This window comes from Chlorocebus sabaeus, chromosome 17 (genome assembly GCF_047675955.1).
Source record: "Chlorocebus sabaeus isolate Y175 chromosome 17, mChlSab1.0.hap1, whole genome shotgun sequence".
Classification (NCBI taxonomy): Eukaryota; Metazoa; Chordata; class Mammalia; order Primates; family Cercopithecidae; genus Chlorocebus; species Chlorocebus sabaeus.
This window is the reverse complement of record NC_132920.1, coordinates 63,361,560-63,433,648: the sequence shown is the minus strand read 5'-3', so window position 1 is coordinate 63,433,648 and position 72,089 is coordinate 63,361,560. Positions and strand designations below refer to the sequence as shown.

Below are 72,089 nucleotides of genomic sequence, written 5' to 3'. Positions count from 1 at the left end.
CTTGTACACTCCTGGAAATACAAATGACTCCCAATACTTTGGACAATGAGACAGAGACTGCTTATTCTTTATCGAATTCATTTTCTTCTTTTTCCAGGGCATGCAGACTATCTTTCCTAGGTTCCCTTGCAGTTGGGTGTGGTTACCTAACAGAATGTTACCAGTGGAATGGCATTAAAATGATGTGTTTCTCCATGTACATTGCCCCTTCCGGCTGATGGGAATGGCCATGCCAAGGGAAACTTGAAAGTCACATGTTAAAAATGGCAGCATCCCTAACAGCCTGGTTACCTGAATAGCTGTGTAGAGCAGAGTCCCCCTCCCCTCAACCCATTCTACACGTTATCTGGTGTTATTCAAGTCACTATGTCTCAGCACACGCTGCTCTAGGTTTTTAGGTGAATGAGAAATAGACTTGTATTTGCTGCATTATTTTGTGGTGGGGGAGAGTCTGTTTGATGTTGTATCTGAGCTCACCACACAGATGCATTTGGCAATATACAAGATCTATACCTGTAGCCAGCAATTCTGTTTTTATCTGCATTCCCTAGAGAATCTAATAGTTATATGAAGAGGGAGACATGTATAAGAATGCTCATTGGCTGGGCGCGGTGGCTCACGCCTGCAATCCCAGTACTTTGGGAGGCTGAGGCAGGCGGATCACAAGGTCAGGAGTTTGAGACTAGCCTGGCCAATATGGTGAAACTCTGTCTCTACTAAAAATACAAAAATTAGCCGGGTGTAGTGGCAGGCTCCTGTAGTCCCAGCTACTCTGGTGACTGAGGCAGGAGAATCGCTTGAACCCGAGAGGCGAAGGTTGCAATGAGCTGAGATCGTGCCATTGCACTCCAGCCTGGGCGACAGAGTGAGACCCTGTCTCAAAAAAAAAAAAAAAAAAAAAAAAAAAAAAGAATGTTCATTGCAGTACTAATGGTAATAGAGGAAAATGGGGGGAAATTAACTACCTTCATAGAGGAAAGGATAAATTGCGATTTGTTTATAAAATTGAATACTACAGACCAGTACTTACTAACAATTTAGACACACACTTATTAACATGGATAACATCAAAAAGCAAATTGCGGCCAGGCATGGTGGCTCACGCCTGTAATGCCAGCACTTTGGGAGGCCGAGATGGGTGGATCACTTGAGGCCAGAAGTTCAAAACCAGCCTGAGCAACATGGCGAAACTCTGACTCGACGAAAAATACAAAAATTAGCCCAGTCTTATGGTGCACGCCCATAATCCCAGCTACTCGGGAGGCTGAGTCAGGAGAATAGCTTGAACCCGGGAGGCACAGGTTGCAGTGAGCCGAGACGGCACCACTGCACTCCAGCCTGAGCAACAGAGCGAGACTCTGTCTTAAAAAAAAAAAAAAGCAAATTGCAAAGTAACTATAATATGCTATCTATGTAAATATTTAAAGATCGGCATATGGGGAATACTTATAATCAGTACAAAAATGAGAATTATAATGAAAATCACTAATTAAATATAGGAATTCTGGGTTGGTCATGTATAATTGTGTTGTGTGCACCACTCATGTAAACTACAGTGTTTATGCAGTATTCAGTCTTCTATGATAGACATAGGAAAGAAAGAAAGATGGGCATGATTTATTAATCATTTATTTATTTATTTATTTATTTATTTTTGAGACAGAGTCTCACTCTGTTGTCCAGGCTGGAGTGCAGTGGCACGATCTTGGCTCACTGCAACCTCCACCTCCTGAGTTCAAGCGATCTTCCTGCCTCAGCCTCCCAAGTAGCTGGGATTACAGGCACCTGTGACCATTACAGGCACATGCCACCATGCCCAGCTAATTTTTGTATTTTTAGTAGAGATGGGGTTTCACCACTGTCAGGTTGGTCTCAAACTCCTGACCTTGAGATCCGCCTGCCTCACCCTCCCAAAGTGCTGGGATTACAAGCATGAGCCACTGTGCCACGCCATTTTAATCATATTTTAACTTTAATTGTATCTGTAATTTATTTTAAAAGACAAAGATAAAGCAAAGGAGAAGAATCTGATATCGTCAAATGTTGACTTTTGTTTAATCTTGTAGTTCATTAGTAGATGTCTTTATTTATTTATTTATTTATTTATTTATTGAGACAGTCTTGCTCTGTCACCCAGGCTGGAGGCAGTGGTGCGATCTCAGCTCACTACAACCTCTGCCTCCCAAGTTCAAGCCATTCTCCTGCCTCAGCCTCCTGAGTAGCTGGGACTACAGGCACATGCCACCACACCCAGCTAATTTTTGTGTTTTTAGTAGAGACGGGGTTCCACCATGTTGGCCAGGCTGGTCTTGAACTCCTGTCCTCATGATCCACCCGCCTCAGCCTCCAAATTGCTAGGATTACAGGTGTGAGCCACCGCACCCAGCCCTTTTTATTTTCATACCTTTTGCTACGTGTATAGTGTCTCATAATGTAAAAAGATAAAAAGAAGAGTAAAGAAGGTCCCAAGGGCAGTTCTTTTTATTATTTCACTATTTTATTATTGCTTTTATTATTTCACTTTATTTTTTTCATGATTGAAAAGTAATGGTCAGGCGCAGTGGCTCAGGCCTGTAATCCCAGCAGTTTGGGAGGCTGAGGTAGGTGGATCACCTAAGGTCAAGAGTTTGAGACCAGAATGGCCAACATGGTGAAACCCCGTCTCTACTAAAAATATAAAAATTAACTGGGCATGGTTGCACACACCTGTAATCCCAGCTACTTGGGAGGCTGAAGCATGAGAATCACTTGAACTTGAGAGGTGGAGGTTGCAGTGAATCGAGATCGTGCCACTGCACCCCAGCCTGGGTGACAGAGTAAGACTCCATCTCAGAAAACAACAACAACAAAAGAAAAGTAATAAATGCTTTATTATAGTAAAATTTGAAGAGCACAAAACACAAAAAAAGACTAAAGGAAACAAGTCACTCATATTCCCATTCTAGAAGTTCTTATATTTCTGAAAGTGTAGGAAGATTCTAAAGCCACTGGAAAAAGTGAAAATTATAATAAAATCTAGTATATGCATCAATATTTCTATTGATATATTGCGGTTTGCCTATAGTACATGGGCCATAAAATTGGTATATTAGATAAATAGGCAATAAAGCGACTGCTATGGTTTGCAGGGACCTCTATCAAAATAAAACTCATTACTTCCAGTTATTTTCAAATAGGAATAGAGAGGGGATTGGTGGGAGTTTATAGACATGGGCATGGCTATTGTTGGTTGGATGTGGAGCCTTAGCCAAAACACACTGTGTCTTTCATTTGTCTTATTACTTACCAGTGGATATTTATAACAATGAAGATGAAATTCGGTTTAAACAGTGCTAAGGACAATTCAGAAGCACTAAAAACAAAATACATGTTAAAGGGTAGGTGCAGTGTGGCAGATTATATTTTCCAAAGGTGACCACAATAGTATCTTTTATCTCACCTCTCTTCCTACCATATATTTTCTCTCTTCCCATTGAGAGATGGGTTGTAGGTTATGACTTCTCTTCTCCAACCTGGGCAAGTTTTTGTGACTGCCTTGACCAAAAGCATATGGCAGAGAGATGCCATGTGACATCTAAGGGTGGGTAATAAATACGCTACACGTTCACCTTGATCTCTAATGATCACACTGAGGGATGCCACCCACATATAAGCAGCCTAAATATTCTGAGGCCGCCATGCTTTGAGGAAGCCTAAAAAGTAGCCCACATAAAGAGACCCTGAGACCACTTGGAGAGAGATGCTTGACCTGCCCCCAGTTGCTTCAGCCCTTCATTGGTACAGTCAGTGTCTCACTACAATTACATTAGAAACCCAAGGCAGAACCATCTAACCAAGACTTTCCTGAATTCCTGACCCACAGAAACCATGAGAGATAAGGAAATGATTGTTGTTTTAAGCCATTAAGTTTTACAGTGCTTTCTTAATACCACAATAAATAAATGAAACATGTAGAAAAGAGGATAGAAGAGTGAGTATAGTTAATAATAATTTATTGTGCATTTCAAAATAGCTACATGAGAAGATTTGAAATGTTCTCAACATAAAGAAATGATAAATGTTTGAGGTGATAGATATCCTGATTACCCTGATTTGATCATTATGCATTATATGCATGTATCAAAGTATCACATGGACCCTATATATATGTACAATTATTATGTATCAATTTTTTAAAAAAACTATAAAACAGGTTATGCGAGGTGACTCACACCTGTAATCCCAGCATTCTGGGAGGCTGAGGCGGGAGGAACACTTGAGCCCAGGAGTTTGAGACCAGCCTGGGCAACATAGTGAGACCCCATCTCTACAAAAAATAAGAAATTGGCCGGATGTGGTGGCGTGTGCCGGTAGTCCCAGCTACCCAGGAGGCTGAGCCAGGATTGTTTGACCCCAGGAGATGGAGACTGCAGTGAGCTATAATCTCACCACTGCACTCCAGTCTGGGTGACAGAGGTAGATCTTGTCTCAAAAAAAAAAAAAAAAAAAAAAAGTGCTTCTCCTTCTCTGACTTCTCCTCTTTCACTCTCACTCTCCAGTGAAAAACAAACAAAAAAGAGTTTAGGGTCAGTTGCTAGTCTCCAGATTCTGAAATTTTATTAGTACCAATTGGAAGGTTCCATTTTCTTCTTTGCACATACACAGTCCCTTGGGTCTGGTGTCTGGTAGTGTTTTGTACCTCAAGAGGGAACAACTAACCTTAGTTAAACAGATGACTATTCTGCAGCAACTGAGCATACTTAACCTGGGTTTTCGCCTAGCCAACATGGTGAAATTCTGCCTCTACTAAAATTACAAAAAAAAAAATTAGCCAGGTATGGTAGTGGGTGCCTGTAATCCCAGCTACTCAGGAGGCTGAGGCAGGAAAATCAATTCAACCTGGGAGGTGGAGGTTTTGGTAAGCCGAGGTCACGCCACTGCGCTCCAGCCTGGGAGACAGAGTGAGGCTCCGTGTTAAAAAAAAAAATAATAAAAATAAAAAGTCCAGGTGTGGTGGCTCATGCCTGTAATCCCAGCACTTTGGGTGGCCGAGGCAGGCAGCTCACAAGGTCAAAAGATGGAGATCATCCTGGGCAACGTGGTGAAACCCCGTCCCTACTAAAAATACAAAAATTAGTGGGGCGTGGTGGTAGGTGCCTGTAGTCCCAGCTACTCTGGAGGCTGAGGCAAGAGAATCTCTTGAACCTGGGAGGCGGAGGTTGCAGTGAGCCGAGATGGTACCACTGCACTCCAGCCTGGGCGACAGAGCGAGACTCCGTCTCAAAATAATAATAATAATAATAATAATAATAATAATAACACAATTTTTTAAAATGTTGGGTTTTCATAAAGTGAACCAACATTGCACACCCTTGTATTCTCTTCATTGTTCTTCTCACAAACAGGAAATATACTTACTTTGTAAGGCAGTACAGAATAATCTTCCCCTTAGAGCTTTGCCTAAAAGCTTTACTAGCTTCACTTTTTGAGTCATGATGTTTTCTTCTTGGTATAAATGATAATATGCTGTCTTCAAAACACCAGGCTAGGTTTCTGAATTTTTTATCCCCTGTATAGTTGAAGAACAAGTGTGTTTAGTTTTGAAGTATTGCATATCATAAAGTCCTAGGAATAACTTCTATATAGTAGTATTATCATTCTTCAAATCTGGGAATTACTACCTTTAAAGGAAGAGTAGAAAGCAGGATTTCCAAGGAGGAAGGATTAAAAATTAACTGGAAAATAACCAAATCAAACGTTAAAAAAATTTAAAACATTCATTTAACTATAATTAGTGCAATAAATAACTGGGTAAATTTCCAGGAGTATTTGTCTAATAAAATCTATTATTACTCTTGTTTGTAAATCAAAAAACCCCAGTTTAGGGAACTAGTTTGGGCAAAAAATGGGGATTTGTTGGCTCATTTAAACAAACCCTGGCAGAGCACTGTGGCTTATGCCTGTAATCCCAGCACTTTGGGAGGCCGAGGGCGGATCACCAGAGGTCGGGAGTTCAAGACTAGCCTGATCAACATAGTGAAACCCTGTCTCTACTAAAAATACAAAAATTAGCTGAGCATTGTGGCAGGCACCTGTAATCCCAGCTACTCAGGAGGCTGAGGCAGGATAATTGCTTGAGCCCAGCAGGCAGAGGTGGCAGTGAGCTGAGATCTCACCATTGCACTGCAGCCTGGGCAAGAGTGAGACGGTCTCAAAAAACAACAAAAACAAAACAAAACAAAAAAACCCTATTAAGAGCAGCAGTACAGTTAGCATCAAAGGTGTCTGGAACCAGGAACTCAAATATATTACAGTCTTTCTCCCTTGTACCGTCTCTCCCTGCTTTTTTCTCTCTCTCCCCATTTTTTGGTTTGCTTCTCTCTACTTTTTAATCTCAACACACTTAAAAGTAGAAGTTTCTTGTTTTTAATTGTTCCCCTGGTCTGTTTTTCCTGTCTATCAACTGTTTTAATTCCCATCCATCTTTATTTTTAACATCAATCTGCTTCTTCAAATTTTAATTTTTTAAATTCTTCTTAGCCTTTGAATTTTTGTCATTAACCTTTACTCTTTGTTGATAGTGTGTGCTTATTAACAATTTATCTCTATAAGAGAGAAGTTCCAGAACTTAAAAAGAAGCATGAGCCTACAAATGTAAGGAAATTGATTTGCATTTATAAATAATGGGGACGGCAAGGTTCTGAGAAGTAGTCAGCTGGTATTATCCTAAACTTGACTTTATTAATGATTTTTAACCACCAAATTTAGACTTTCCATAAGGATTATAACTTCCTTGTTTATCCCTTTTATTGGCTAAGGATGGGAACTACATTTCCCAGAATCCTCTTTCCTAAATGGTTCTAGACTAGAACTGAACAAAAGAGGAATATGTATGAGATTTGGAAAGTGAATGAAACTGAAGCGACTGTGCTCAAAAGGTCATTGCTATGAAAACGGGCGACAGGTAGAGACAGATGCTGCGAGTCCCAGCTTGTCCTTCCGTTCTCCATTCTGTGTCTTACCTCTCTTGCCACCTGCTGGTTCGGCTGATCAATAGCAGCCCCTGACCCAGCGTTTAGGCGATAGCTACACAAAGACAAACCTTTCCCCAGAGAAGGCAATTTCAAGACACCCTCCATGAATACGCTGTTTGCAGTCCCACTTTGGCAACTGGTCACGCTTGATTTCCTGGATTTCTCGACCAGCAGAAGTTTGTTACTCAACATCAGTGCTTCAGTGGACTCTTCAGCCTATTTCTCTGATTCTCTGACTCTCCCTTCCAGACCTTCACTTTTGCAACTCTTTTCATATTCGTGTAAGTCCTAATTCCTACAGTAAATCAGTTATTCTCATTATAATTACAGTGGCTCTTGGAACCCTTCGATCTTCGTGCTCGGCTGTCTTTATTGCTTCAGCTGTCTTCCCTGATAGTTGCAAAATGGCCACCACACCGAGCGTTCCCTACTCACCTGATGTTGCTCCAAGCAGCAAGCAAGCGCACGGGTACTTACAAGTCTTTCCCTTACAATCTTCTCTTGTTTCAGGATGGAATATTTTTTTACCAGAAGCCTCTAACAGAATTCCCCTCTAAGTCTCCTAGGTCAGATCAGGCACCTTCCCCTGGTCACTGATAAAGGAGCTAAATTGCCATTATTGGCTCAGGCTCGTGGTCCTGCTCCTTGGCTGCACATAAGGGAAAATTTTAAAACATATTTTCACCTGCACCCAACTTGCAACGATTCTGATCGAATTGTTTTCGGGTGGTGCTGTAGCTCAATATTTGTAAAATGCTTTCACAGAGATTATAATATGCAGCCAGGGTTAAGAACCACTGCTTGAATCAAACATGATTAATTCTCTTAATATTTCACAATGCCTGAGCAAATCACGGTTCTGTATAAGGAAGAAGGTAGAAATGCCTGAGGGATTGGCCGTCAAGATTTATTCATCCAAATTATCTCATTCAAGGATGACCTATGGAATAGATGGAAATAATGACTAAATCTCCCACTTGATTTTCATCATCTAACATCACTAAGAGCTACCAGAGTCTAAACAAGTTATTTGACTAAATCTAGGAATAATAACACAACAGCTATTCTCTATTCCTTAGTTACTGGAAGTAAAGCCTTTCTGAATGAGCTACCAAACCACGTGGCACAGAGCTCAAGAAGTAACTATTCCTTTGTGGGGCACCTAATGAATTAGCCTTATTTAATGAATTATGTAATTAATTGCATGATTAATATAATTAATTATGGGGTGGGAACTTGGAGAGATGATCAAAGGGTACAAAGTTTCAGTTAGAAAACATGTTTTTGAGATACATTGCACAGCATGGTGACTATAGTTAAAAATGTAATGTATATTTCAACATTGCTAATGGGGCAAATTTTAGATATACCACAACAAATGATAAGTATGTGAGGGGATGGATTTAATTAGCTTAATTTAATCATTTTACAATACATAGACATATCAAAACATCACATTGTACCCCCAAATATATATAATTATTTGTCGATTAAAAACAATTAAAAAAAATTTTTAAATCCCTCTAGTTCTGAATTTGAGTTGGAAGTATCGGTATGATATTGTAACATTCTTTTTTTTTGTATTTTCATTGTAATTAATTTGTGTGTGTGTGTGTGTGTGTGTGTGTGAGGGTCTCACTTTGTCACCCAGGCTGGAGTGCAGTGGCAAGGATCTTGACTCACTGCAACCTCCCCGTCCTGTGTTCAAGCGATTCTCAAAGCTCAGCTCTCCAAGTAGCTGGGATTTTCCCGTGCACATCACCATGCTCAGCTAATTTTTGTATTTTTAGTAGAGATGGGGTTTTATCATGTTGGCCAGGCTGGTCTCGAACTCCTGACCTCAAGTGATCTGCCTCCCAAATTGTTGGGATTACAGGCATGAGTCACAGCACCCAGCCTCAGTATAGTTAATTTTATACTACAATTTAATTATCTTTATAATGCACTCATTTTTTTCCGTTTATTTTTTGAGACTGATCTCCCTCTATCGCCCAGGCTGGAGTGCAGTGGTGCAATCTCGGATCACTGCAACCTCTGCCTCCTAGGCTCAAGCTCTTCTCCCACTTTAGCCTCTATAATAGCTGGGACTACAGGCACAGACCACCACGCCCACCTAAGTTTTGTATTTTTTGTGGAGAGGGGTTTTGCCATGTTGCCCAGGCTGGTCTTGAACTCGTGGTCTCAAGCCATCTGCCTACATCAGCCTCCCAAAGTGCTGGGATTACAGGAGTGAGCCACCGTGCCTGGTCAGTATAATGCACTTACTTCTTAAACTCTGACTTTCTTTCTGCCACTTTTGCTTATAATTACATAATTTTTTGATATAATATTATAATATTTACCCTTAGGAGAGATCAGAATCACATCATTCCTCACAGAAATTGAGAGACTTTTTTCCTGTTAAACAGCATTTTTTAGTGATTTCTCTATTGCCATGGTAAGGCAAGTCAAGTTAAATCAGAGGAGAATGTTTAAAGGAATATTCCTGAAAATTGTCTTATTTCTTATCTTCACTTTTGTGAATGGATACAGAATTTGTGTCTATTTCATGAATTTCAGATTAACTTGTATAGAAAGATCATTATGCTGTTCTCTAAAATGCAAATGTGTTACGTTAATTTACAAACTATTTGAAAAGTTAGGCATTTCTTTTATCCTCCTTTCATTTAAAATATATTATAAAAGCATAGAAATATTCAGATCATGTAGAGTATGTACATCCAAAATAGGTAATTAAACAAATTATCTTGATTCTGCCATTGGAATTTTTAAAAACAACTTTACTGAGATATAATTCACATACTATATGGTTCGTCCATTTACAGTGTACAACTCAATGTCTCTCACAATATTCACAAAGTTGTGTAACCACCACCACAATCAATATTAGAACATTTTCATCACCCTGAAAAGAAATTCTGCATCCTTTAGCCATCATGGCCGTCCTCTTCCATGTCTCTTCACTTTCACCATTCCTAGGCAAACACCATCTACTTTTTGTGTCCATAGATTTGTCTGTTCTGGAATTTCATATAAATAAAGTCATACAAAATGTAGTTTTCTTTTTTAAAAATTGTATTTTATTGGCCAGACAAGGTGGCTCACGCCTGTAATCCCAACATTTTGGGAGGCGGAGACAGGTGGATCACCTGAGGTCGGGAGTTAGAGACCAGTATGACCAACATGAAGAAACCCCGTCTCTAATAAAAATACAAAATTAGCCGGGCATGGTGGCGCATGCCCATAATCCCAGCTACTCGGTAGGCTGAGGCAGAGAATTGCTTGAACCTGGGAGGCGGAGGTTGCACTGAGCAGAGATCACGCCATTGCGCTCCAGCCTGGGCAACAAGAGCAAAACTCTATCTCAAAAAAAAAAAAAAAAAAATTATATTTTAGATTCGGAGGATATGTGTGCATGCCTGTTACCTGGATATATTGGTGGATATTGGGCTTCTAGTTTACCCTTTACCCAAATAGTGAACGTTGTACCCAAAAGGTAATTTTTCAGCCCTTGCTCCCTTCCCACCCTCCCCTCTTCTGGAGTCCTCAGTGTCTATAATTTCCATCTTTATGTCCATGTGTACCCATTGTTTAACTCCTACCTATGTGTGAGAACATGTAGTGTTCGGTTTTCTGTTTCTGAGTTAGTTCATTTATGATAATGACCTCCAGCTCCACCGATATTGCTACAAAGGATATGATTTCATTTTTTTTTTTGTGGCTATGCTTCTTTTAAAAAAGTATTTTGTTTTACCTTTGGCCACTGAAAAGACCTGGAGATAATGACCAACCCAGTAAAAATAACACCTAGCTCACAGACTGTGTTATAAATACTATTTCCAAATCAACGGAATTGATGCTTGGAGGAATGACTGATTCTAGATATGGACCAGAAAATGTATGTGATGAGGCTAAAACATCATGTCATAACAAAAAGCAAATAAATGATCAATTCTACTGGAATCATATAAAAAACACATGGTGCCAACTTGAAGAAGCTGCCACTGTTCAAAGACAGGACAATTTGACCACTAATATGAATAATGGATTAATCTATTGCAATAAAGTGCAACAAATATGTTTAGAGCTATAAATTCATAATGATGCTTTAAAAAACCCTATTGGTCTTCTTCAGAGCACAGGAGGAAACCAACTCATTATTTTGAAATCTGATAAAGAGCATTTATCATACATTTATTCTGCCTTTCTTGTATGCATACAGATAATGACGGGAAGCCAGGTGTGGTGACTCACACCTGTAATCCCTGCACTTTGGGTGGCCGAGGCGGTGGATCACCTGAGGTCAGGAGTTCGAGACCAGCCTGACCAATATAATGAAACCCCGTCTCTACTAAAAATACAAAATTAGCTGGGCGTAGTGGTGGGCACCTGTAATCCCAGCTACTTGGGAGGCTGAGACAGGAAAATCCCTTGAACCCGGGAAGTGGAGGTTGCAGTGAGCCAAGATTGCACTATTGCACTCCAGCCTAGGCAACAAGAGCAAAACTCCGTCTTGGGAAAAAAAAAAAAAAAAATTCTCAAAAAGAAGCTATCTAACACTATGTGCCTCCTAATAAAAGTACCACCTACAATGCAATATTATCAAGCAGACAAAAAACCTTTAATCTGAACAAGTCTCTGTCACTACCAATTTACAGAAAATACAAGAGAGAGGACCCTGTTCAACAGCACCATTGAACTATCAGAATCCATTTGAGAAAAAAGTTTTTAAAAATATATACATAAAACAATGCACCCTGTGAATGCAGTCAGCAAAAATCTAGAATATGGACTATATAGGACAAATAACCCAATTTTTTCAACAAATAAACTGCAAAAAAAAAAAAAAAAAAAAAAAAACTGAGAAAGAACCTATACATTAAAAGAAATATACCAACCAGTTGCAGTGTATGGAACTTATTTGAATCCTAAATTGAACAAATTTTAAAAAAATGAGATAAACTTGAGCAGTGATTAGATACATTGGATACTTGATTATATTAAGCAGTTATTGTTCATTTCTAAGTGTGATAATATGATGGTATGTTTAGAAAAAATAAATTATTTTTTAGAAATCCACAATGAAATATATTCAGATGAAGTGATATTGCTTCTGGGATTTGCTTCAAATAATCTAGTATGGTGAAGGGTGTTGTATTAGGTATCTATTGCTGCATAACAAATTACTCCTACATTTTACCACTTAAAACAACAAACATTTATCTCAAAGTTTCTGTGCATCAGGAATCCAGACCTGGAGCCATGGCTCACGCCTGTAATCCCAACACTTTGGGAGGCCGAGGCAGGCGGAGGGTGCAGTGAGCTGAGATCATACTTTAGCGCCTGGCCATAGAGCGAGACCCCGTTTCAAAAAAAAAAAAAAAAAGGTTTCTGTGGGTCAGGAATCCAGAAGCAGCTTAGTTGCATGTTTCTGGCTGAAGGTCACTGCAGTTATCTGAAGTCTAGAGGGTCTGCTTCCAAGTTTACTCGGTGTTTGGCTGAGCTCATTCCTCACTGGCTGAAGCTAGAGATCTCATTTTCTTTCCACATGGGCCTTTCCATAGACTGCTTAGTTAACAGCAAGATGTAGCAGCTAGCTTCCACCAAAATGAGAGCCTAAGATAGAAGCTTCAGTCTTTTATAATCTAATCTCAGAAAACACACACCATCGCTTCTGGCATATTCTGATGGTCACACAGACTAACTCTGACACAACCTGGAAAAGGGACCACTGATGGGTATAAATACAATGAGGACCATTAGGGGCCATCTTAGGAACTAGCCACCACATTGACCCAATGTTTTATGGACTTAGGTCAAGTGTTCATCCTTCCCCTGACCATAAACCCAAGCCTGACTGGTGGACCATAGTAGTATTTCTAGTCTTTGGTTTCATTTTTCAAACAGAAATTGCTGGTAAATTTTAGATCTTCTTCTACAAGGAACAACCTGATTTATATGTGCAGCCAGGCAAGCAACTTAATGCCAATATTTATACTTGGAAGTTTATCCTGTTAAGTTTTTTACTTTTCGAGCTGCATTTCTGTGATGGGTTTGAATATTCAGATGTACCAATGAACACTATCAAACCTGACTGTATTTACTTTTATACATAGCATATTTAGCTGGCATAACAAGTATTGTTTAATTAATGTCTAAATATTTGCTTTTTCTTTCCTTTTTTTCTTTTTTCTTTGAGATAGAGTTTCACTCTTGTTGCCCAGGCTAGAGTGCAATGGTGGGGACTTCGCTCACTGCAACCTCTGCCTTCCAGGTTCAAGTGATTCTCCTGCCTCGGCCTCCCAAGTACCTGGAACTACAGGCGCCCACCATCATGCCTGGTTAATTTTCGTATTTTTAGTAGAGACAGGGTTTCACCATATTGGCCAGGCTGGTCTCGAACTCCCGACCCTCAGCTGATCTCTCTCCCCCCCGCCCCCCTGCCCCCCCCAAAGTGGTGGGATTACAGGCATGAGCCACTATCCCTGGCCAATATTTGCTTTCTTTAAATCTGTGTCTTAATAGCATCCAGCTGATAGCTAGCTACCCATGAAAATTATTTGAATATACTTTTGCAGCAGGGGCATTTTAATATGTTTCTTTTGCAATCCAGAACCTTTAAGAAGTTGTTTTGGTTTAGATTACTTGTTTTTATTATACTATAGCCAGTAGTTCATGTTTAAATTTCGAACTGCTAGTCTAAATTCCACGAAGGCAAGAACCTGGTTTGTCCTCACCACTTTGTCTTCATTGCCTGATACATAGGATGTAATGTTCATGCAATGAGTGTCTATGGAATTAATGCATGATTTCCGGATTCTAGCAAGTTGAAAAACTGAATACCTCCCTCAAGACTGAAAATTTAAAATCCTAGCATACACGATAAAAATTAAGTCATAGATACAAAATACTAACTAGTAAAAATAGAAAAGAACAAACATTTACAGAGCTGTTTTCTTAGCATTCTGTCCGATTTTGTTTTTTCTTTTTTCTTTTATATATTTATTTATTTTTTTGAGACGGAGTCTCGCTCTGAAGGGCAGTGGCGTTATCTCGGCTCACTGAATCTTCCGCCTCCCAGGCTCAAGCAATTTCCTGCCTCAGCCTCCTGGGTAGCTGAGACTACAGGCACGAGCCACCATGCCTCGTTAATTATTTTTTGTATTTTTAGTAGAGGCGGGGTTTCACTGTGTTAGCCAGGATGGCCTTGATCTTCTGACCTCGTGATCCGCGTGCCTCAGCCCCTCCAAGTGCTGGGATTACAGGCATAAACTACCGCGCCTGGTAACTGTCTGATTTTTTTTTTTTTTTTTTTTTTTTGAGATGGAGTCTCGCTCTGTCTCACTCAGGCTGGAGTTCAGTGGCGTGATCTTGGCTCACTGCAGTCTCCGCCTCCCAGCTTCAAGTGACTCTTCCGCCTCAGCCTCCTGAGCAGCTGGGACTACAGGCGTGTGCCACCACGCTGGTCAATTTTTGTATTTTTAGTTTCACCTGTTGGCCAGGCTGGTCTCAAACTTCTGACCTCAGGTGATCCACCTGCCTCAGCCTCCCAAAGCGCTGGGATTACAGGCATGAGCCACTGTGCCCAGCCAACTGTCTGATTTTCTTATGATTGCATTCAAGTTAGGGGAAATACCGCGGTAGAGACTTTTCTGGAACAGTTTCCTTGTAAAGGAAACAGATATTTAGATACAGTATGCTGAAACTGGGCACAAGCCTGGTTGCAGGTTTTATCATGTTACAGATTTTGCATTATTACGATAATTAAAGAAACCTGCTGTTGAGTTAGTTCTCTCAGGCTGGATTCTTCATTGACAAGAAATGGAAGTTACTGGTGGAGTTCTGTGGCATCATCTTATCAACATTATTTGTTGGCCTCTAGTGTGGGCAGGTCTCTAACAAATAGGCAACTGAATAAAAGAATTTTAATGAATCACACCTACCCAAATCCCATTTGATCCAATTGAATTCGGTTGCTTATTCCTTCAATCTAGGGGCTTTTAGCTGTATATTCATTGTTTTGTGTTCCTATGTTAAAGAAGTTCTAGTGGACATCCACTTGTAAAATAGGTCTTTATTTTCGCACTAGTAGTGTCTAGTACATTCAAGCCTATTTATTGTTCTTCTTGCCAATGAATGTAGCCAATAACACAATGTAAACAAATGAAACTGGAATGTAAGTTGCTGAATATTATGAAGTTGTGAAAGTTGGCAGAATCAAAATGCAATCATTAATGTTAAAACAACAACAACAACAAAACTCTAGAGCCAGGAAAGGCCATGAAGAGAGGGTTCTCATGCTTGTATGCTTGATAACAAAGACTATCACAAAGACTACAAAAACCAACCTTGCACAAAGGCCATTGCAACCTTACACAACAAATTCTTTTGCAAGGACATCTGCCCAGTAACTGCCTATCCAACCCTGCACTGGCGTCACCCTTGTTATTGATCTTTGCAGCCAAGGATAATTATTTGAAAACAATTATGTCATCCTCATTCTTTTCTTAAAAACCTTTGTATTCTTTTACCTCCTGGAATATGCCCATAGTTTACTCTGACATGAATAATCCCACTGCAATACCCTATTCCCAAATAAGTACCTTTTCTTTTAGAGAGCCTCTCTCTGTTGTTTAGGCTGACAAAGTCAATGAAAGTGATGTCTGAGAGCTGCTCAAATGACAACAAAAGTTATTGTCAGATAAGGATCTGGCAGAGTTAAGTCAATTAAAAATTGAAAAAAATGAAAATTTATATGGATGCTGTATTAAATGCTTCAAGACAAAATTATCTAAATAATAACTGGCTAAGGCTGGCCTTTGGAAAAATTAAAGTCCTGAAATATTTTTGCAGAAAATAACGAATCTGTGATCATATTCTACAAGTCAGAAGTGAAATGGACATTATATTGTCACTCCCCCAAAAATCAACACTTGATGGCCGGGTGCGGCAGCTCATGCCTGTAACTAAAGAAGGTCCCAAGTGCAATTCTTTTTATCATTTTACTATAAAATCTGTATTTATTTTTTTCATGATTGAGAAGTAATGGCCATGCATGGTGGCCGCATAAATGTCATCTTTTGAGAGTGTCTGTTCATGTCCCTTGCCCACTTTTTGAGGGGGTTGTGTTTTTTTTTTGTAAATGTGTTTAAGTTCCTTGTAGATTCTGGATATTAGACTTTTGTCAGATGGATAGACTGCAAAAATTTCCTCCTATTCTGTAAGTTGTTTGTTCACTCTGATGATAGTTTCTTTTGCTGTGCAGAAACTCTTTAAAAGTAATCCCAGCAGTTTGGAAGGCCAAGGCGGGAGGATCACCTAAGATCAGGAGTTCAAGACCAGCCTGGCCAACATGGTGAAACCTTGTTTCTACTTAAAAAAAACCACACAAAAATTATCTGGGCATGGTGGCCCATGCCTGTAGTCCCAGCTACTCAGGAGGCTGAGGCAGGAGAGCTGCTTGAATCCAGGAGGCGGAGGTTGCAGTGAGCCATGATCACACCACTGCACTTCAGCCTGGGTGACAGAGCAAGACTCCATCTCAATAAAATAAATAAAATAAAATAAAATAAAATAAAATAAAATAAAATAAATAAAATACTTAAATTGAAATTAAATGAATGAGCTATTTCATATTACTGTAGATACCTCCATTATATTATCACTTCCAAAAAATGTGTATATTGCTACCTCTAAAAAAACAAAACGTGTTTATATATGTGTGTGTCAGTTTGGTTATCTTAAAAAAATGAATAATGTCAACTTTTTCCAGTGTGTTCTGCAGAACACTAATCCCAAGCAGTCATCTGTGGGGAAAAAAAGGCATCTGCAGTGGTACAGGATGTCTTCTGTTTCCCACACCTTATTCTCTATTCTGCTCTGTTCCCAAAAGGCTGATCTATATAGACTGCAGGTTCCTTTGCCCTCTGCCTGGGGAGAGAGGGGAAAAGAGAGACCAGTAGGACATCAAAGGGGATGCGGAAATGCGGCTGAATATTTCTAGGTCTTTTATTGGCCTCCACCTGGATTGCTGTTAGTTGGCTGTATCTCCCAACTAAGGTCACAGCTTCTTTGAGGAAGTCCTAGCCATTTAGCTCTTCCCTTCAGTCCCAGTAACTGGTCCCCCTCCCTTGCCTCTTGAGGCTGGGAGGTGGCAACAGTATCACAACATTCCTGTTGGCTTCCCTTTATTAAATGCGTCTTTTGCCGGGCGCGGTGGCTCACGCCTATAATCCCAGCACTTTGGGAGGCCGAGGCGGGTGGATCACCTGAGGTCAGGAGTTCGAGCCAGCCTGACCAAAATGGTGAAACCCCGTCTCTACTGAAAATACAAAATTTGCTGGGTGTGGTGGTGCATGCCTATAATCCCAGCTACTTGGGAGGCAGGAGAATCACTTGAACCCGGGAGGCAGAGGTTGCAGTGAGCTGAGACAATGCCTCTGCACCCCAGCCTGGTGACAGAGCGAGACTCCATCTCAATAGATAAATAAATAAATAAATGCTTTTTTCCTTTTTATAAATTTAATTTTAAGTTCTGGGATATATGTGGAGAAGGTGCATGTTTGTTACACAGGTAAACATGTGCCATGGTGGTTTGCTGCACCTATCAACCCATCAACTAGGTATTAAGCCCCAAATGCATTAGCTATTTATCCTGATACTCTCCTTTCTCCCACCCCCCATCAGGCCCCAGGGTGTGCTGTTCCCCTCCCTGTGTCCATGTGCTCTCATTGTTTAGTTCCCACTCACTTAATAAGTGAGAAGATGCAGTATTTGGTTTTCTGTTCTTGTGTTAGTTTGCTGAGAAAAATGGCTTCTAGCTTCATCCATGTCCCTGCAAAGGACATGAGCCTATTCCTTTTTATGGCCGCATGGTATCCCATGGTGTATATGCACCACATTTTCTTTATCCAGTCTATCATTGATGGGCATATGGGTTGATGCCATGTCTTTGCTATTGTGAATAGTGCCGCAATGAACATATGCATGCATGTATCTTTGTAATAGAATGATTTATGTTCCTTTGGGTATATGCCCAGTAATGAGATTGCTTGGTCAAATGGTATTTTTGGTTCTAGGTCTTTGAGGAATTGCCACACTGTCTTTCACAATGAACTAATTTACATTTCCACCAACAGTGTAAAAGTGTTCCTATTTCTCCACAGCCTTGCCAGCAGCTGTTGTTTCTTGACTTTTTAATAATTGTCATTCTGACTGGTGTGAGATGGTATCTTTTTGTGGTTTTGATTTGCATTTCTCTAATGATCCGTGATGCTGAGCATTTTTTCGTATTTGTTGGCTGCATAAATGTCATCTTTTGAGAGTGTCTGTTCATGCCCCTTGCCCACTTTTTGATGGAGTTGTGTTTTTTTCTTGTAAATGTATTTAAGTTCCTTGTAGATTCTGGATATTAGACCTTTGTCAGATGGATAGACTGCAAAAATCTCCTCCCCTTCTGTAGGTTATTTGTTCACTCTGATGATAGTTTCTTTTGCTGTGCAGAAACTCTTTAATTAGATCCCATTTGTCAATGTTTGCTTTTGTTACAATCGCTTTTGACATTTTCATTATGAAATCTTTGCCTGTGCCTATGTCCTGAATGGTATTGCCTAAATTTTCTTTTAGGGTTTTTATAGTTTTGGGTTTTACACTTAAGTTTTTAATCCACCTTGAGTTAATTTTTGTATAAGGTATAAGGAAGGGGTCTAGTTTCAATTTTCTGCATATGGCTAGGCAGTTTTCCCAATACCATTTATTAAACAGTGAATCCTTTCCCCATTGCTTTTGCCAGGTTTGTCAAAGATCAGATGGTTGTAGATGTGCGGTCTTATTTCTGAGATCTCTATTCTGTTACGTTGGTCCGTGTGTCTGTTTTTGTACCAGTATCATGCTGTTTTGGTAGCCTTGTAGTATAGTTTGAAGTCAGGTAGTGTGATGCCTCCAGCTTTCTTCTTTTTGCTTAGGGTTGTCTTGGCTTTAGAAGCTCTCTTTTTTGGTTCCATATGAATTTTAAAGTAGTTTTTTCTATTTCTGTGAAGAACATCAGTGGCAGTTTAATGGGAATAGCATTAGATCTATAAATTACTTGGGGCAGTATACCCATTTTCACGATATTGATTCTTCCTATCCATGAGGATGGAATGTTTTCCCATTTACTTGTGTCCTCTCTGATTTCCTTGAGCAGTGGTTTGTAGTTCTCCTTGAAGAAGTCCTTCACATCCCTTGTTGTTTTCCTAGTTATTTTATTCTCTTTGGAGCAGTTGTGAATGGGAGTTCACTCATGCTTTGGCTCTCAGCTTGTCTATTATTAGTGTATAGGAATGCTTGTGATTTTTGCACATTGATTTTGTATCCTGAGACTTTGCTGAAGTTGCTTATCAGCTTAAGAAACTTTTGGGCTGAGACGGTGTTTTCTAGATACAGGATCATGTCACCTGCAAAGAGACAGTTTGACTTGCTCTCTTCCTATCTGAATACCCTTTCTTTCTTTCTCTTGCCTCATTTCCCTGGCCAGAACTTCCAATACTGTGTTGAATAGTAGTAGTGAGAGAGGCCATACTTGTCTTGTGCCGGTTTTCAAAGGGAATGGTTCTGGCTTTTGCCCATTCAGTATGATATTGACTAGGAGTTGGTATAAATGGTTCTTACTATTTTGAGGTATGTTCCATCGATGACAGTTTTTAACATGATGGGATATTGAATTTTATCGAAGGCCTTTACTGCATCTATTGAGATAATTGTGTGGCTTTTGTCTTTTGTTCTCTTTATGCGATGCATTATATTTATTGATTTGCATGTTAAACCCGCCTTGCATCCCAGGGATAAAGCCAACTAGATTGTGGAGAATAAACTTTTTTTTTTTTGAGGATAACCTTTTTGATGTGCTGCTGGATTCGGTTTGCCAGTATTTTATTGAGGATTTTTACATCAATGTTTGTCAGGGATATTGGCCTGAAATTCTTTTTTTCTTGTTTCTCTATTAAATGCTTAATTATCCACCGTGAGTGAACAATCTGTCTTCTTCTGGGACACTGATTGATATAATGGATAAATACAACATTGTTCTCTTGGAAAGATTAAAAATTCACACCTGCATATTAAAAGCTCTAGTATTGCAGTAGATAATGTCTAAGTTAGCCCAGTGTTTGCCAAACTTATTCATGAGACCATTTCTCTAATATATCTAAGAATATCCCTTCCCTTGAAAATATTTGATTATAAAATTCCTTGCCTTAAAAACCACAAAATGGGCCGGGCACGGTGGCTCACGCCTGTAATCCCAGCACTTTGGGAGGCCAAGGCGGGTGGATCACGAGGTCAGGAGATCAAGACCACCCTGGCTAACACGTTGAAACCCCATCTCTACTTTAAAAAAAAAAAAAACCAAAAAACTTGGCCGAGCACAGTGGCTCACTCCTGTAATTCTAGCACTTTGGGAGGCCAAGGCAGGCAGATCACTTGAGCTCTGGAGTTTGAGACCAGTCTGGGCAACATGGAGTAACCCCTGTTCTACTAAAAATACAAAAGTTAGCCAGGTGTGGTGGTGCATGCCTGTAGTCCCAGCTACTCAGGAGGCTGAGGTAGGAGTATCACTTGAACCCAGGTGGTTGAAGATGCAGAGAGCCAAGATTGTACCTCTGCACTCCAGCCTGGGTGACAAGTGAGACCCTGTCTCAAAAAAAAAAAAAAAGTAAATGCAGTACTAACCTAAACACACACACACACAACCAAACTTAATGGTTTATACTCTTGATGACTATTGTCAATCATTGTAAGCATCTAATTGTTCTGTGCTGTGTATGAAATATCAATTTCCTTAAGGTCAATTGAGGTGCATAAGCTTAAAGCTGTTAGTTGTATTGACTTGTTCCAGGTGGCTGTACTTTTTATATTGTTTAGTTTTTATGATTCCAAATTTGTCTCGTATCATGTCTCGTATCAGGCTTACAAATGTATCTTAATTGCTACCCATGTGCTTCTCAACTTTAGTGCCTGAATTTCATGACATCTATTTTGGCTGCCTGGAAACTTTAACCCCTTATGTTCGGCATTTCAGTTATGTAAAATGTTGCTGTGCATGTACTCTTTTAAACCCTGAGGTGGAGGTGATTAATTCTGTGTAGTTCTGGCCTGTCAGCACGTGATAGAATTCTATTTCTGAGTTAAGGGACATGTATGATTTCTTAGTCAAGCTTTTAATCACCATGTGAGACACTCTAAATCCCCTTTTGCCTTCTGTCACAGTTAGGTTTCTCCTAAAAATACTAAATTCCTGTACTAAAAATACAAAATTGGTCAGGTGTGGTGGCGCATGCCTGTAATCCCAGCTACCTGGGAGGCTGAAGCAGGAGAATCACTTGAACCCGGGAGGTGGAGGTTGCAGTGAGCGGAGATCAGGCCATTATCTCCAGCCTGGGCAACAAGAGTGAAACTCCATCTCAAAACAAATAACTCATGCATATTTATTTACATAACTGTGTGGTGTAGTGGACAGGCTCAAACACAGGTTTGAATCCCTGACTTCTACCACTTATTAGCTAGTGCCCTAGCTGGAGGCCCAAATCCCTTAGGAGAATGGCGTGAACCCGGGAGGCGGAGCTTGCAGTGAGCTGAGATCCGGCCACTGCACTCCAGCCTGGGCGACAGAGCGAGACTCCGCCTCAAAAAAAAAAAAAAAAAAAAAAAAAATTGGGACAACACTGTTGGAAGGGAATCAAATTATAAGAATTACCTGAAAATAGAATCATTAATAAATGGTAGCTATCAATTTAAGTATATTAACTGGTTACTGTGGCAATATATATAATTATAAAATCACCATCAATCCTTTCATTCATACATTAACACATATCACTGGTTTAATTCATTGAAAGCAAATACTTTTCCCTTACTCTCCTTCCAAGATTCCACTTAGGCTGGTTACCCCAAATGTAATGGAGAAACATTAAGTGTCACTTTTAAACCAGTCTTTAATTTTCAATTCAGGTGTGAGGCACATATATACACACAAACATTAATTTAAGGAAGCAAGAATGTAGAATATAAACATGTACGGCAGACACTACTTCATGTATTTTAAAACTTACTTTGAATTAACTTCATTGTTTACATGTAAAAGAAAAATATCATTCACTTATACTTCCACTTCCCTTTAAAGTATTCTCAAATTGTATTTCTTGAAACTCCAATAGAAAGCATTCTCTCTTAATCATGGCAAGGGGTGGGGTACTCATTGGTGACCAAAATCTAGTGACACCATCTTTCATGTTCTTTGCCATACTCTTAAATGCCTGGCAAACAGTAAATATTTACCAGATGAATATGACATTTAAAAAATAGATTTCAAGAGATTGAGATTCTCTAGCCAAGTTGAGGGACTACATCATTTTGAAGCACTCCAGAAGGGGGATGTGATTAAATGTGACTGCATGCCTGGCCTGGCTGCTTGTAGGTACAGAGCTGTGTTAAGGCGTGGGAATAGGAGAGCAATGCCCTAGGGAAAAGAGGGCACTAGGGGAAACAATGGTTGCAGTGCACTGCAGAATGACCAATGGCACCTACTTCCAGAGTTTTCTTTCAACTAAAAAGAGATGGCATTTTCTTATGATTCAGTAACTGCATTACTTACATCAGCAACATTATGGTTTTTATAGATAAGCCTAGGCAACTAGTCTCTATTTACACCATCCCATCCAAACCCAACTAACCAAATTTTAGAACACCATCAGATAGTTTCTTGCATTCAAGACTTCAACTCATAACTCTTTGAACTCGTATTAGATATAAGGAATCTAAGATGTATTATAGGCATTCCTATAATTAGCCATATTTACAAGATACAAAATATTTGGATAAAAAGCAAATTTCATCACATCGTATAATGTACAGATAAGGTTTATAAAGTAAATTAATTTATTTTTAGCACCATATATATAATCCAAACACTGCAAATTAATTTCTTTTCAAACTCAAAAGATATTTTTCATTAATCATGATGGCACATCCTCTCTCTCAATAAACGCAAATGCTGTTTTATGGGCTGTGTGGTAATAGTTTAACATTTAGTAATTGATGATATAAAATTATTTTCTCATCAAGACTAGGCTGTATTTCCTTAAAAAAAAAAAAAAAAAAAAAAGCTCAGGTTAAACAGCCAAAAATTTGTGATTATTATCACAAATAATCCAAGATTTAAATAACCAAGGGCCTCCAGAGGCCCCTGTTCTTCCTTTTGCCTGTCTAAAATTCAATGGAATATATTAAGTGTTAAACTGGTATGAAGAGGTGGAACTAAATTCTTTGAAACACAAGGTAGAGTATCACTTTTTACTTAAACTTGGAGTCCTTTACATTTATATCTGCTATTCAAAAAAAACTAGACAAAGACATCTAGATTTAGATTAACATGAACTATCAAAGGGATTATTTTGGATCATTAAAGGAAACTTAACAGTAAGCCTTCATGTACCAAATACTAACATTTAAATTAATTTCAAAATCTATAAAGGTATATAATTATTAATTTGCAAAGGAGAAAACTGAGGCTCAGAAGTTGCACAAAACCATGGAACTAGTGGAACTGAGCTTTAGAAACCAAGGCTGTCCTCCTCTACTATACATTATTTCTCCTCAGTACACAATAATAAATTGGTTCAAAATTATCTAGACCTTTAAAAAGTATATAATGGAAAGTGCTTTTAGTATTAAAACAGTTTTCATGAATGACCCTAACAAATTTTGTCTAAAAGCTTACTAAAATGCTGACATCATTTATAATCCTTCATTTATTTGTAAAAAGATGAGGACACATTTTAAGTGAAGTGCAATTCATTTGTTTTCTACAAAATAAGTTAATTTTAAGCAAAACAATCTCAATAATGATAAATGCATGTCATTATTTATTTAGATGTTTCAGCTCTCGCACTAAGTTTTTACAAGCTGGTGAACACTGACAAAATTATTTCTCCCACAGAACTATAACCACACATCCCCAGACAGTATAAATATATGGTTGAACTAACATTAATACACATCACCATTTTATCAATTACATAATAAAACAAATTATCAAGTATCCAAATATTAAGTTACACAGCTCAAAAGGCATATAAAATATTAGATGTCTGCTCAATTCATTAGCAGAAACCCATTTCTTTTTTTGCAAGAGAGGTTGGGAAGGAAAAAAAAAAATCACACTTTCAAACAAAAATAAGTTGGTAAACACGCTTCTGATAAGTATGGAAAAAAAAATTACAAGAATTTCAGGAAGTTTATGATTACAATAACAAAGCATCTCTACCTTTTAAAAAAATATTTTACTAAATTAAAGAGCATATTCTACATGTTCTGCACAAGACAAAGGCAACATTTTGCTAAAAATAATTAATAGCCCCCTCCCATTCTTTTCTCAGGCCCTCCCTGTTAAGTTGCACCTCAGAGTGCAAACATTAAATTAATGTAAGGCTTTTTTGTCTGAAGACATTAAAGACATGTGCTTCTGTACAATGTAGATTTTCAAAATGGAGGTTTTTTTTAATAACAGCACAAAGTGAGATTTATAGAAACACATTAAATAATCACTGTAAGACTTGGTAAAAAAAAAAAAAAAAAAAAAAAATTCAATGGTTAAGCAAACCTGATGTATACCGGTATGAATGTGGGAGATGTAAACATAAAGTGAGCAGGCAAATAACCATGTAGGCCCTACTTTCAATGTTTGAAATGAGTGAAGGAATAAACCATATAAGGTCTAGAGTGTTCATAGTTCCTGGGATTTTAGTTCTGTATGGTACTAAAAATATACAAGTATTGTGCTGGGTATTTTGGCACCTAATCTTCCTAAATTTCTTATGTATTGATAAGATTCTGGCATGGGAATAGATTTAAACAAGTCATAACTCAATACTCCATGATTTTGGGAAAGGTCAATTGATACAAATGACAAGCACATTTTATACGCTGACAGCAAGAATCTTTTGCCAAGTATCCAAATAGGTTGACTGTAACCCAAATACAGAGGTTGCCAAATCTGTCTAGCTTGTGGCCTGGTAAAACTGCCTTTCAATACTCCTATGGAAGCTTCATTAGACTTACTCACTAAGCCAACATGTTGGCTAATATGTATAACAAATTAGACTCTATCTCAAGTTCCACTTCCAATAGCATTAGGCACCCCAATTTTATTGAATGCAACAGTTGTTTCTATGACCGTTGGAATCTTTGAAACGCAGCCGCATTTTAGGACGATACTTCTCCAAATACAAAAGTTGCTTGCTGTTAAAAGCTCCACGCCGCTTTCTGGGAGGGGGAAAAAAAAAAAAAATGAAAGAAGGCAAAAGCCCCCTACAGTAATATTTAGTGTCTTATGGACAACCATCACCTTTCTTGTGGCAATTTATCTTTTGATTAATTAGGCTGTGACCTGATGCAGAAATGAATATGAACAGGCACATCAGTGCAAATGGAAAAAATCATAAAAAGTTAATTTTCCATATATCTTCTTTTGAGTATTAGTTATAATAGTCAACTCACAAATCCATTTATATGTAAGTCCAAGAAAAGACAACTAATTTATAGTGAAGTCAGAAGTTGCCTCTGGTAGCAGTGAAGATGACTACAACAGCCACAAAAGTATATTCTAGAGCACTCAAAATATTGTGTTGTATTGGATGGTTAATTTGACTGTTACTGTCAACTGGTCTCCTTTAGAGACCTGTGCATTTTATTGTATCTTTAATTGTATCTTAATTATACCTCAATAAAAATACAAAATAACAACCAACATATTCAATTAAGTATTTAAAGCAAAACAATAATTCAAAAACTCTTGTTGGATTAGAATCTTAATAATATAAGCATCTGCATGAAATGCAAAAAAGAATGTAGTATCTTGATTTCCTGGTTTTAATACTATCTCAAAAAAAATCACGATTTGATGGGCATTCAACAAGGATGTTGAACACTGACATTCAACAAGGAAATGAAAAGAGAATCCATTACTTACTGTCTTATGAATTGTACTGCATCTTCGTATTTCATTCCACCTTCAATTAATGCTAGGGCAACAAGTACTGGAGCTCTGGTAAGGTAAGAATTTTGATAAATACTTTTTTCAAATTCAAATCTTCATAAATTTATTTCTCCAAACACTCCCCAACTCAGAAGTATCATTATCTACCACCCTTCCTGTTTAACTAATACCTATGACAAATGTTGACTTTATATTTAAAAAATTATAAGGATGTTTCAAGTTTCCGTATTTTCATTATCAACCCAGACTTTTACCTAGAATCAAATTGATAAATTCATTTACCTCCCAAGGCCTGCAACGCAATGAACAGCAATACAACAACCAGGTTCTTCACGAAACTTAATTTTTACAAGACTTAACCAGTCATCAACAATCTGGTTGGACGGTGGTGCACCATCATCAAAAGGCCAATCCTAAGTCAAAAGAATATTTAAATATTAAAAATTAAATATCTAAAATAGATCATTAATATAAACACTGTAGTAATAATTCTAAATTTCTAACATGCAAATGTTTTCAAAAGCACTCTCATTTTAATGTTTAATCACATCTTACTAAACCTTGTTGTCTACCAAATGTGACTAAATGCCCAATCTTTACAAAAATGTTTCACAACTTCAAATCCTTGCTTAGCTTTTCACCTTTATTTAGAAATTACGATTCTGCACAATAATATAATTTTTTTTTTAGCTTTTTGAGGTCTATTTATGACTTAAATAGATATTTGAATTTACTATTTGAATAAACTTTTGTAGCATAGCACCATAAAAACATAGGAACTGTTAAATACTTACAAGAACATGGATACCTTCTTTCTCCACAAGAGTAGTGTCATAAGTTGCTTCACACACTCTTACTATTGTGGTAACTCCATACTTCTTAAGTTCCTGGATAAAACATACATTAAAATAATCTTAATGTTTAACCACATCACTATTACTCAACATTTTATATTCTGATCATCTCTGATCAGTAAGTATGCTGGTTAACAGAAAATCATTTAAATAACGAGAGAATCTATTTATGTTTAACACAAAAGCAAATTTTGTTTTGAATGACAGTGCTAGAATGTAAAAAGAAAAGTTCTAAATACCATACATATTTTTAATAAACTGGAGAAGTTTTCTTTTTTTTAAATGGTGTGCCCCCTTCATACACTGAAGTTGTTTATAGTCATGGTAATACCAGATTGGGATGAAACATTAACTAAAAGGGGCTAGCAGCAATGCAGACAAAGGTAAATATAACTAAAGGTATTATTTATAACTAATTGAGTAATCTGACTTGACTCAATTATACTCACTCCTTAAACTTTACTCATTTGAAGTACATAGAATGAAGTCTTAAATACAGTAAAAAAGCCCACATACCATTTAAAACTACAGGCTTCAAAATGCATTATTACTAATTATAACTCTCCTGACATTACACACACACACACACGTATATATATAGAGTAACAAAAATTATATATTATATATATACACATAAATAAAATATATGGTAATAAAAATTAAAGTACCATTAAAGTATTTCCCAGCCAGGCGTGCAGGCTCACACCTGTAATCCCAGCACTTTGAGAGGATGAGGTGGATCACCTGAGGTCAGGAGTGAGACCAGCCTGGCCAACATGGTGAAACTCCGTCTAAAAATACAAAAATTAGCTGGGCAAAGTGGCGCACGCCTGTAGTTCCCCTGACCCCCCCACCAGCTACTCAGGAGGCTGAGGCAGAAGAATTGCTTAAACCTGGGAGGCAGAGGTTGCAGTGAGCCAAGATCACGCCACTGCACTGCAGCCTGAGTGACAGAACGAAACTCCGTCTCAAAAAAAAAAAGTATTTCCATATGTTCTGAGAGGCCTATTTGCTGTTTCTTAACAACTGTAGGTATTTATAAAGTAAAATGTGTGCACATCCTGACATATTATTCAGCATTCAATTCCTTTCTCCTAGTAAAAAGAAGCAGGTAGAATTTTGGCTACGTAGCTACCATTAGGAAGGAACAGAATTTGTAGTTGAGGGATTCTAAGCATCAAATGGGGTCCAAGACCAACCAACTTTGGTTTATAGCATTAGTCATTAGGTTAAGCAGATATATAAAAAATCCATAAATGGCAACCTTTCCCATGCAAATTTCTTGCAAGATAAGTAAGAGTTATACTATTTTACTGTCCACATATCAATTTAAGCAAACTCAGGTGCAAGAATTATTAACTCAAGCACATGCCCTTCTCAAAATGTAGAAATATACCTCTAACCTATAGAAGACATTGACATTTATTTCTGGGAACTGGAATTGTAGGTATACCATCTCATATTTTCCAAAGTACTATTTATTTTGTTAGCTATAAGCTCCACTATTATATTGCAATCAATTTAAGCTACTAAAACGTATCAAATCTTACCTCTATAAATTTGTTTAAGGTCGCATTGGTTGGATTGTGTGTAATAAGAAATCTCATGTTCTTGTATGTGACTTCCACAGGAGCTGGGCGGTTCATTCGAGCCATGTTAATTTAGTTAAAAAACACTCAATAGGGTTATGAAATAATTAAAAAAAATCGAATACAGAAATGATGCAAAGAAACTGAAGTCTACTTCAATATACTCCACTTGAAATTCTCAGTGCTTGAGTATGAAGTTGTAAGTAATGATAAATGAAATGAACCTCCTAACAAGAAGCAGCAATTCTTCAATCCAGTAATACTGAGGCCAACAGAAAAGAAGTGCACTGAGGTTTACCCCATTCAGGTCAGAACTCTTGTAAAATGCTCTGTGGATTTCAATTCAACACTTCTGTGTCCAGGATAACCACTCTTATGGGGGCTTCTTGGTGGAGTAGTAATCAGTTTCTACAGTTCACTTGTCTGCATAGAGGTCGTGCTGTGCCTGGCAGTAATCTCCACTGCCCTTCAGAAACTCCATAAATGTGTGACCAAGAACACCACAGAATTGCTGTTTAAAACAAAAAGACAGAAAGAAAGAGAGAATAAGTTATTTTCCAATTCAAAAGAAATATATTAGGGTTTTACACTATTTAAGTACACAACTATCTAAAGCAGGGCCTGAGCCACTTCATCAACTTTTACTTCAATCGCAAAATTCAAGGGGTAAGTACAGATTAAATCAATCAGCATAAAACAAGCAGTCAGATAGATTAAACTGAAATCCATGATCTATTACTAAGATTCCTCAGAAAAGAAAAAAAAGCCCATTGTTACATTTTTGTGAAATTCATATACATACTCATATATATACATATTCATATATATTCTATCTATATAGTTATATTCTATCTATATATAACATATAATTATGATTCTATTAATTATTCCTTTTGATAGTTGTTTTCTTTACTTTGTAATTACATACACAACTTTATGTTGATTTTTCCAACTAACAAAAACATTTTTACACATTAATACAAACTCCAGATAACTCTGAAGTTATTAGTCTTGCATAATTTACTTAACTCATAAACTGAAACATCTTAAGTTCCTTTCCAACTTTATGCTTTTATATCCTTTTCTTAGACTGATTTAAGTGTGTCTATATTTAGAATCTCATTTTATCCTTAACAATCTGTTATCATTCCCATTAAACTGAAGACGAGGAAAATGAGTCTCTGAAAATCAACTTGTTATATGAAATATAAGAATGTATGCTTATGAATTTAAAAAGGAAGGAACTCTCATTTATAACTATAAAGAAAATATTCACAATTTTAATAGTGTTCTTTTTTTTTTTTTTTTTTTTTTTGAGACGGAGTCTCGCTCTGTCGCCCAAGGTGGAGTGCAGTGGCCGGATCTCAGCTCACTGCAAGCTCTGCCTCCCGGGTTCATGCTATTCTCCTGCCTCAGCCTCCCGAGTAGCTGGGACTACAGGCGCCCGCCACCTCGCCCAGCTAGTTTTTTGCATTTTTTAGTAGAGACGGGGGTTTCACCGTGTTAGCCAGGATGGTCTCGATCTCCTGACCTCGTGATCCGCCGGTCTCAGCCTCCCAAAGTGCTGGGATTACAGGCTTGAGCCACCGCGCCCGGCCAATAGTGTTCTTTTGTATTTTAAAACCAAAATGTCACATATACAACTCAAAACTGAAATCCAACTCAGAGAAGGGGGACAAAGGGATGCTGAAGGTGGAAGTGGTAGGTCTCAAAAGTAAAGTAACTATTGTAACCAATAAATATAAACAAATATGAATGTATTTATATTTTCTCTAAGTTCCCCCTTAAGAACTAAATCATTTTATGCCAATATCAAACATTAAACCAATAGTCACAGGATACTTTCTTCTTCCAAATAGTTTATAAAGTACCCGTGTACTTGGGAGTAAAGAGGGCACTAAGTAAAGTATTAATAACAGGTTAACAAGAGCAGTAATTGATAGCCACTTCCTAAAGCACTTCATGTATACTCTCATCACCAAAAAAGTTTTAACAAAAGGTTCCATTAGTTTCTACGCTTAAATGTAAGCATTTGAAGTCTTAAAATTAAAATTCAAATGATCTGCTCCCATTTCCATTTTACACCTTTATTTATTTATTTATTTATTTATTTATTTATTTATTTTTTGAGACAGAGTCTTGCTTTGTTGCCCAGGCTGGAGTGCCGTGGCCAGATCTCGGCTCACTGTAAGCTCCGCCTCCCGGTTCACGCCATTCTCCTGCCTCAGCCTCCCGAGTAGCTGGGACTACAGGCGCCCGCCACCGCGCCCGGCTAGTTTTTTGTATTTTTTTAGGAGAGACGGGGTTTCACCGTGTTAGCCAGGATAGTCTCGATCTCCTGACCTTGTGATCCGCCTGTCTCGGCCTCCCAAAGTGCTGGGATTACAGGCTTGAGCCACCGCGCCCAGCTCCATTTTACACCTTTAAATAGTCCCATGCTAGTTATAGTTTCTAGAACTTTGCTAAATTTTAAGAATAATTCTTATGATGATTACTGCAGAAAACATCAAGTCAAAAACCCAGTCTACTTTTCTGGTAAAACACAGAAATAGCATTAACGGTCATTTATCAAAAGGTCCCATAAGAAAGGTAACTTTCATTATCACAAGTTTATTCAAACAAGCCCTCAGAGGTTACTCCCCCTACTTGGTCAGCTGGGTTAAAAAATTAAGGGTTTAAATTACAAAGACATCACAGTTACAGTGAATAGAGACTGTAGCAATCTGAAAGTAATTTCATTATACTTTCACCCCAAGTTCTAAATATTATCTCTGTAGAATAAAGTGTATTCTGACACTTTCCCAATGACATACAATGATCTTTAAAAGCTTTATAATGACTCAACACAGTATTCTAATTTCCAGGTATTACTTTTCAATTAAAAGCTGATTTGAGACAGTATTTCACACCACTATTTCCCTATTTAACAGCTAAAACTCCTGTTGGCTACAACCTAGTCGGGCCATATCCCTTCATGTAAGTAAGCACTTTGATCAGGAAGCAGAGAAAGCACTATATTAAGAATTCCTTTCCTGAACTGGTTATTTTTACTGAGTGGAGCCACCTAGTGGCTGGGGGGACTCGTCTGTTAAAGCAGTGGTGACGACCCATAGCTTTCTGTTCCGCCCAAGACACTCCTCCATTCTCAATATCCTATCCACAGGAAAAACTATCCATGATGGGGATTTTTTCCCTCCCACATATCAGTTGCATTATAATCACAATCATATACAAGAGGGGAGAGACGGAAAGAGCAATCTCTGTGCAGAAGCTTAAGTCACTATTATACTGCAGAGTCAAGCCAATTAATGTGTATAACTCTTTTGCCAAATAATTCCTTGAATAGTCTGTTCCACATCTACTTAGGTCTTAGGGCACCTAAGAAAGCATGCGTAAAATGCTGCTCACTCTTGGGAATGATCTAGTTTTCAACTGACTAACAGGAAGCACCGCCTCAGGATCTGGATGTCGAGCAGGTCAACGGTTCCAATCGTAACGCAAATCACTTAATACTCGTGGACTGGTAGGGGGCTCCGCGGCCAGAAGATAAAAAACCCTCAGAATTCTGGCTGTGGTTGGCTACTGCTGCCACAAACCAACAGGAGGCAACAACATATTACACCACAGAGTTCAGGAACAGTTCTAAACAGTCCCCGATTAAAAGGCGCCATCCAGGGCCCTTCCAAAATTGGCAGGGGAAACGTATGCTGGTGCCCGGACGGGAAGTCCTTCGCGTCAATGTAACTAACAGTAGCCCTGTCAGTTTCCAAGACGCTCCGACCCAGGCCATTTCTCCACGACTGGCCCAGAGAAAGGACAAGACTAGACTTGTTCCCATTATCACGAGCCCGAGGTGGGGCGATAAATCCGGAACAGCTCGAATTACCAGGTGGAGCCTGGGAGGAGGGCGGGGCGGAGGGCCGAAGTTCTCACCTAGCAGAACCCCTCTCTGGCCCGGGCAGGGGTGCAACTCGCGGAATGCCCCCGAGGGCCGCCGCCCCGCGCACGCGGCTGTGTGCGCCCGAGCACGCCCGCTGCGCCCCCTCTCTGCGCCGCAATCACGGGTTCGCGCCGCGCCTTCAGTCAGGCGCGGGCGCCGAGGCCATTTTGTCTGAGGCTCGGGTCCCGGCCGTCGAGCACAGGAGTGTAGCTGCACCCAGTGGCTGTCCCGCGCCCACCCCGGAGCTCCGAGAAGCTCTGGGACCAGATCGTTACCACCCGTGCCAAGCTGTCCCGCCTACCCCACGCCCGCCCGGATCCGGAGGCGAACCCGCCACCGCCGCGCCCTCCCCGTATCCGGCTCCGCAGTGACACGCGCAACCATCGCCCCACCCCGGGCCACGTCTCCCGCTCCCAGTACAGCCACTCTCCTCCGGCCGAACAAAGAGGCCCCGGGACGCCGCGGAGCCTGCCATGCCCGGACGGGTCGCGCCAGACCAAAGGGCCAAGGGGCGGAGGCGGCGGTCACAAAGCGGCTTTTGTGCCACCCACCCGACCCGCTGCGGAAGCCGAAATTACCCCCGGCCGCCGCGCAAGCCGGACCGCGCCGCCCCCGTCGCCCCGGGCTCGGGAGGGACTCAAAAGCCTGTGCCTCCGGCGGTCAACCGCCACCCTGCAGCCCCGAGGGGCCCGGCGTCTGCCTCCGCACAGCCGGCCGCAATCGGCCGGCCACAGGGCCGTAACCAGTCCGCTCCCACCCGGGACCCACCGGAACTGCAACCCGGGGCAACCTGGAGGAGACGCCGGGCTCCGAACAAAGGCGACAGCAGGGATAGGGGGGCCGGTCGTGGATTCCCAACCCGAGAGGCGACGATGCGACGGCTACTCACAGGAATATGTTTACTCATTGAAGATTGTGGCCTAATCATACAGCCGGTCCCGAGGCGGCGGCGACACAGGCGGTGGTGGCGGCTGCAGGGCAGGAGGCGGCGGTGGTCGTGGCGGAGCGGCGGTGGCGGCGATGCAGGCGGCGGCGGGGGCACCAGACTCTACCATGCAGTGAGCGGCTCGGAGCAGAGCGCGTAGCCGAGCCGGCCCGCAGCCGAAGGAGCCAATACACGCGCCGAGGCGCCCTTGCGTCACAAGCCCTCCCCTTTATAACCGGTGCGACGTGCAACCCTCCAGCCACCAATCGCGGCCTGGAACCGCGGGCCGGGAGACCACAGGCGGGGGCGGAGACCCGCCCCCCGCGAACGTCACTCCGCGGCGGCCGCCGCCGGTGTGAACCGGTTGATGAATGGCTAAGCGCCGAACCGGAGCATCCCCCGGGCGGGGGAGGGAAGGGGCTGCCGGGAGGACTCCGGGATGCAGGAAGCCTGAGGTTAAGAATGGGTGGGAGCGAGAGAGATTCCGATCTATCGACTGGAAGGACTCCTGCTGCAAACCACGTTTCTCATAATTAAAACCATCCAGGAGTGCACACATGTCACATGAGGAGACTCGAAGTTTGCCTGAATCGTAAAATGCAATCCCTCTAGGGCTGGAACCGCGTCTCAGTGTCGACCCTATTTTCTACTGCCTTAACCACGGTCATCTTTGCCAGTGGTTTACCTTGGCACCTGGGCCCCGAGTACATTCGTCATCAAATAATATTTATGTCGCACGACCGCTGTACCCGGTGACTCAACAGCTTGCATGCCACGGCCTTAAGCTTGGTCAAGATGAATTCTTGTCCCTGGGGGCGCTTTCAAGCGGGGAGAAACTTACCTTCGCAAAACTTAATGCTATAGAAGATGGGGAGAGTATCTTTTGATGCAGACGAAGCCCTGTGCTCCCTATATTCTTTTTTTGATCACGCCTCTATACTACGTACGCGTGCAACTGCAGTTGGCTCAATTGTGGCATTTCGAAATCACATGCATCCTTTGTACTGCTGCTCACTTGATATGTTGTCTCAGATAATGAAAGGTTAGGAAGTGCTTAAAGAAAGTGTTTTGAGAAATTAAGAATCTTCGGCTTTGTCAAACACTGATGTAATTCTTTGCGTCAAAGCTAAAGCTCTTCTTTATGTTCGTTTTTTTATGTTCGTTTTCAGTCCTCTTTTACTGACTTCATTATTTAAGCCCCTAAGAAATAAAGTCTTATCGCAGTTCTGTGCCATACAAGGGCAACTCTGTTACTTATAATCTGAAAACTCTTTCTCCTCAGCTCTGGGGAAGGAGTAAACAGGATCTTTACCTGCTTTTGAAGAACTCAGTTTTCCACTAACACTGAAGCCTTTTGTTTGTTATTTTCACTGAGTATGAGATTGGAGAGGTCTTTAGGGATCAAATTTTGTCCTCTCTCAATGCGCTGCAGCATCCTAGGATTTATTTAGAGACTCTGGTTGTATAGTTATTCAACTTTCTTAACACTGTAAGTAAAATAAAAACTTTCAAAAAACAAAAACAAAATCCTGGGCCAGACTTTCAAAGGAACAAAAACTAATCGTCATTTTGAAGAAAATGACTCACCTAGGACACATTTTAATCCATTAAAATCAAGGGAAACTAGCACACTTGAGAAATATGTCCCTTTACAAATAAATGATTTAAAAAAGTAAAGACTTTAAAATCTTAAATTCTAAAAAAATAGAGCTTAAAAAAATCTTGGGTGGTAGGGGCAAAGCTAAGCAGGCTGGGGAATTCAAAGTCAAAAAGGGACAGATTTCATCATATATAAGAACTAAAAACTTTTATATGGCAAAAGGCTTTTGACAAATGTTAATTTCACACTGGGAGAAAATATTGGTGATACTTCATGGATAGGGTTAATATAAAAAGCTTGGCCAATGTAGATAATAGTGTAGTTAAAAAGCACATATTCAATCAGCCACTCTTACTCCAAAAGTTGGCAAACACACATAATTGGAATAGTGAAACTTTTTCATGTAATGGCATTTCAAAAAATACGTTTGGTGGGACAAGATATAAACTCAGCAAATGATTAACAGAGCCAAATCTGTGTTAGCCAATTTTCTTGTAGAACTTGTGATACAAGTTGTGAGCCTTGTGATCCACAGATCCTGTAATTACCACAAGCAGTGCTGACATGAAGTATCTAGTCAGCTATGCTCATCAAGTTCTAAAAGCTCTCAAATTCTCAAGTGGCCTGGGGGTCTTAGCCTCTCAGACAAGGTACCATCTTATCCTACGATGGAAGTAATATATTTAAAGGATGAAAAAATAAGGCTTTTGCTGTTGAGAGAAATGACGCACTTTATTTTATTTTATGTATTTATTTGAGATGGAGTCTTGCTCTGTTGCCCAGGTAGGAGTGCAGTGTCACGATCTTGGCTCACTGCAACCTCAGCCTCCTGGGTTCCAGCGATTCTTCTGCCTCAGCCTCCCAAGTAGCTGGGATTACAGCCACCTGCCACCACACCTGGCTAATTTGTTTGTACTTTTAGAAAACCCCATGTTGACTAGGTTGGTTTTGAACTCCTGACCTCAAGAGATCTGCCTGCCTCAGCCTCCCAAAGGAAAGGACACATTTTAAACAAGACGTAAGTGTGGTCTTACTGACCAGTCCATTAAATGTTCCTGCTTCTTTGTCAGCTGCCATTGTGGTTCACTGCTATGCTGAGGGTGTCTGCTGTATTGAGTTTAATACTTTTAAGCTGCAGATTCTTGGAGAACAGTAGAACATCCCAACATTGGTCAGGAGACTCCTGTGATCTGAGGACTCACTAACCCTTACAGACTTGCACTCAGAGCATTAGCACCTGTACTTTTTTAAAGTGTGTCTCTAACAAACTTGAAACTAGTGCTTTCAGACATCAAAAAGTGAGAAAACACCTCTAAAAGTCAGTGCTTACTCTGAGCTCCAGGAGAAGCTCTAATATAGAGGATTTTCCCTCCTGCTAAACAAGATTCTCGGCTGGAAGTTACTTCTCTCAGCAAAACATGTGTCCTTGACCTCATCACGATAGGCAGGACTTTCTACTGACAATTCAAAACATAAGAGCCAACAGTTGGGAAATAAGACTAGAAGAATATTATAAGGAGGTTGAGCGTAGTGGCATACAGGCTCATGCCTGCAATCCCAGCACTTTGGGAGAACAAGGTGGGTGGATCACTTGAGGTTAGGAGTTCAAGACCAACCTGGTCAATATGGTGAAATCCCATCTCTACTAAAAATACAAAAAATTATCTGGGCATGGTGGCAGGCACCTCTAATCCTAGTTACTTGGAAGGCTGAGGAAGGAGACTCACTGGAGGGCCGGGAGGCAGAGACTGCACTGAGCTGAGATCGTGGCACTGCACTCCAGCCTGGGAGACAGAGTGAGACTTCATTTCAACAAAAGAATATTATAAGGAATGTTTTTATGGAAGATTAAAGACTGCAGAAGGCAAGAGTGCAGAGGAAGACTGGCAAATCTTGATGAAGAAGAACAGAGAAATCTTTGCCAGAACAGCAGATCTAGTAAACATTGATTCCATTTATACCAAGTTTACAAAAGGAGTAAAGGATTCCTTGATTTTCAGTCTTCTCAGATTGGTTGGGGCTACAAGTAAGTCTGATAAAAACATTTAATATAGCAAGAGTAATATCATTGCAATGATAGATTAAATGGGACAATACCAACCTAGAAAAAGACACTAGATTGCAAGATATAATGACAAAGATATAATGACAGTCTAGCAAATATACTTAGTAGAGGCAAATACCCCCATGGGCCATAATCTAGTAAGTGTCTGGATACTGGTGCAGAGGGTAAGTTCCCATACCCATATTTAACAAGAGTCCTAAAAATTCAAGTATGCCATGGCTACTGTCAGCATTGTTAAACTTTATTTCCCTCTTGCTGTTTTAGAACAGTCTATTTTATATCCAATTAATTTTCTTATATGATTATTAAAATAAATATGTAGTATACAGGCATGCCTTCATTTATTGTGCTTTGCAAATACTGTTTTTTTTTTTTTAACAAAATGATGGTTTTTGACAGCTTTTTGTCAAGCAAGTCCATCAGAGCCATTTTTCCAATAACATGTACTCATTTCATGTCTCTGTGCTACATCTTGGTAATTCTCCCAATATTTCAAACCTTTAAATTATTATTATATCTGTTATGTCAACTTGTGAACAGTGATCTTTGATGTTACTATTGGAATTGTTTTGGGCCACCACAAACTGTACCCATTTAAGATGGCAAACTTATTTGATAAATGTATATATTCTGACTGCTCCGCTGATCGGCCAGTCCCTCAGCGAGACATGGCAATACTGAAATTAGGCCAATTAATAACCCTACAAAGGCCTCTAAGTGTTCAAGTGAAAGGAAGAGTCATTCATCTCTCACTTTAAATCAAAGCTAAAAATGATTAAGCTGAGTAAGGCAAGTTGAAAGCAGAGATAGACTGAAAACTAGGCCTCATACCCAAAACAGTCAAGTTGTGAATGCCAAGGAAAAGCTCTTGAAGGAAATTAAAAGTGCTACTCCAGTGAACACAGGAATGATAAGAAAGTGAAACAGTCTCATTGTTGATAAGGAGAAAGTTTTAGAGTTCAGCATTCTCTTAAGTCAAAGCCTAATCCAGAGCAAGGCTTTAACTCTCCTCATTTTTATGAAGGCTGAGAGAGGTTAGGAAGTTGTAGAAGAAAAGTTTGAAGATAGCAGAGGTGGGTTCATGAGGTTTAAGAGTAGAAGCCCTCTCCCTAACATAAAAATGAAAGGTGAAGCAGTAAGTGCTGATGGAGAAGCTGCAGCAAGTTATTGAGAAAATTTAGCCAAGAACATTGATGAAGGTGGCTACACTAATTAACAGATCTTCAATGTAGACAAAACAGTCTTACATTGGAAGAAGATGCTATCCAGGACTTTCATAGCTATAGAAGTCAATGCTTGGCTTCAAAGCTTTGGAGGACAGGCAATTCTCTTGTTAGGGGCTGATGTGGCTGGTGACTTTAAGTTGAAGCAGATGCTCATTTACCATTCTGAAAATCCTAGGACCCTTAAAAATTATGCTGAATCTACTCTGCTGTGCTCTATAAATGGAAGAACAAAATCTGGTTGACAGCACATCTGTTTAGCGTGGCTCACTAAATATTTTAAGTCCACTGTTGAGACCTACTGATAAAACATGATTTATTTAAAAATACTATTGCTTGTTGACAATGCACATGGTCATTGAAGGGCTCTGATTGAGATGTACGAGGAGATTAATGTTGTTTTCATGCCTGCTAACACAGCATCCATTCTGCAACCCATAGATAAAGGATTAATTTTGACTTTCAGGTTTTAATATTTAAGTACATTTTATAAGGTTGTAAGTTGCCATAGATGGTGATTCCACTGATGGATCTAAGCAAAGTAAACCAAAAACATTCTGGAAAGGATTCTAGATGCCATTAAGAACATTCATGAGAGGAGGTAAAAATATCAGCATGAACAGGAGTTTGAAAGAAGTTAACTCCAACTCTCATGGATGACCTTGAGGGGATTCAAAACTTCAGTGGAGGAAATCACTACAGATATGGTGGAAATAGCAAGATAATTTGAGTTAGAAACAGAGTCTGAAGAGGTGACTAAATTGCTGCAATCTTATGATCAAACTTGAATGAATGAGGAGTTGCTTCTTATGAAGGAGAAAAGAGAGTGGTTTCTTGAGATAGAATCTACCACTGGTGAAGATGCCGTGAGCATTGTTGAAATGATAAAGAATTTATAATATCACATAAACTTAGCTGATAAAGCAGTGGGCGAGTTTTAAGAGTACTGACTACAACTTTGAAAGGTGTCCTCTTGTGTGTAAAATACTATCAAACAGCACTGCCTGCTACAGATCAATTTTTTGTGAAGAGTCATCAATGCAGCAAACTCCAGTGTCTTATTTTAAGAAATTGCCACAGCCACCTTAACCTTCAGCAACTACCTCCCTGATCAGTCAGCTGCCATCATCATTGAGGCAGGATTCTCCAACAGCAAAGATTATGACTTGCTGAAGGCTCAGATGATTGTTAGCATTTTTTAGCAAAAGTATTTTTAAATTAAGGTATTGCAGGGTACCCGTTTCCCCCACTTCCTTTCTGTGTCCTGACCAAAATCACAGTGACCCACCAGCCGTAGCCATAGGTTTTCCTCAGCTGGCTTGAACCCAAACCAGCTTGAACATTCCCAGGCACTGATAATAGTATCTAGGTTTACTGGAAAGAAACTGACCCCGACCCTTTGCCAAATTCCTTAAATTTTCATGTAAACTCCATCTTCTCACCCCCTGACTACAGACTTATATGGGTAAAACAACCCTTTTCTCTTGCTGTCCATCACAATGATACATTGCAACACCCTGCAAGTTTCTTTAATAAATGTTTTGGACTGATCACTCTGGCATTTGGAGCTTCTTTCTTTGAAACCTCAAACCAGCCCTGTCTCCAAATGGTTTGGGGTACTCTCTTGTAGGAATTCTCCTGCCGCTGCTTTTAAGGCAACTCCAGCTATGGGTTCAGTGGGACAAAACAGGTATGTACATTTTTTAGACACAGTGCTATGCACACTTAACAGACAACAAAGTAGTGTAAATGGGAAACAAAAAAAATGCATGTGGCTTCCTTTATTGTAATATTTGTTTTATTGTGGTGGTCTGGAGCTGAACTTGCAATATCTCCAAGGTATGCCTATGCTTGAATCTCTATGAACATATAATTTGCATTGCTTAAATATTATTCAAAACTAAAACATGCTCTATGTTAAAAAGTGACTTAATATTCTTCCTTGAGACATTGATTTAAAGTTTTAAAGTTTTATCAAAAGTCTTTTGAATAAGTTTTGATGAATAATCAAAACGCTGTAGCAGTGCTACATCCTAATTTCAGTGGGAATTTTAGACACAGAAATTTCCAATGAGCAAATAAACTTGTCACAACAAGCCTTTTAAGGAATCTGGCCTAAAGACAAAGTCCAAAGGTCAATAGCTGCCTGTGGGCTACTGTGTTTTGTTCAGAGTCAGATATATAGAAACAGTTACCCACCTAGGAGGGTACTACAGATGTAAATGTTTATCTTAATAAATGAATCCTGCTGCATCAGAAGTAACATCAAGTCATCAAATCAAACCATTTGAGGTAATATTTTTTCTGTAAAATTGATTAAGGCAATTTTGAACAACTTTTTTTTTTTTTAAGTCTATTTTAAGAAACAATTCTCTTCAATCAATCTCTATTAGGCCCATTCTCTGTCCCTTATTTTTCATGTCTAATTGTCATCAATCTAAATATAAACCTGAAAGTTGCCTAGGTAGTCTCCAAATCAAATGAGAATGTGTATTCACATTAGTAATTCTGCCGCTTAATATAGTATTTACTTCTATAGGAGCTTAGTATGCATGTTAAGGACTTAGTATACGTATTAAGATGTAGGCAACACAGTCAGACCCTGTCTCTACAAAAGAAAAAAAAATTATCTGGGCATGATGGTGCATTCCTGTAGATGTAGCTCACTGGAAGGTTGAAGTGGGAGAATTTCTTGAACCCAGGAGTTTGGGGCTGCAGTGAGCTGTGATCATGTCACTGCACTCCATCTGGGGCAACAGACCAAAGACCCTCTCTCTCAAGGAAAAACAAAAAAGAAATGATGGACAGATTGATTAGTAAGAGAATACTTTTCATTTGCATGCTGAAAGTCACCATTTCCTTGGGGCACTGAATAAAGGATTTATTATGAATCTATAAATAACTCATGACTGATTTGCCTACTGGTACCTGGAGGAATCTGGTTTGAGAAGACTCTTCTTATTTTAGTAAATTTGGTGAAATTTCTGTTGCTGTTCTATAGCCTGAATAAAAATCATTTGGGAATTGAAAATCAGGAAGGCCACAGTCTCCATGTGATTGTTTAGAACATGTTGAATTATGCCACAGTCTGAACTGAGGCAAAAATAGCTTAGGAAAGGAGAATTTAATCTGGCTAGAGAAAGGGAATGGAGTATAAATAAATTTTAAAGGTTGGATATGCATGCTATGGCAAAGCTGTCACTTGACAGGTTTAATTTACGGAGTTGGCATTTAGGCTGCAGATAATCCAGACAGACACTGACCTAAGCAGCATTACTGGGGCAGGCCTTACATAAGGAGAAATGTTGTTGAACAATTTCCTGCAAGCATAATAATATTTATTTAACAAAAGCTACAACAGTCATGCTTTTTTCCTATCCTGACACAGTTGCTTTTTAACTAGGGATGTTCAACAAACATTGCTATCTTCGTGTATTTCTATAGCTCCATTCATGGTTGGAAGATACTGAACAAAAGAGAAAATGAGTATAGAAGCCTTTTGAAATTGTTTTTTTTTTTTTTTTTTTTTTGAGACAGAGTCTCGCTCTGTTACCCAGGCTGGAGTGTGCAATGGCGCGATCTTGGCTAACTGCAACCTGCATCTCCCGGGTTCAAGTGATTCTCCTGCCTCAGTCTCCCAAGCAGCTAGGATTACAGGCACCTGCCACCACACTCGGCTAATTTTTGTATTTTTAGTAGAGATGGGATTTCTCCATGTCAGCCAGGCTGGTCTCGAACTCCTGACCTCAAGTGATCTGCCTGCCTTGGCCTCCCAAAGTGCTGGGATTACAAGCATGAGCCATCATTAAATATAGTTGTCCTATAATGTATTTCTTTAATCCTCAGACATATTAATGCACATAATAAATAACCACTATTTATTTGGATTCTATCATATTGCTTTCCCACATAAAATTCTATTAGGGCATCCCATTCCAAGTTTTTCTAAGTTTTCTTTGCAGGGTTCTTAGTCTCTTAATCCCATTAACAACGGTGTTCACTAGAGTTTTGTCCTAGGGCCTCCTGGACTCACTTTCCACTTTACTTGGGGTTTTCACCTACATCCACAGCTGTGGCTGTCAACCTTCCCTCCTTCCCCAGCACATATGTGTTAAATGCCTAGCATATGCCAGGCACTCTGCTATCTTATGAAAAACATAAACATGTTTTCTGCCCCAGTGAAATTTATATACAGATGAGGAAAGACAGAAAATAACAAGTAAATAAGCATAGAATATATTTATAATCTGTGCTGTGAAGGAGGTCAACAGAATGGCTGGGGTGACTTACTTTAGACAGTGAAGTCAGGGGTGGTGTCTCCCAGGAGATCCAGATCTAAATGATGAGAATGAATCACAAAAAGAGGGGGAGGAAGAGAGATATTCTTGGTGGAGGAAATGACAACACAAAATTTCAGGTGGGAGTTTGGTGGTACTCAAGGAGTTGGAAGACCTGAGGGACTGCAGCAATACAAGCAAAGGAAATAAGCCCAGACATCTAGCAGGGACTGGCTCATGCAGGACCTTGCAGGCCATGGAAAGAATCTGGATTTATTTCAATGACAGTGAATCACACCACATATCAGGAAATGTGTTTTAAGAAAATTGTTTTTCTGTTCTGTGGAGAATGGATTGGAGAAGGCCCTAGAGTAGAATTATTTTAACAGGGTGAAACACTTGAGGTGTCCTCCCTTGTCAAATGGAAGACAATGTTGGTGTTGACTATGATCAGGACAGTGGAGTCAGAGAAAGTGGAGAGATTAGAAATATGGAAATACAATGGAGAAGATTTACATCACAAAATGCCTCACTGCCTCCAAATTGTTGTCAAAGGCCAGAGAGATAAGGCCATGATTTTGAGCCTATTTTATGTTGTGGTGCTGAACGTATAGGCACACTGATGAAAAGTTCCATAATTTCACATTTTCATTAGCAATATGTTTGTAAGGAATAAACCAGAAACTTAAAATAAATAAAGGCACTCAAATTATACTTAGAGAAAGACACTATTTCTGAGGGTTTTGAGAATACAGCAGCGGGACTCCTAAAAATTATGTATTTAGGTTTTAAGAGAACAATTAAATTCTTGATAGATTACTGTAACAGCAAGTATAGCTAAAATTTATTGTGCTCTTATTGTTTTCCAAGCTATGTGCTAAACACATATTTGCACTGTTTTGTTGAATTTGTTAGAATACTCAGACTCTGAGATAGAAATTAGTTAAAAAATCAACTCATAGTGGGTGATATCACTTGAAGTATCTATATAATGAAATACTTTTCCGATATTAAAACTATCTTGGTGGCTCACGCCTATAATCCCAGCACTTTGGGAGGCCAAGACAGTTGGATCACTTGAGGTCAGGAGTTGGAGACCAGCCTGACCAACACGGAGAAACACTGTCTCTGTCTCTACTAAAAATACAAAATTAGCCGGGTGTGGTGGATGGCGCCTGTAATCCCAGCTACTCGGGAGGCTGAGGCACGAGAATTACTTGAACCTGGGAGGCGGAGGTTGTGGTGAGCCGAGACCACACCATTGCACTCCAGCCTGGGAAACAAGAGCAAAACTCCATCTTAAAAAAAAAAAAAAAGGAAAAGAAAAACTTAATATCTTTAACATAAAGAAATAATTGTAATATTAAATAAAAAGAAACAACACTATGAAAAAAGAGAAAGAAATAACTAAAATGTTAACAGGTAATAACTGACATTTAAATACTTTATGGGTGTCACTGGGTGATGTGATGATAAAAATTTTTTATTTGTAACTTCCTATATTTTGTAATTTTTTTTCCAAAAATGTTGCTCTTACAGTTGGGGAAAAATCATTTCAGATAAATGCTCAAAGAGGTTGCACTGATAGGTCTGTAGCCTTATTGTACTTTCTGCAGCAGAGATAGAAACACCAGCTTATCCTAACCTGACAGCAATTGTCAAAAACATTATAACCACTTTCATTGTGATTCCGTGTTCTTGGATACTTAATCTGATTATAATTTACTTTCAATGTGTATTTATTAGCCATCAAATGTGAGAATATAATGCCCAACCAGTGAGAAGCTCCCTGGGAACTTAAAGTTGTTTATATATCATGTTTGTGGCTATAAACCAAGAAATTGCCTCTAAACGTTTGGAAACATCTAAAACCCAAGGTGACTTGGGTATAACCTAAGGGAGGCTGCCCTGGAATGTGATTGTAAGCGAAACAAAATCAATTTTATTTTGTCTGCCCAGAGGAAGATTGTGAGAACAGAAGGAAGATGATGACTGGCTACACAGAGGAGAAAGGTCTAAAGATTTGAAGGTTTTAAGTGTTTATCAGGCACTGTCTAGGGAAGAGGCATTGAATCTGTACTAAACATGCTGGTTGTTGTAGAAATATACCTTATTTTAGGATAGTATTAATAACTGACTGACATTTATTGAGTGCTTACTATGTGTTGGCTACTGTATTAAGCACTATATTAATCCTTTCATAAATCTCTCCAGATTGATATTATCCCCATTATCAAAATCAGGACATGCAGCCCCAGAAAGCTTAGGGTCATACAAGTATTATGTGATGCAGCTGGAATTCAAATTCCAGTGGCTTAACTGTAAGAGTCCCTGCTTCCATTACTCTGTTAGGCTGCACTCATGGCCTTGAAATATCCCTTAAGGTTATTTACTTTCTTATTCTCTGGTTCTTTGCTAAACAAACAAGCTGTCAATTATTAATTTGGCTTCCTACATGTTCTGATCCTGTAAAGGAATTATTCCATTACAAATGCACTGGCATTTGGGCTTATATTCATCCTTCCATGAGTTTAGTAAAAGTGAATCATAAAATATGATTATGCAATACTTTACTGAAAATCTGCCCTTCCTTTTCATTCTGATGGCTATTTCAACAGAAGTTGTTCCCTAGACTAATGCTACTCCCACTGTAGTCTGTGAACTGGTGCCAATCTACAAACTGATCTGAGAGGAGATAAGCATAGAAATTGAGAGCAAGCATTTAAAAACTTTTACAGCAATTTGACAGGGTAACTTTATTTCTATTGAACTTAATTTCAAAAATTAGACTTTGTGGCCAGGTGCGGTGGCTCACACCTGTAATCCCAGCACTTTGGGAGGCCGAGGAGGGCAGATCACCTGAGGTCAGGAGTTAGAGACCAGGCTGGTCAACATGGCAAAAACGTATCTTTACTTAAAAAAATATACACAAATTAGTGGGCCATGGTGGCACATGCCTGTAATGCCAGCTCAGGTGGCTGAGGCAGGAGAATCACTTCAACTTGGGAGGTGGAGGTTGCAGTGAGCCTAGATCGTGTGCACTGCCTTCCAGCCTGGGCAACAGAATGAGACTCTGTCTCAAGAGAAAAAAAAAAAAAAAAAGGCTTTGTGTTTTGTTTTTTACTTTTCACTTCTCTTTTCTTTTTTTCTTTTTCTTTTTTTTTTTTTTTGAGACAGAGTCTTGCTCTTGTCATCCAGGCTGGAGTGCAATGGCGTGATCTCAGTTCACCGCAACCTCTGCTGCCTGGGTTCAAGTGATTCTCCTGCCTCAAGGCTGATTCTCAGCCTCCCAAGTAGCTGGGATTACCGGTGCTTACCACCACACCCCGCTAATTTTTGTATTTTTAGTAGAGACAGGGTTACCCCATGTTTGCCAGGCTGGTATTTTTCACTTTTCAAGTAATTCGTTTTTATTGGGAGGCACTATTGTAAATGATGAAAACTATGGAAATTGGTTAGATATGTTATGAAATACATTACCATGAGGTACCTTCCTTAGTCTTTCATGAATGAGGCCACTCCCTAATCTTCCACAATATTATATATTCCTGGTATGTCCATCCTGGGTTGCTGTTGTCAAGAAAAAACACCATTCTGGCCAGGTACGGTGGATCACCCCTGTAATTCCAGTACTTTGGGAGGCTGAGGCAGGGGGATTGCTTGAGCGCAGGAGTTCGAAACCAGCCTGGGCAAACCTGCCTCAGACTCCCAAAGTGCTAGTATTACATGCATGAGCCACCATGTCTGGCTGTGAAATTCATTTTTTTTTTTCTTTTTTGAGATGGAGTCTCATTCTGTCACCCAGGCTGGAGTGCAGTGGCATGATCTTGGCTCACTGCAACCTCTGCTTCCTGGGTTCCAGTGATTCTTCTACCTCAGCCTCCTGAGTAGCTGGGACTACAGGCATACACCACCATGCCTGGCTAACTTTTGTGTTTTTAGTAGAGACAGGGTTTCACCATGTCGGCCAGGATGGTCTCCATCTCCTGATTTCATGATCCGCCTGCCTCGGCCTCCCAAAGTGCTGGGATTACAGGTGTGAGCCACTGCGCCTGGCCGTGAAATTCATTTTTTAAACCAAATGATTTTTTTTTTTTTTTTTGCTGCTATTTAAGCCATTTTTCTTTTATTTAGTGTTCATTGTGAAAAGTAAATTTTCTGTTTTTACAAGTAAGGATGGAAATGAAACTGTCACATAGCTTTATACACTGTCACTTCCCCTAATAACTCCACTGAAGTCCCTGCTGTTTACAGGCATCATTATATTATGATCCTTTTAATTAATGTAGAACAGCTTTAATAATCTTTGTTACAAGGGAGTATTTATAAGATATATTTTTCTTCATTGGCATGTTATTTGTAAATGTAAACTGATTTTGGTGAAGTTAAACTTGTTAATTTCCCGCTAATGGACATGGTGAACATCAGTGATTCATCTCTCCAGTGTTCTTTTGACTGATAAGGGGAGCAGAGTGAGCAAAATGATCTATCCTTCATGCCTCCATACAGTCAAGCCATCCTTATGGCCTTTGATGTGTCCTGTTTAAAGCTATTCACCCTTCAACATTTATTCAGTGCTTACTATGTGCAGGCACTGTAATAGACACTTTAGGAGCATTATGTAAGTCTTACGACAATCCTACCTGACAGATGAGGAAACTCATTCCATATCTTTATTTCTTTCTTGAAACTCTCTTGTTTTGCCTACATTTATGGGGACCCCTGGGATGGCTTGTCTTCCTCTGCCTCGCTGCCCTATAGGTGTTGGTATTTTAAAGAATATTTCCTATTCTTTCTCTGCCATTCTCATACACTTTACCGTTTCAGACTTACTTAACTTCTTAGATCTCAACTTCCAAACATTCAATGATGACTCTAAGATGTGCTTCCAGTAAAGTCTTCTCTTCTGAGCTCTGGGTGTATATATATTTCCATGGGATGAACTGAGGCACCTCATATTCAACATGGCTTAGACTGAGTCAATAATCTCTTTTCCCCCATGAGACCTGTTCATCTTACTGTTATCATGAGACAATGACTGGAAACTTTGTCCCTCAGGTGCTCAAGCCACAGACATGGCAGTCTTACTAGACTCCTCCCTTTTCTTCTTTTCTGACTGACTGGCTACCACATTCTATTGAGACTGGAGAGCAGTGGCTCAGAAACTCTCCCCCTCCTTCTAATTTTTTACTGTCAAAAGCATTATTTGTTCATTTGCTGCTTCTTTCCTTCCCTGCTTCCTTCTCTCCTCCATCCCTCCCTCCTTCCCCCTTTTACTTCCTTCCACAATATTTTCTGAGTTGTACTGCAATAACTTAATTCAGTGACTTGTAATGTCCCATCTAATCCACCCTGCATTTGAAAAATGCATATGTAGTCGGGTGCGGTGGCTCACGCCTGTAATCCCAGCACTTTGGGAGGCTGAGGCGGGTGGATCACAAGGTCAGGAGTTTGAGACCAGCCTGGCCAATATAGTGAAACCCTGTCTCTACTAAAAATACAAAAATTAGCCGGGCATGGTGGTGGGTGCCTGTAGTCCCAGCAGGAGAATCGCTTGAACCCAGGAGGTGGAGTTTGCAGTGAGCCGAGATTACACTACTGCACTCCAGCCTGGGTGACAGAGTGAGGCTCCATCTCAAAAAATAAAAATAAAAATAAAAATAAAAAGTATATGTTCAGTGTCATTTTAAAAAATGCATATCTGATCTTGCTGTCCTCTTTCTCAAAATCCTTCAATGATCCTACACTGACTTTTAGACAAAGTCCAAACTCTTTTGCAAGATGTTTAAATATTTAAGACTCTTCAAGATCATGACTGCCTTACAGCCCTACCTCCTGCTCCACTCCATTATGCTTTCTAGATGTTTGAAACCAATCGTGATTTCTAACATATATGCCACATTTTCTTAGACCTCCATGGCTTTGCATTTGCAATTCCTTTTACCTGGAATGTTCTCTTGCTACTTCCCCTAAAACTTAATATTAATTTTTATTTTTATTTTTATGAAATGTAGTTTCACTCTGTAGCCCAGGCTGGAGTGCAGTGGTGCGATCTCGACTCATTGCAACCTTCATTCATATATATATATATATATATATATATATATATATGGAGTGATTCTCGTGCCTCAATCTCCTGAGTAGCTGGGATTACAGGCACACACACTATACCAGATAATTTTTGTGTTTTTAGTAGAGACAGGGTTTCACCATGTTGGCCAGGCTGGTCTCAAACTCGTGACCTCAGGTGATCCACCTGCATTGGCCTCCCAAAGTTCTGGGGTTACAGGCATGAGCTGCCATGCCCACACCTAATATTAATTTTTAAATTAAATTTTCCTGATTTCCTCATCAACACAGATATTCCATTCCCTGTACTTCCATTGTACCTTGCAAATACCTCTGCTGCCGCATTCATCCCGTGATGATAATCATTTTTTAAACATCATGTATCTCCCTCATACCTTTTGAAGATCCAAGGCAGAGGCTGTGTTCTGTTAATTTCCCTGTGCTTAACGCAGTGCTTGGCACATAATAAGTATTCAATAAGAAACTAGCATATTTTATGCTATTATTGTTTCATGCTTGATTTCAGGATGTTTGGATGACTCTGCTAGTGTTTGGTAGAAAACAGAAACCCTGAGAAATAGGATCTGGCAGCAGACAATGAGATTAGAGGATGAAATCAAGAAGTGATGATGATAACGGATGGGTTTATCTTCGATAGTATCACCTAAGTGCTACAGATTGTTTACTAATTTCTGCTTGTTATATTTGGGCATTTGTTGTAAAAGCTGATTAACAACTCACTTTTACGTTACTGTTTAGAATAATCATACTTTTTATTCTTTGAAATGAATAACAAGAAGTGACAAGCAGTATCAGTGACTCAGGAATAAATTATTGATGTAGTACAGATTCACCCAAAGTGATAGTGGCATGCTGATCTCTTTGGCAAAGCCTTTGCTCAGAGAATTTTAGACTTAACTTCCCCTGTGGTATCATCCTTCCATTATGCATTATGAGGCATACAGAAACCATGCCCTGAGAAAATACCTAACAAGGCACACCTAGGGCAAGTTTGATGTAATATCTTTAAGTTGTTTTATTACACAGAGCATAGTGGCTCAACACCTATAATCCCAGCACTTTGGGAGGCCAAGATGGCAGGATCACTTGAGTGCGGGAGCTTGAGACCAGCCTGGGCAACATAGTGAGACCTCATCTCTACAAAATACATACATATATATTTAAAAAAAAAAGGCAAGGAAAAAAAAAAAAGCCAGGTTTAGTGGTATATACCTATATTCCTAGCTACTCTGGAGGCTGAGGCAGGAGGAAGCCTTGAGCTGTGATTGTGGCACTGCACTCCAGTCTGGGCAACAAAGCAAGAGCCTGTCTCAAAATAAATAAATCACAGTAAAAAAATGTTTTAAATTAAGGAAACAAATTGTTTTCTTGTATTAGGGTGATTAGATTTTTAGATTTGCAAAACGTGAACTTGAAAACTGGAGTAACTTTTGAAATTTAGGAAAAATATTTCTATTATCTTTATTGTGTTATACCAAAGAAAGGGTGAATAATATTAAAGTTTAATTGAGACCAGGTACGGTGGCTCACTCCTGTAATCCCAGCACTTTGGGAGGCTGAGGCAGGAAGATCACTTGAGGCCAGGAGTTTGCCAGCCTCGCCAACATAGCGAAACCCTGTCTCTACTAAAAATGCAAAAATTAGCTGGGTGTTCTGGTACACACCTATAATCCCAGCTACTTGGGAGGCTGAGGCAGGAGAATTGCTTGAACCGGGGAGGCAGAAGTTGCAGTGAACTGGGACCACACCGTTGCACTCCAGTCTGGGTGACAGAGTGAGACTCTGTCTCAAAAAAAAAAAAAAAAAAAAAAAAAAAAAGTTTAATTGAGAAGTGAATTGCATACGTTCTGTTGACTAGTGGGTAATCTATACATAAATTGAAATTACTGACCACTCAGTGGTATTGATAAAGAGCTTATTTAAGAACAGATTTTACAATACAGAGGGCCCTCTACTTATGATGGTTCAACTTTTATGATTGTCTCACTTTTGCCATGGCTGTACTGAGATATTAAATGCATTTTCAACTTAAAATATTCTTTGACTTAAGATGGGTTTATTAGGACATAACCCAATTGTAAGTTGTCAAGAAGCATCTGTATTTACAACAGTTTTCCTTCAATTGCATCCTTTTTGGGAAGAGAAAGACTGGTAGGTGGCTACTGTACTTATAGGGCTTAACTCAGTATGGCAAATATCCTGTGATAGTCACACCCTAATTAGGCTTTTATTCTGCAACCATGCACACAATTTATGATACTATGAAAACCATCAGAAATGACCTTAGTTTTTAAAATTCTTAGTTTTTAAAAATTCTTGGCTTCTACATAGTTAACTTTTATTTTAAAATGGTTTTTATGTTTGCAAAGCACTGTAACTACATAACCCAGCCTTTCTACCTGCAATGGTCATTGTAAAAGGAAATTGTGAAGTGTTTACATCTACATGCATTTTTGGGGGAGCTGAGATTTAAAAAGATGTTAGAGTGATGAAAGGCAGCAAATGCAGTAAGGTGCTGGGGAATAAAGTTTTTCTAAACATAAGATGAAAGAATTTTAGAGCCATGCAAAGGTAGAGCTGGAAAGGCCTGGAAGATCATCCAATTCTACCTTAGGGTAAAAAGCTCTGGAAGGATAAGCAACTCACCCTATCCAAGTGCTCACAGAAAGTGGCATTTATCTCAGAGCCAACGGGAGGTCCTCATAACAGAAATGAACCTTGCATTTCCATGCAATTTAACTCCTCAAATGATTTCCCTTTTATTATCTGATTGCACCTCTTCCCGACTCTAACACTGCATTGGGAGGAGCTATCCTGTTTTACTTAAAAAAAGATTAGAAATCACTGAGTAAATGAGCCACTCAAAACTTAAAACTGGGCCAGGCATTATGGATGATGCCTGTGTTACTGGCACTTTGGGAGGTGGAGGCAGGTGGATCACTTGAGGTCAGGAGGTTGAGACCAGCCTAGTCAACATGGTGAAACCCCAGCTTTATACAAAAAATACAAAAATTATCTGGGTGTGGTGGTACATGCCTGTAATCCCAGTTACTTGGGAGGCTGAGGTGGGAGGATCACTTGAGCTAGGGAGGCGGAGGTTGCAGTGAGCTGAGATCCTGCCACTGCACTCCAACCTGGGTGACAGGGAGACCACATCTGAAAACAAAAAGAAAACAAAACGAAAAACTGAAAACTGAACTCCCAGACTCATTGTTCCTTTCATAAAATTGGGATCCATGGGTCTATTAATTAATATAAAAATTTCTCTGAGGCTGTGGCCTCCAAGCCCTTTAGAGGCACTTGAGATGATTTCGATTCACAAGGCGGGGTCTGTGAATCCTAAAAGCTCCCAGGTACTGTTGCTGTCAGGCAGCTCATCATTGCTAGACAGAGTGGATGTATGCCTTTGGTAATACAAAGTTGATATGTCATTCAGGAAGACAAAATCCTCCATAACTACTGCAATAGGCACAGAGATTTTTTTGTGGTGCCAAGAACTATGATAGCAGCAGCAGCTACACTGGCAGTAGTAATACTTCTGGTAACCCAGGCCTCATGTCATTTATACAAATGGATGACTGAAGACACTGGAGAAAGGGAGATACTTTTTGGGCGTCAGGAATTTCAAGGATTTTCCTTCCTATTAGTCTAGATCTAATCTAATGACTGTGACAAGAATATTGAATGGTTAAATATTCTAATTTCCAGTGAACTCTCCAAAGGTCCTTGTTTCATTCTAAAAATCTGTTTCAATCCTCTAATGATGGAAATGTTTGCCCTGGAAAGTCGTGTACCTCTACTCAGGGCAGCCTCTAAAGATCTACAGAATCCATTTTCTTTGCTGAGTCAACTAGATCTTCTCTGAAGAAGAATGGGTCAATTAGCACTATTCTTATATTACCAGAAATGAACAGCAATTGTTTTGGGAGTGGAAAGATGAAAAGAAAAGGACGTATGAGTCTTCTAGGAATACATGGAATAATTGCTGCTTTGCTTGGCTATGTTCTGATATCAACCACATGTTAACAGAAACCATACCATGTGATTCAGAACTTCCAGCATTGACGCTAAAAACACAATTGTCTCCTTGTATGATTCTGATATAATTTCTGTGAAAATCTACTATACACCAGCATTGCCTAAGAGGTGGATATACAAACATAAATAAGAGTAAGATTGTCCCCAAAAGTGACCCATATGTAAACAGTGACAATACAGCTTGATAAATTGTTCCTTTTTTTGAGACAGAGTTTCACTCTGTCACCCAGGCTAGGTGTGATATCAGCTCACAGCAACCTCTACCTCCCCGGTTCAAGCTACTCTCATGCCTCAGCCTCCCCAGTAGCTGGGACTACAGGCCACCACATCTGTCTAATTTTTGTATTTTTAGTAGAGATGGGGTTTCACCATGTTGGCCAGGCTGGTCTTGAACTCCTGACCTCAAGTAATCTGCCCACCTTGGCCTCCCAAAGTACTGGGATTACAGGCATGAGCCACCGCACCCGGTTAAATTATATAATAGATGTTCCTTATTGTGTGCTATGGGAAGACTGAGGAGAGATACCTAATTTGGCCTGGAAGGTTGTAATGTGGCAGTGGAGGTAAAGCCCTTGAAACAGTCTTCTAAGCATTTGGGACTTCAGTCTAGAAGAAAGTGTATAAGAATTTCTGGTCAAGTTTTGGACAAGATACTCCCAGTATTATGATAAAAGAACATGAATAGAATGCTTTTCATATGCTTTGAGGTTTAAGAGAGACCAGAAGCTTGACAAGAATAGAGAAAATTTCTACTGTAATGGAATATACTTAAAAAAAAACTGCAAAACTAAATTATAACTAAATACACTTCTGGTGAGGATTGTAAAGTCTTTTTATTGCCTCTGAGAGGAGGCTACCATCTGTTACTTTGAATATTTGTGCTTTCAGTCTTCTGAATTTTTTAAAATTTAAATTAAAGCACTGAATTACTCCTCCCCTCCCCAGATATAGTCAATGTCTATGGAAATTTCTAGATTGGTAATTGGAAATTTTCAGGTGTGGTTATAAGCCTCTTAAAATAAGGCCAACTGATATCACTAACTTTGATGCCCTGCTATTTTTCTTTCGTATTTTCTGTTTTAAACAACTGTAGCCATAACCTTTTGAATAACCTGAGTCAATTACGTTAATTGTACTCCATTACAATTATAGTCCCAGGCTGGGCAATGGTTTTGTTTAGTTTGGTTATGTTCATGACACAATTTCCTCTTCCTTTCTCCTCTCCTACAATCCGGTGAATTTTAAATCATAATTTACCTTTCCTGCTCCTATACACAGATACTAAATTCCAACTCCCCCAACCTAATCAGTGATAATACAATAAACTCTTTACCGGGAATGTACACATTCCTTAGCTGTCATTAATTAGTTAGAACATCAAGATCTAAATATGTGCTAATGTCCAGGGGAAGCTGACAAATTTAGCAACACTGAGACACTAAAATAGCTATACTGCATGACAGGATACCAAACTGGCTTTCATTAACCTGTCTTGGCCAAGAAGAACTTTATTTTTAGGCCACCCATGTAACTGGTTATTTATAAGGAGGAAGCACATTGACCTTTGGCTTTCACTACTGAAACATACAGTCATGGAGACCAAAATTGTGTGTGAAAATCATTCAGTGACCACAGGAGATGCTACCTGAACCCGAGTCGCCAACAGCATCCTGTTACTTTATGGCCCTGAAGCATGGTTTCGGGTACAAAATTTCAGCCTTGTATTAAAAGCAGAGCTTTGACATCAACAGATTACATTAGACTAAGCTGTATCACACGATTACTGAGGACTTATTTGATGACGCAAAATTTGTAGTTCAAAGTTGAATAGTATACTTTGGAGGAAAAAAAATTGTTTGAATACAATCGACATACACAGATATACATTCTCTCTACTACTTTGCAATTTTGGTGACAAGTTAAATACAGTTCTGGTACATCTGTATGAAGACTCTTGTGCAACTACCTACATCATAGTTCCCAAGAATATTCATTTAAAAAAGGTTATGATCATAAAACAATGTTAAAAATAATGAACTTAATATGATAGAATCCTAGTTTTGAGACAAAATATTTGTACATGGAAAAAAAGAATGGAAAGAAATATGTGAAAATGCGTATAGTGACTATTTGTGAAATCAGTATGAATTGTGGATGTTTTATTTTCTATTTTCTATTTTTGTTGTTGTTGTCCAAATTACTCACAGCGGCTGGGTGCAGTGGCTCATGCCTGTAATCCCAGCACTTTAAGAGGCCCAGACAGGGGGATCACCTGAGGTCAGGAATTCGAGACCAGCCTGGCCAACATGGTGAAACTTTGTCTCCACTAAAAATACAAAACTAGCCAGGCGTGGTGGTGCACGCCTGTAGTCCCAGCTACTTGGGAACCTGAGGCAGGAGAATCACTTGAACCTGGAAAGCAGAGGTTGCAGCGAGCAGAGATTGAGCCACTGTACTCCAGCCTGGGCAACAGAGGGAGACTTCATCTCCAAACAACAACAGCAAATTACCCACAGTGGCTTGTAATACTTTCATAAATAAAAAAATCTATCAACAGTTTCCAAAAGGTCCAGGTAATTATGGTCAAGCATGTACGATTAGATTCTCAAAGCAAAAATAAAGGTTATTTAAAAAAAAGTATGGGACTGGGCACAGTGACTTACGTATGTAATCCAAACACTTTGGGAGGCCGAGGCAGGCAGATCACCTGAGGTCAGGAGTTTGAGACTGGCCCGGCCAACATGGTGAAATCCCTGTCTTTACTAAAAAGACAAAAATTAGATGGGCATGGTGGCAGGTGCCTGTAATCCCAGCTACTCAGAGGCTGGGGCAGGGAGAATTGCTTGAACCCAGCAGGTGAAGCCTACAGTGAGCTGAGATCATGCCACTGCACTCCAGCTTGGGCAACAGAGGGAGAACCCGTCTCAATTCAAAAACAAACAAACAAACAAATAAACAAACAAACAAACCAAAACCCAGTATCACTATGGAAATGTTTAAAAACAAACCTCCTATTCACATATGCACTCCAACCAAGGCTCAAGGAGCTCTTACAGGCCCGTTGTCATGAAAGCTCGTGTGGTCTACTCACCCCTCTATGTAGCACTGTTCTTTCTTCAGGCAGAGTCGTCTGAAGAACGCTTCAACCTTTGTAGCTTCACCCTCGGGTAGAGTCGTCTGAAGAACGCTTCAACCTTTGTAGCTTCACCCTCAGCTCACCAAATGGTGACCCAAGCCTCTTGCAACTCCTTTTATACTCCAGAAAGAGAGGGGGGCCACACCTTTTCTTCCCTGGTTGATTACATTATCTCTGATTAATCACATCATCTTTTTTTCACACTGCCGTTAATTGTAATCCAGGGAGGGGCTCATGAAGCATTTTGTTTTGAATCTATTATGTAGATTAAAAAACCAGTCACTGAAGGTTATCTAGTATGGCTCACATTTCTCAGTTTTAAAGTTTTTCTTTCAATATTTTCATTTGTTTAAACTTTTCAAATTGACACATAATAATTGCACATATTATGGAGTACATAGTGATGTGATACATATAACAATTAGATCAGAGTAGCGTATCCATCATCTCAAGCCTTTATCACTTCTTTATGTTGTGTACATTCAATATCCTCCCTCTGGCAATTTGAAACTGAATATTATTGTTAACTACAGGCATCTTACAGTGCTACAGAACACTATAATTTATTCCTAGGTAGTTGTAATTTTGTATTCTTTAACAAATCTCTCCCTATTTTCCTCTTCCCTCTACCCTTCCAAGCCTCTAGTATACCCTGTTCTACTTTTTACTTCTATAAGATCAACTTTTTTTTTTAGCTTCTACATATGAGTGAGAACATTCTGTGTTTAACTTTCTGTTCCTGACTTATTTCACTTGACATAATGTCCTCCAGTTCTATCCATGTTACTGCCAATGACAGGATTCCATTTTTCTGTGGATAAATAGTATTCCATTGTGTATATATACTACATAAAGGTTTTCTCTCTTTCTTTCTTTTTTTTTTTTTTTTAAAAAAACACAACTTCAAATCTTGTCAACATTTTATCATCTTTAAAAATAAATCGGGCTCTCTCCTCCTGCCAAAAGGAAAGAAGGCCAAGGGGAAGAAGGTGGCTCCAGCCCTGCTATCATGAAGAAGCAGGAGGTTAAGAAAGTGGTGAATCCCCTGTTTGAGAAACGGCCTAAGAATTTTGACATTGGATAGGGCATTCAGCCCAAAAGAGACCTCACCGGCTTTATGAAATGGCCCCGCTCTATCAGGTTGCGGCGGCGGAGAGTCATCCTCTATAAGGGGCTGAAAGTGCCTCTTGCAATTAACCAGTTCACTCAGGCCCTGGACCGCCAAACAGCTACTCAGCTACTTCAACTGGCCCACAAGTACAGATCAGAGACAAAGCAAGAGAAGAAACAGAGGGTGGTGGCCCTGGCCAAAAAGAAAACTGCTGGAAAAGGGGACATCCCCACTAAGAGACTACCTGTCCTTCGAGCTGGAGTTAACACCGTCACCACCTTGGTAGAGAACAAGAAGGCTCAGCTGGTGGTGATTGCACACAATGTGGATCCCATCGAGCTGGTTGTCTTCTTGCCTGGCCTGTGTGGTAAAATGGGGGTCCCTTACTGTATGATCAAGGGGAAGGCAAGACTGGGCCGTCTAGTTCACAGGAAGACCTGCTCCACTGTCGCCTTCACACAGGTTAACTCGAAGACAAAGACGCTTTGGCTAAGCTACTGGAAGCTATGAGGACGGATTACAATGACAGATACAATGAGATCTGCCGTCACTGGGGAGGCAATGTCCTGGGTCCCAAGTCTGTGGCTTGCATCGGCAAGCTTGAAAAGGCAAAGGCTAAAGAACTTGCCACTAAGCTGGGTTAAATGTACACTGTTAAATTTTCTGTACATAAAAATAATTAAAATAATACAAATTTTCCTTCAAAAATTAAATCAGGGTTGTGTTTACATTAACTTAATAAACCTTTTGTGAACTTCTACCATGTACCCTGGTACTCTGGGCTGTACTTGGAGAGAGGAATAGAAGGAAAAACAGGACATGGTCACAGGCTCTACACAGCTCACAGGCTGCTACGATGGAGACAAACAAAAAAACTGAGAGCACCTATGTAGGAATGTGGCATAAGGATATATAAATACTGCTGTGAGTAGCGAACACTTTAGAGTGCTTGCCTGGTGCCATTCTAAGCCTGTTCCACATATCAATTCATTTTATCCTCACAACAAACGTATGAGGTAGATCTTGTGATTTTCTTTACATTGCAGATGAGGAAACTGAGGTATAGAAATGTTATGTCACACAGCAAATAATTTGAATCTGCATTCAAAGCCTGACTTCAGATTATAACAGACAAATCACAGTAATGCCGAAAGTGCTATAGTAGGGAAAATAAGAAGTGCTAAGGGAAATCAGAGAGGGTCATCTAACTGAGACTTGGGATTCAAAAAAGGCTTTCATGAAGAGGTTACGACCTCAGAGCTGAGTTGTGGCAGAATGGTGGGTTTTGGAATATGGGGGATGTGGGCAGGAAAGAAACAGGGAATGCCTAGAGGGAATGAAACAAGTTCCTGATTGTGAAAGAATTTATATTCCATACTAAGGAATATGAAATGATGAGATAATGGGGAATTTTAAAGGCTTTTAAGCAAGAAAACCTTAAATCAAATTTGTGATTTTTAAATAAATGTTGGAGAGAGCAAGAACAAAGGCAGAGAAATAAATTTGGGGTCTGTGTAGCATTAAAAAAATCCTCCCCTGGCTGGGCAAGGTGGCAGATGCCTGTAATTTCAGCACTTTGGGAGGCCGAAGCAGGCGGATCACTTGAGGTCAGGAGTTTGAGACCAGCCTGGCCAACACGGTGAAATCCTATCTCTACTAAAAATACAAAAATTAGCCAGCATGTTGGCACACGCCTATAGTCCCAGTTACGTGGGAGGCTGAGACAGGAGAATCACTGGAACCTGGGAGGCGCAGGTTGCAGTGAGCTGAGACCGCACCATTGCACTCCAGTCTTGGCGACACAGCAAGATTCCATCTCAAAAAAAAAAAAGAAAAAAAAAAAAATTCCCCCCTACTAGCCTTAAATTTCTGAACTCCTGAAAGGCATTCTCTTAAGTGTGATTAATCTTATTATATCTGAGTAGGGCAGAGCCAAAATGGTGCCTGTGAAAGGAGAATGCTCAAATAAACTTTTGATGGGAAATAAGTGAAAACCATCTATCACTACTTTAATCCACAACTTTTTAAAAAAGAATGTTTTCTCAACTTTTTTAAGGTGTAAAGCGTAATTGACAAAAATTAAATATATTTATGGTTTACTGTGTGTTGTTTATATATATATACACACACACACACACACACATTGTCAAATAAAGCTATTTAACGTATCCATCACCTTACATAATTTTTTTGAGATGAGAAAATTTAAGATCTAATCTATTCAAAATTTTCATGTGTGTAACACATTATTATTAACTATAGTCACTATACTGGGTAACAGATCTCCAGAACTTGTTCATCCTAACTGAAAGGCTGTACTCTATTTTTTTTTTACTTTTTTTGAGGCTGAGTTTCGCTTCTGTTGCCCAGGCTGGAGTACAATGGTACGATCTCAACTCACTGCAACCTCCGCCTCCCCGGTTTAAGCAATTCTTCTGCCTCAGCGTCCCAAGTAGCTGGGATTACAGGCATGAACCACCATGCTTGGCTAATTTTTATGTATTTAGTAGAGACGGGATTTCACTATGTTGATCAGGTTGGTCTTGAACTCCTGACCTCAAGTGATCCACCTGCCTTGGCCTCCCAAAGTTCTGGGATTACATACGTGAGCCACCGCGCCCGGCCAAATGTTGTACTTTTTAACCAACATCTCCTGATTTTCCCCCAACCCTCAACCCCAGGCAGCTACCATTCTATTCTCTGCTTCTATGATTTTGACTTTTTTAGATTTCACATAAGAGATCATAGAGTCTTTCTGTGCCTGGTTTAATTCACTTAGCAAAATGTCCTCCAGGTTCATTCATGTCATAGCAAAGGACAGTATTTCCTTCTTTTTTAAGGTTAAATTTTATTCCTCTGTGTGTGTGTATATATACTGTATATACACGTTATGTATATGACTTTCTTTATCCACGTTTTAAAATCTACATTTTCTTTATTTGTTGGCTATTGTGAATGATGCTGCAATGATCAAGGGAGGGAAGATGTCTCTTCAACATACTGATTTCATATCCTTTGGATATATACCCAGAAGTGGGATGGCAGGATCACATAATAGTTCTATTTTTAATATTTTTAAAACTCTGAAACTACTTTCTGGATATTCTTGTTTTAAGAAAATGAGTAAATATATTTTGAATAACAGAACCAGGTTTCTTTTTATTTTTCTTTCCTTTCTTTTTTTTTCTTTCTTCTTAGAACCAGGTTTCTCACTGCTAGAGAAAAGTAGATACAAATATGGAACATGGGAAAGCTAGAATGAATCTTGGAGTGTTAGATTGAATTTTGAGCATGTCTAATAATATTCAGATTTTGGTTCCTAAATACTATTTTCCCCTAAAAGGAAACGGGCCTTATTGAGAAATGACTGGTTCCAGGGCTGGGTCAGGAAAAGTACAAGATAAGACTGGAAATTTCTTTCTTTTCTTTTTCCTTCCTTCCTTCCTTCCTTCCTTCCTTCCTTCCTTCCTTCCTTCCTTCCGTCCGTCCTTCCTTCCTTCCTTCCTTCCTTCCTTCCTTCCTTTCTCTCTCTCTCTTCTTTCCTTCTTTCCTTCTTTCCTTCCTTCCTTCCTTCCCTCCTTCCTTCCTTCTTTCTTTCCTTTCATTCTTTTTCTTTGTTTCCTTCCTTCTTTCTTTCTACAAAGTCTTGCTCTGTTGCCCAAATTGCAGTGCAATGGCACGATCTCAGCTCACTGCAATCTCTGCTTCCCAGGTTCAAGCAATTTTCCTGCCTCAGCCTCCCAAGTAGTTGGGATTACAGGTGTGTACCACCACACCCAGCTAATTTTTTGTATTTTTTGTAGAGTCAGGGTTTTACCCTGTTGGCCAGCCTGGTCTCGAACTCCTGATATCAGGTGATCCACCTGCTTCAGCCTCCCAAAGTGCTGGGATTACAGGCACGAGCCACCACACCTGGCCTAAGAAATTTCCACGCCCAGAAATTGCTTGAGCCAGAGATTAAGAAAGTACTCAAAGGCAGAGGAAGAAAAAGACATGAAAAGGATACCAAAATCTGCTTTAAGAGACTTCCAGTTGCCCCAAATCTGGGATGATTTGAGTATCAAAATAAAAGAAGATAGAAACAGATTATAACTCACTGAATAAAAGGAGAATCAATTAGTACAAACTTAAATAAGTATTTGAGCAAGAAGGAAAACCTCCTTACAGTAGAATGCCAATCGGTACATGCTGAAGAAATGGCAGAATTAGAAATCACCATTTGGAAATTATCATGGTAATAATTTAGGATCAAATCATCAGAGGATGACAAAACTAGTGGATGAAAGTTTGATATATAATATGATATTTATATAACTTTAAAGTATCTCTTCGGAGGCATTAATTGTAAAGGGAAAAGTAGTTATTTTAGAAATCTGGTAGTCATCACCTTGACCAAGTGACCAAAGTTAATATCTTCAGTAATGGGAGAAATTAATATCAAGCATTTCCTGATAGGATACATGGAGAAGAAAATAACATCGCTTCAGGGATATTCCTGCCAAACAAGTATATCCTGAATCTAATCATGAGGAAACATCAGAAAAACCCAAACTAACAAACATTCTACATATAATTGGCTTGTAATAATCAGAAACATCAAGGTCATATAGAAGATAAATAATGACTGACCTACTATTAAGATCAAAGCAAACATGACATGACAACTCTAGCCAGTCTGAGACCCAGGTTTTTATTTTACTATAAAGGATATTACTTCGACAACCAGAGAAATCCTAGCTAGTGTGGATTAGCTAAGACTACTGTATTGATGCTAATTGCCTGATTTTGATAATTGTGCTGCAGTTATATAAGAGAATATATATTCCTGTTTTTGGACCCTGCGATTTTAGGACACTAAAGTGTTAAGGATATCATGTCTGCAACTTACTTGCAAACAGCATAGAGAAAGAAATAGTGTGTGTACATACATAGAGAGAGGATAACGAAACATGTGGCAGAGAATCTGAGTGAAAAGTATGCAGGAATTCTTTATATTTTTCTTGTATCTTTTCTTCATGTCTCAAATTACATCAAAGAATGTTCAGAAAACTAAGATGATTTGTGGTAAAGCCCTCTGGACAATTGTCCGAGGGACAGTTTCTGGTAGTCTTTACTCCCCGCCATCGTAAGTAGAATTAGGGCATATCAGCTCATAGGCAGAAAAGGAAACTCCTTTACATGAAATATGGGGTTGGGGGCAGAGAATTACAACGTGGGGAAGAAAATGAGTGGTTGACATCTGAAAGTTCATTAAACTCCGGACTACTTTATTTCTCCATATTTGTAAAAAAGTTGATAAACAACTCCTAAAAACAGAATAACAAGGGACTATTGATGCCTTTGTGTACAAATAAACATGAAGTGTAAAATGAAATATACTTTGAGGATCTAAAAGAAACTCTTATTACATTGTGAGCTGGGTAGAAAGTTGCTAGAAATTAAACTAGAGGCAGATAGGTAGGAGAATGTCATTATAAGTTTCACTTGACTTAGGAGGCATTACCTGATTTGTCCCAGGTCTTTCAGTAAAAGATTAGGGTTTGCTTCCCAAATATTGGACTCTTGACTGGGGAACCAATTGGATGAATGGGCTCAGTGTGTAGGTCACAATCTGCTTTCCATGTTCATGTGATATATCCTTCCTCATGTTCAATCATCAGCACTCTGCCCTATGAATACATAGATGCATTTATTCAATGAACAATTATTATTCTTCCTGTCAGATACTGTTCTCAGTACGAGACAAAATAGTGAATAAGTTACATAAGATCCCTTTTCATAAAGAGCTTCTATTTATATTTTAGTGGGAGGATTAGACAGTAAACAAGATCCAAATCTTTCAATATGACCATAGCAACTTTTGAAAGGTGCCAAGAAGGGAACCTGCAGGATGATATAATTGAAAGAAAGAAAAAGAAGTTTTCAGATCTTCCCTGAGGAGGGTTCATTTTAGTTGACGTCTGAATGATCACAAAACGCCTGGGATGGAGGGGTTTCCTGGGATAAAGAACTTTCAGTTTTAAAACAGGGACAAGTCTGGCAAACTGAGACATGAGACACCCTAGCACATGACTGGCTTATGTTTCAAAGGAGCACTCTAATTTGTGGATGAAATGATGTCAAAGCTTTGTTTTAAAATAATCCAGCCAGGAAAAGGTGCAGTGGCGGATGCAGTTGAAAAAAGATTGGCCATATGTTAATTAATGTTGTGATGGGTAGTGGAACTCATTATACTGTTCTAAATTTGTAGTTTGAAAGTTCAAGAAGATAAAAATAAAAGGATGCTTCTGGTTGTTTTATAGAGAATGGTTTGCAAGGGTTAGGAACACCAGATAAGAGGCTAGAGCAGTAGTTTAGGTGACGTGATCATGGCTTGGATGAATCAGGCAGGGGTGGAGATGTTGATAATATGTGATGTATTTTGTATACAGAGCAATGGAAAGGATGTAGGATTTGTGAAGAAGTGTGGATTTAATATGTAGAGGTCAGTGGAGAGTTTGGCAAAGGAGATTTGAAAAAAGCAGTCGGTGAAGGAAGACAAACCAGCGAGTGTCGGGTCAGTGAAAACTATGAGTCAAGGAGAAAACTGGTCAACGATATGAAGTGCCAAGGAGAAATTAAGTGGAATAAGGTTAGATCATTGAGTCTTGGGGCAAAAACTGAACTCGAGAGAGATTGGAGAGAGGCAACATGGGAAGAAGGAATACGGAGAGGTTGGACTCTTGAAAAGTTTTTCTGTGACTTGGAAAGGGGGTAGATTATTAAGTCAGATTTAGTAGTTTTTGAGTTCAAAGGAGAGTTTTAACTTATTTAATTTTAAAAAAATTTCCATAGGTTATTGGGGAACAGGTGGTGTTTGGTTACATGAGTAAGTTCTTCAGTAGTGATTTGTGAGATCACCCGAGCAGTATACACTGCACTTAATTTGTAGTCTTTCATCCCTCATTCACTTCCCACCCTTTTCCCCTGAGTCCCCCAAAGTCCATTGTGTCATGCCTATGCCTTTGCATCCTCATAGCTTAGCTCCCACTTATGAGTGAGAACATACGATGTTTGGTTTTCCATTCCTGAGTTACTTCACCTAGAATAGTATTCTTCAATGTCATCCAAGTTACTGTGAATGCCATTAATTCATTCATTTTTATGGCTGAGTAGTATTCCATTGTGTATATGTCTCAGTTTCTTTATCCACCAAATAAGAGTTTTTAAAACATGGAGGAAATTCTATGTAAAAAATTCATGTGTGTTTACCACTACATTTTAAAAATGGCAAAAAAGATGGGAGACACTAGAAAATGGTTGTAAGCTGATGGAAATGATATAATACAGGGGGAAATATTGATGATGTGAAAGAGAAACAGGGGTGAAGCCATTAAGGGCATAAGAAGGTTGGCTTTCAGAAGGCAGTAGTGACATTTCACAGTAGTAGGAAGGAATGGTAAATCTATTAATAAATGCATCTTTTTTGATGGAGTTGGATGGAGACAGTAGGGCCTTGCCCTTCTGATTGCTTCTAATTGCTTGGTGAAATATATGGTAAGTTCATCAATCAAGGGGTGATATACGAATGCAAAGAAGTTGGAAATATCAGTCCCGAAATCTGATATTCCATTATTAGTGCTAGATTCCTTTGAGACTTAAACTGCTTTTCTTGAGACAAGGTCGCCCAGGCTGGAGTGCAGTGGCGAGATCTCGGCTCACTGCAACCTCTGCCTCCCGGGTTCAAGCGATTCTCCTGTCTCAGCCTCCCGAGTAGCTGGAATTACAGGCGCCTGCCACCATGACCGGCTAATTTTTTGTATTTTTAGTAGAGATGGGGTTTCACTATGTTGGTCAGGCTGGTCTTGAACTCCTGACCTCATGATCTGCCCGCCTTGGCCTCCCAAACCTTTCTTTAGCAAAATTATCCAAAGAGAATGGGAATCTAGGGCACCTGGCTAAGAGGGAGACAATGGGAGATACTGATATGAGTAATGGAAGAAGAAAACCTGCTTTGATTGTTTTCTCTCTTCTAGGATGAGATACAGATTTCTTTTAAACTACAAAGGACTCAGGTTGAGTTAATTACACTCCTTAGTTTATGGCACACTATTCATCCTGTGAGGACTTACTTCCTTCCTTCCTTCCTTCCTCCCTCCCTCCCTCCCTCCCTCCCTCCCTTCCTTCCTTCCTTCCTTCCTTCCTTCCTTCCTTCCTTCCTTCCTTCCTTCCTTCCTTTTTTTTTGACAGAGTCTCGCTCTGTCACCCAGGCTGGAGTGTAGTGGCGTGATCTTGCCCCCAGGGATCTAGCAATTCTCCTATCTCTGCCTCCCAAGTAGTTGGGATTATAGGTGCCCACCACCAAGACCGGCTAATTTTTTTGTATTTTTAGTAGAGACGGGGTTTCACCAAGTGGGTTCTAGTAGAGACGGGGTCCTATTTGCAATTTCTACGTCTCCCCGCCATATTTCTACGTGATCTCGACTCACTGCAAGCTTCGCCTCCTCATAACCATTCTGATGTGTTTGATGTGCATCCTGTTTTGTGTGCATGCATTTTAACTTACATAAATGGTATTGTGATAGAAATCTCATTTTGTGTCTTTTATTTTTTCTTTTCTTTTTTCATTTGTGAGACAGGGTCTCTATATGTCGCTCAGGCTGGTGTGCAGTGCATGGAGCAATCTTGGCTTACTGCAGCCTCTGCCTCCTGGGTTCAAGCAATTCTCCTGCCTCAGCCTCTTGAGTAGCTGGGATTACAGGCACGCACCACCACGCCCGGCTAATTTTTTTATTTTCAGTAGAGATGGGGTTTCACCATGTTGGTCAGGCTGGTCTCAAACTCCTGACCTCAAGCAATCTGCCTGCCTCGGCCTCCCAAAGTGCTGGGATTACAGGAGTGACCTATCGTGCCTGGCCTCCCCTTTGTTTTAAACCCAGGACTGGATTTTAAGATCTATTTATGATTCTATACACATCTGGGCTCCTGCTTTTGCTAATGGCTGGATGGTAGGCTGTTCAAGGAGTAAGTGCATCTACCACATTTTGTTTATCCACTCCCCAATCATGTACACCAGATTCCATCATCATCCTCAGACATGTCTCCCTTTGGATGTTTAAAAGTTCTTAGGGATGGATACCCAGGAGCTAAAGTGCAGGGGCATGGTGTATAGTTATATTTATTTGACCAAGAAACTCCAGATTGTCTTCTGGAAGGCTGTATCAGTGTCCACCATTCCTATTACCCCACCCCCAAACCCTCTAACACTTGGCATTATCCAACTTCCCAATGTTTGTCCATCAATGGATCTAAAGGGTTATGTCATAGTATTATTATTTTTAAAATATATATACCTCTGATTGTTAAGTTTAAACATATTGTCATACATTTGCTGAGCTTTTGAGTTTTTTCCTGAAGACTGCCTATTCATATCCTTTGCCTATTTTTTTTTTTTTTTTGAGACAGAGTCTCCCTCTGTTGCCAGGCTGGAGTGCAGTGGCATGATCTCAGCTCACTGCAACCTCCGCCTCCTGGGTTCAAGCAATTCCCCAACCTCAGCCTCCCAAGTAGCTGGGACTATAGGCAACGCTACCAAGCCTGGCTAATATTTTTTGTATTTTAGTAGAGACGGGGTTTCACCATGTTGGCCAGGAAGGTCTCGATCTCCTGACCTTGTGATCCGCCCCACTCACCCTCCCAAAGTGCTGGGATTACAGGCATGATCCACCACACCTGGCCATCCTTTGCCTATTTTCTTTTAGATTTCCTGTTCCTTGTTGATTTGTAAACCATAAAGAATAATGATTAATCATGAAGGATAGTGATTACTCCTATGATTGAGGTTGGAAGTGGGATGGAATCCTGGAGGGAGATATAGGGGATTTTAACTGCATTGTAATGTTTAATCCTTCAGGTTAGGTGGTAGGTCAAGTATACTTATGGAATAACTCTTTATATCTTTGTTAATATTACATGTTATATAATTTTAAACAAAATCGACAGGTTATAATTTATTCATTATTCTAAATCAGTACTTTTCAGGCCAGGCACAGTGGCTCATGACTGTAATCCCAGCACTTTGGGAGTCCAAGGTGGGTGAACCACCTTAGGTCAGGAGTTCAAGATCAGCATGGCCAACATGATGAAACCTCGACTCTACTAAAAAAACACAAATTAGGCAGGTGTGGTGGCACACACCTGTAATCCCAGCTACGTGGGAGGCTGAGGTAGGAGAATTGCTTCAACCAAAGAGGAGGAGGTTACAGTGAGCTGAGATTGCACCACTGCACTGCAGCCTGGGCAACAGAGTGAGACTCTGTCTCAAAAAAATTAAATAAAAATAAATAAACAAATAAAAATTATTACTTCTCAAAATGCGGTTCCCATACCTAGTATCATCAGCAACACCAGAGAACTTGTTAGAAATGCACAATTGGCTTGGACTTCAGACCTCTAGAATCAGAACTCTGGAGGTGGGGCCCAGCACTCTGTGTTTTAACAAGCCTTCCATGTGATTCTGGGAGAGCTAAAAGTTTTGAACTATTATAGGGGAAAACTAAAGCATATTTTCATGCTATCTTAAAAAAATAAGAAAATCTCTTTTGCAGTCTCAACTTTTTTTTCTTTTTGCATGCTATTTCTTGGTATTTGCAGTATTTTATATGCTTGGACCAAGTTTCTTTCTTTTTTCTTTCTTTCTTTTTTGTTTTTTTTTGAGACGGAGTCTCGCTCTGTCGCCCAGGCTGGAGTGCAGTGGCGTGATCTCGACTCACTGCAAGCTCCGCCTCCCGGGTTCACGCCATTCTCCTGCCTCAGGTCCCGAGTAGCTGGGACTACAGGCGCCAGCCCCCGCGCCCGGCTAATTTTTTTGTATTTTTAGTAGAGACGGGGTTTCACTGTGTTAGCCAGGATGGTCTCGATTTCCTGACCTCGTGATCCACCCACCTCGGCCTCCCAAAGCGCTGGGATTACAGGCGTGAGCCACCACGCCCGGCCTGGACCAAGTTTCAAAATCCTATTAATTATTTATTGTTTATGCAAAGCCACAGCTTCAAACACTGAACATGTAACTTTATCACTAAGTGTCTTCAATGCAAATTAAACTAATCTGATTTTTATGATGTTTTAAAACACAGAATATCCAACATTGATCTTTTGTAATTCAATTGCTAAATCATTCAGTCTCAGGTTTTGCAAGTTTATTCATTTTATGAAGAATGGAAATCGCTGTAACAATGCTCACTGAACTTTCAGTACAATTTTTTGAAATCTTGTTGCTGGAGAAACTGAGAACAGTTCTAGATTTTCCTATCTCTCTGATACCAGCTACCAACCAGAACTTGGGAAACATTTCCTTTTGAACAACCTGTCATTTCCCTACTGGTAAACACTCAGGCTCAGATTCCAAAGAACTATTCATGGTGGTGATGAGGCCCAATCTTGCTAAGATAAACCTCTAAAAATTTGCATGTACATTTAATGTCAGCAAATTTAAAAAATTTTCCCACTATTTTGCAAAATAATTTCAGAGATAGTTTTTCTTTCTTTCTTACTAATCTCCATTTGGCTATACAAGACTGACCTCAGGTAAACTCTGATGCAAGTGAAATTTGTCTGTGACACCACATCCACTTTTTTGTTCTTTTAAACTGCTGTCTGGGCCTGCCTGTATTCCACTGGTAGGATTCTCCCCAACTTCTCTCTCACTAGGGCCACGGCCCTTTCTCCAGATTCTTGGTGGTTGAGGTGTCCTCACTGTGCCCTACAGGTTAGGATAGTCACCCTCCTTCCCCCTTGCCATGGAAACACAAAGTAAACTGTAGGGTCCCTATTTCCTCAGGGTTCTGATCTGCTGACAAGGGTGTTAATGGTTTAAGTGGAATTAATCAACCTTGACTGATTGTACTCAGCTTGTGGTTTCACACTTCTTTGAGGAAAAACTTTCATTGTAAAAGGAAGTAAAACAAATGCAGAATTCAACTAATCCATTGAGTGAGGGTTAGTTTCAGCACTCAGCCAGTTGGCTTTTTTCTCTGGGGTGAAAAGGTACTCTCTAAGGCAATGGTTCTCTACTGGGAGCATTGAAAACCCTATTGATGGGAAGGGGAACATCACACACCGGGGCCTGTCATGGGGAGGGGGGAGGGGGGAGGGATTGCATTGGGAGTTATACCTGATGTAAATGACGAGTTGATGGGTGCAGCACACCAACATGGCACAAGTATACATATGTAGCAAACCTGCACGTTATGCACATGTACCCTACAACTTAAAGTATAATAATAATAAATAAATTAAAAAAAAAAAAAAAAAGAAAACCCTATTGATGCCAAAACCCTGTTTTCAGAAATTCTGATTGAATTGGTCTGAGCCTGGGCCTGGGCACTGGTAGTGTTGAAATCTCCCAGGTGTTACTAACATGGTTTTTCATCTTTATCCTGCTTTAGAATCACCTGTAGAGCTTGGTAAATCAGGATTCCTGGCTCCACTGCACAATTTCTGGTTCACTAGGTCTAGAATAGGGCCTGCTGATTTGCAGTCTAACAATTCCCAGGGGACGTTGATGCTGTTGGTCCAGGAACCACATTTTGAGAATCACTGCTCTAGTGAAAATTTGAAAACCATGGTGGTTAGATGGGTTTTGCCTTGACCAGGAAATACTTCTACTCTCCCTGCCCTCTTAAAAATACTTGTAAACTTAAGAATGGTTAAGAACATTATTCTCCTTAATTCGTTCACTTTATCATCATGAATCCATGGAAGCCCCATTCATTTTAAACATATTTAATTTAATTTTTATTTAATAAATATTTAATTTAAAAAATATTTAACCTTAATTCCCAGTCCCTACTCCTATTCTGTCTTTTCCCACTTTCTCTAACTCATTTGACATGTTACCCAGTTGAAGTGCCAATCTTCAGAATTAAGTCATAGAGCTTTTTGCTTTGAGGAAAATTTTAAATTGGAATGCTTTAGGGGGAACTTTATGTTACAAAAAGACTCTATGCTGCTAAGACTATCAAATATGTTATACTTTAAATGTTGTATTTATCATTATTTACATAAATAATATAATAAAACCTTTCCTAATAAATAAAAATTGAGACTGTTTTTTCTTGTAGTGATACTTATTTTCTATAAATTAGGAAATACTATAAAGAAATTCTTTAGAGTATTTATTATCCTTGAGGACAAAACACAGTTATCACAACTGACACAAATGTTACAGAGGAAAAATATTGTAAATCATACATCAATTTTAAAACAGGTTAAAATTATATGGATAAAATATAAATGGTGATTTGTTTCCCATGAAATTCCTGAGTTCAGTTGTTTTTGAATACCACAGTTTTAATCTAATCTTGTTATATAATTCACTCTCTCAGGGAAATTAATGGGATATCCTTAAACTTTTGTGATTGGCTTTCAAATACCAGTAAAGCAGAGTGATAAAATGATCTGTGCCAAAATTAAATATAGCTATTGATTTTTCTTTATCCTTTTCCTTGTATTTTTTTTTTTCCCCCAAGAATCTAGCTCAGTTGCCCAGGCTGGAGTGCAGTGGCAGGATTTCGGCTCACTGCAACCTCTGCCTCCCAGGTTTGAGCGATTCTCCTGCCTCAGCCTCTGAAGAGCTGGGACTACAGGCGCCTGCCACCACGCCCAGCTAATTTTTGTATTTTTGGTAGAGATGTAGTTTCATCTTGTTGGCCGGGCTGGTCTGCAACTGTCGGCCTCAGGTGATGTACTGGGCTCAGCCTCCCAAGTGCTGGGATTACAGGCTGGGCATGGTGGTGCATGCCTGTAATCCCAGCTACTCAAGAGGTTAAGGCAGGAGAATCACAGTCTGGTTGACAAGAGTGACACTCTGTCTCAAAAAATAAACAAGTGCTGGACTTACAGTCATGAGCCACTGTGGCCATCCTAAATATAGCTATTGATTTTTAACTAGCCATAATCTTTCAGAAGGCTGTCAGCTTTGTGATCCTTTGATATGGGTGGGCCACAATCCTTCTGACTATCTTATCAAAGCTACTATAAATGTGTTTGTGATGTTGCTCTAAGTATTGCATCGATTTTTATACATATTTCTACATTTATGAACATTCAATACCTCATATTATCCCTGAAAGAATCATATAACACATATGTACAACTGGCAAATGCCACTAATTTTAGTTCTAGAATAAATGAAGTTTATTCATCATTTAATTAAGGAGAGAAATGCATATTATTGCTTTTTTTTTCCCTTTAAGACAGAGTCTCGCTCTGTTGCCCAGGCTGGAGTGCAGTGGTGAAATCTTGGGTCACTGCAACCTCTGCCTCCTTGTTCAAGTGATTCTCATGCCCCAGGTTCCTAAATTGAGTAGCTGGGATTACAAGCATGCCACCATGCCTGGCTAATTTTTTGTAATTTTAGTAGAAATGGGGTTTCACCATGTTGGCCAGGCTAGTCTCAAACTCCTGGCCTCAAGTGATTTGCCCTTCTTGGCCTCCCAAAATGGTGGGATTACAGGTGTGAGCCACTGTGCCTGTCCTATTACTGTGTTTTTAATCCTTCTAAATCTTTCTTCATCCACAGGGACCACACCCTGTGTATTTTATTGCCTAAAATACTGTACTTGGTGCAATGTTTTATATGTAAATATTCTAACAATTATTATTATTATTTTGTGATGGAGTTTCACTCTTGTTGCCCAGGCTGGAGTGCAATGGTGCGATCTTGGCTCACTGCAACCTCCGCCTCCTGGGCTCAAGCAATTCTCCTGCCTCAGCCTCCAGAGTAGCTGGGACTACAGATATGTGCCGCCACGCCCAGCTAGTTTTTGTATTTTTAGTAAAGACGGGGTTTCACCATGTTGGTCAGGCTGGTCTCAAACTCCTGACCTCAGGTGATCCACCTGCCTTGGCCTCCCAAAGTGCTGGGATTACAGGCATGAGCCACCACGCCTGGTGACAATTTTTATTATTATTTTTATAGAGATGGTGTCTTGCTATGTTGCCTGGGCTAACTCTTGGGCTCAAGCAATCCTCTAGCCTCAGCCTCCTGAGTAGCTGTGATTATAGACTTGAGCCACTGCACCCAGCATAAATGTTTTGTAAGTACTGCATTGACTTAGGCCCCAGTTTTAGAGGGGTGTGTGTGTGTGTGTGTGTGTTGATGGCTTCTGTGTCATTACTTTCACTCAGTGGAGAAATGTATCAGGTGTACAAGTTCTG

General features: G+C 39.6%; 2 protein-coding genes and 1 pseudogene across 3 annotated transcripts; 1 reads left to right on the top strand and 2 right to left on the bottom strand.

The window, feature by feature from the left end:
• Positions 1 to 21,964: 21,964 nt before the first annotated feature.
• On the bottom strand, positions 21,965 to 28,552 carry PTP4A1 (protein tyrosine phosphatase 4A1). Of its 2 annotated transcripts, none has more exons than XM_008013615.3 (5): positions 28,448 to 28,552; positions 26,838 to 26,930; positions 26,326 to 26,456; positions 26,017 to 26,091; positions 21,965 to 25,310 (listed from the first exon to the last, which is right to left on the bottom strand). In XM_008013615.3, exons 1-5 carry the CDS (start codon positions 28,550 to 28,552, stop codon positions 25,193 to 25,195), a joined length of 522 nt encoding a protein of 173 aa, XP_008011806.1. In that variant the 3' UTR covers positions 21,965 to 25,192. The 2 variants fall into 2 exon arrangements, with proteins under 2 accessions (XP_008011806.1, XP_072862217.1); XM_073006116.1 differs by having other exon boundaries at positions 21,965 to 25,306.
• A 335-nt stretch (positions 28,553 to 28,887) lies between these two features.
• LOC140708895 (uncharacterized) lies at positions 28,888 to 33,959 on the bottom strand. The gene is made up of 2 exons (XM_073006117.1): positions 33,316 to 33,959; positions 28,888 to 28,997 (listed from the first exon to the last, which is right to left on the bottom strand). The coding sequence occupies exons 1-2, from the start codon at positions 33,352 to 33,354 to the stop codon at positions 28,902 to 28,904; spliced, it is 135 nt and encodes a 44-aa protein (XP_072862218.1). The 5' UTR covers positions 33,355 to 33,959; the 3' UTR covers positions 28,888 to 28,901.
• A 22,759-nt stretch (positions 33,960 to 56,718) lies between these two features.
• LOC103244003 (large ribosomal subunit protein eL8 pseudogene) lies at positions 56,719 to 57,578 on the top strand (annotated as a pseudogene).
• Positions 57,579 to 72,089: the final 14,511 nt, after the last annotated feature.

Bases quoted from the DNA above. Each gene is read 5' to 3' on its own strand.
- LOC140708895 (XM_073006117.1), bottom strand. From the start codon at position 33,354: ATGATTAGGCCACAATCTTCAATGAGTAAACATATTCCT. The intron at 28,998-33,315 runs GTGAGTAGCCGT...TGTTTTAAACAG, and splicing joins CAATGAGTAAACATATTCCT to CAATTCTGTGGTGTTCTTGG.
- PTP4A1 (XM_073006116.1), bottom strand. From the start codon at position 28,552: ATGGCTCGAATGAACCGCCCAGCTCCTGTGGAAGTCACATACAAGAAC. The intron at 26,457-26,837 runs GTAAGTATTTAA...CTTTTGACTTAG, and splicing joins AAGAAGGTATCCATGTTCTT to GATTGGCCTTTTGATGATGG. The intron at 25,307-26,016 runs GTAAGTAATGGA...CCTCCCAGAAAG, and splicing joins GCAGTACAATTCATAAGACA to CGGCGTGGAGCTTTTAACAG.